Raw genomic sequence first — 72,089 nt, 5'->3', positions numbered from 1 at the left:
CGTCAACTTGGACTATCTTCGGCTGCCAAAATGGTAAAAGTTTATTTCACTGTATGCTATTGGGGTTTTCTTTTTTCGAAAATTGTTTCATAATTTCAGATAATCAAAACCTAGCTAAAACTTGGACAAATGTGTATGGGTGTAATGCAGGTTTACGATTATTCAGGGAAGCAAAAGATAGGGGTTCTTGTGGGAAGGTTGACAAAATTTCTTTTAAGTATATGGTTATTTATATTTAATTTAAAACTGAAAAGACTAATTCTTGAATATTGTCCAATTTCCAGAAATGGGATGATCACCCTGCAATAATGGCTGTTGGTGTGGTAGATGGAACTTCAGAAGCCATTTTCCAGACTCTTATGTCACTTGGTCCTTCAAGATCAGAGTAAGTCCATTAGGTGGATGCAATCATCCACAACAGCATTGCTATATTAACAAGAACACATTATCTTATTTAATGTTTGTTTCTTTTGCATTAGGTGCAACTTTTAATTGGTATTGGTATAAGGACATTTTGCCTTAGGATAATTTCATTCTGTTGCTTATTGACTTGAGTTTTTAACGTGTTATGTTTAGGGGGGAGGAGTTTGTTTTGCATTTTGTAACTTCTTTTAACAGCAAATGTTAGTAGGGGAGTTGAACATATGTCCTACTTATCACTCCAAGTCCAATCCCTTTGTCCCTCCCCTGAAACCAATCCATCCACCTTATAACCCCTTGTGATGGATAGAATTACATTGTCACGGCATATTATATTTATGCAATTTTACTACATTATTATTATTTTTGGATAAATGATGAATTATTCCTGTACAAGAGAATGCTAGAAGTATAAGAGTAAAACAAACTAAAAACCAGAGCACTGAAGAAATGAAAATCATCTGAATAAACCTTGCTAGTCTTCATATGCTCCATCTTTGAAAGCCATTGGCCAATGGTCACCCTGCATTCTATCTGATAGTCATTAGCGAATCATCATTTGCATAAAAAAAGAACAGCATAATAATATATCTCCCAAGTTCCTTTCTCATTTTAGTCTCCCCAAAGTCTGATAAAAGGGCTCTGAATTATATTAAGAAGTCTGTCATCAACCAAAACCTATATCAAGATCCAATGGAACTTTTAACTGGACATTCATAATGATCTTTAACTTTTATGGTCTACAACAATGACCATGAGCCAAGGTAAACATGAGTGCTTTGTTTGAAATGATAGCTTGTAGAAATCTGGGCTGTATAGAGAAAGTTTAGTCATAAACATGTTACATTATAGAAATGGATAGGTAAGCAGTTCAATCACACTGAAATTTTATAAACCATGGTTTTCAAGTGCTTTATGCTTTGTTATATATTGGTTTGCAGATGGGATTTCTGTTTCTACAAGGGGAATGTAGTTGAGCACCTGGATGGTCACACCGACATTATTCACAAGCAGCTCTATAGTGATTGGTTGCCTTGGTAAGACACAACCCTTTAACACTTATCATGTACCACTTCTTGTTATGAGGCAGTACCTGCTGGCCTTTTTCCGGTACTAGTTTTATTAGTTTCATACCATGTTTTTTACAGGGGAATAAAACGAAGAGACCTTTTGTTGCGGCGCTATTGGAGGAGAGAAGATGATGGAACCTATGGTAGTAGTGAACTGTAGAAGAAAATATGTGTGTAAATAGCCACTTATTCTGAATGAAACTAACTTCTCTGATTTTCCTTGTCGTAGTTATTCTTTACCATTCCGTGTTTCACAAGAAGTGTCCTCGCCAGAAAGGCTATGTTCGTGCCTGCCTTAAAAGTAATGTATGCTTAAATAGTACACATTTCTTTTCCATTCTATTAGCTGATCTGTACAACCTAAAAAGTAAATTTGATACTATTTTTTTTTGAAGAAGGAATTTTGATACTATTGTAATCATGATGTTCTTGCTTTCAATAATCTTCATACTGAACTTTAAGAGTAGTTTGTCAATTCTCGAATCATTTTCTTTCACTTAATCACTATTGTCATCATAGTATCCAATTTATCCATACTTTAGGATTTCCAAATTTGTTTTGATAGACATTCTTTTTATAGATGTTCTAGTTCATGAGAAAGTTGATAAATAGAAAATTTAGATGAAAATTCATGACTAAGAGTAGTTGAAGGATTACAAATTACATTATTTTGTAGGTGGAGGTTATGTTATATCACCGGCGAACATGGGAAAGCAATCTGTTGTAAAGCATATGCTTGCTATTGATTGGAAAAGCTGGAGATCTTATCTCAAATCCTCATCGGCATACTCCATGACCATTCAAATGCTTGGGAGAGTTGCCGGTACTCTTCTTTTTGTTGACGGTTTTTATATTATTGGACATTGCTATTATATGCTTACGACCTACAATTATTTTATATCACTGGATATGAACATACTTAATCTGAAGATTGATGTTCTAGTTTATATTTTACTTATTGATTTCTCTTGCACGTGCAGCATTAAGGGAGTTATTTAGAACTAGACTAGGGAATTGCACTTTGTCTGATTATTCATCTGGAGAGTTGACAAGAAACAGAAGGAATAGTCCGAAGGAAGAATATGCCAGCTCTGATACTCAAATACAGGCAGATGAGAACAATCATGATAACTCAATCGGAGAAGTAGAACCAACACAATCAGAGCATGCAAGCCTTGTTAGTTTAAATGATGCTGATGATGAGTTTTATGATGTTATGGAACCATCAAACTGTGATGAGTCAGAAAAGGGATGGATGACTGAATGTAGTCACCAGAAGTCTCAGGTAAAAATTTGAAATAGTTGATTTTATTGCACTTGAAAGAAATGAAGAGTGCAAAGTCAATCAGAATGAAGTGTGTCTTGAAACTTAATACTGAGAGATTGCTTTACATTTAACTGTTTATTTAACGATCAGCCTGTGCCACCAATTGGCTTTCAAAAATCATATGTTGTTCTCAGTTCTTTATGTCTGTTTGTGAAACACTGCTTTACTTTTCCTATTATATTAGTTGATAAACACTGCTTTATTTCTGAATCATTTGCAAGACCTAAACTTGTATAAAAAGGTGTTTTTTACTCCATAATCTAAAATGAAGACTCAAGACAGCGAACTTTTTATCATGGGGTCTCTGATATGACTCTAAAAATGCTTACTCCTCTAGAAGACATGTCTTTGATGCGTAAGATGATGTAAACTTTGTAAGTTACTATTGAATCTCAACTTTTAAAAGAAAAAAAGTAAAAGGAAATCAAAATCATGATTTTTTTTTTTTTGACTAAATTAAAATCATGATTGTAATCTCACATTTCTAATGCTTTTGGAGCACCGGGAGATCCCTATCTTACTCTGGAATGCTATCTAACCAGATTCCGTACGATATCCAAGTTTGCATTGGAGAGATTGTGAAATCCCACCCTGCCAAACCAATAGCAAGTTTCAACCACTTAACTCGCTGACACCCAAATGCACATGTTTCTCTCAACCCAGAATATGTCTTCTGTCCATCTAGTTTAGGGCTAGTAGTTCACTGATTTGGTGTTTGGTGCTTGAATCTGTTATCTGTTTTGCTCTTCTCCTTCGTCCTGTGTTTTGCTCAGTTGCTGGTGTATGATCTTATGATTTGTGTATGGCCTTATTGATGTTAGTGTTTGGTGCTTGAATCTGTTCTCTGGCTTGGTCTTCTCCTTCGTCCCGTGTTTTGCTCAGTTGTTGGTGAATGACCTTGTTGATTTAAGTGATTGGATCTTACTACCCATTTTTCATCCCATGATTTACAATTCCCAAATTTAAGATAGAATCTCTCGATTTTGACAACATTGTTTTAAAGTTTTGACAATTAGAGGATCCTTAATTCATGATCGTTTTGATTCTGGATCATGTTCATTAATTTACCAATTAGTTATTCATATTAGAAAAGTTTCCAATCAAATCCTTATGTTGTGAGGTTGCTAAGTTGTGCACTTCATTCTCTTTCCTTTATTCTATGCTCTGGTTTTGTATGCATCTGCTTAGATGGTTTATGCACAGTTTTATGTATTTTTCTATCAGTTTAGAAATTTAGTATGTCTTCTCAAAACTTATTGAGTGCTTACTGTAAAGCATGTTCACTAGCGCTAATGACATTCCAATAGGTGCATTCAATGGCAGGGATGTATTTAGGCATAATTTGGCTCTATGCATTTTAGCTTTTTATCTTGTCAAAACCTATAGGGTGCTTACTGCAAGCATCTTCATCACTGTCCATGACATCCCAAGATGTGCTAGATTATTTAAACTGCATACCACATAATGCATTTTCTTGACTTGGCCGTGCATTCATACTGTTATTTTTACTATTATTTTGCATTGGAAATACTGTCAAACTTCTATTTTGATTGATTTGGCATTTTCTTGTCCTCCTATGAATTTGTTAATTTCAGGACATCCGCCACCAAAAGTTATCAACTGCTGCTAATTTTGTGAGAAAACTGCACGATCTTGCAGGTCATTTGCATACTCTTTGGTTGCATATGGTGATTATCAATTATTTTCCTTTTTTCATTGCCTAGAGACAATTTGTGCAGTTCATAAAAGGGGTTATATGGATTTGCAAGAGATGGTTAGGGAAGAGAGCATTTCATGCCCGTACGGATCCACTCTTCCAAAAGATCCTACGTGTACATTACCTTGCAGTTTGACGGAAGCAGATCCTTCTACTTTCCTGATTCGTGGAGAGAATTATCTTGAAGACCACCAAAAGGTATAAGAAGAAACAACACATCATCACTTTTTATTTGCAAAAGTAGAAGGAGAAATCTATTTTTGTTTTCGTTGTTCCCACTTGTGCATGCATTGTTTCATCTTCCCCATTCTCTGTTACTTCACTAATTTAATATGGGTTGATCAAGTGCAATTTTGTATTTGCTTTACAAAATGAAATTCTTTGATTAAAGATGCTAACTGAAAGTTAACAGCTTTTTTTGCAATTATCGTTTTAGTTGGTTAAGCCATTAACTTTGTCACTGATCTCAAACATTTGGAATACTGATTACTAGGTTAAAGCAAAAGGGACTTTGATGCAAATGGTTGCTGCAGATTGGTTGAGATCTGACAGAAGGGAAGATGATCTTGGTGGCCGTCCTGGGAGCATTGTGCAGGTTGTTTTGGTTCTTAATTATGATTATATTTAGCCATCAAGTAACTACTTATATTTTTTTTTTTTTATATTATGAAGAAAAATCAATTTAATGACTTTTGTTAACTTGCAGAAATATGCAGCACAGGGTGGGCCTGAGTTCTTCTTCATTGTAAACATCCAGGTTAATCAATAATCCTTGGCTTAGGTTGTTCTTAACATAAAATTTAGCATGGCACTGATTTAGACGCTTCTTTGAACCAGGTTCCAGGTTCTACAACATATAGCTTGGCACTATACTATATGATGAACACCCCGGTGGAAGATGCTCCTTTGCTTGATAGTTTTATCAAAGGTGACAATGCCTTCAGAAATTCAAGATTTAAACTCATACCATACATATCTGAGGTTAGTAAAGTAACCAGTGACTTTCGGTCTGCTCTCTGAGGTGCATCTTAATGGCTCTTCAGATAAAGTAACCGGTGTTTTGTTGAAAACGTCTTTTTTCATTAGAACATGTTTTTCCAGTGGTTGGTTTGATTTCACAGTATCACTTAATTCTGGCAAATGTTTCAATAGAATAAATGATCCCGAATAACTATACGCATATGTGGTCCATGTTAAGAAGGAAACATTTGTGCTCTTCTTTTGTTTAGCCCATGGAATATATGGACTGAGTGTTGACATTCCTGTTTCAGGGTTCATGGATAGTAAAACAGAGTGTGGGAAAGAAGGCGTGCTTAGTTGGACAAGCTCTGGAAATCAACTATTTCCAGGGAAAGAACTATTTGGAAGTAAGTTTGTGACTATCTGTTGAATAGTAACTTATTAGGAAAATCAGGATAATTTGCACACGTTTATCAATTCTACAATTTTAAGTTGGTGTATTTGGAACTATATATGTATTGGCGTGCCTTGTGGTCTGCGGAAAAAAAATGAAGCGAAGGAGAATGAGTTAATGGGTGTTGAAACAATTTGTCTCAAAGTATATGCATGAAATATTTAGCCCTTTTATCTTTCGTGTAATGCTTATATTGGAATTGTGGCATCCGTTCAGATTGGGGTTGATGTTGGATCATCAACTATTGCAAGAGGTGTTGTAAATCTTGTACTTGGGTACCTCAACCATCTTGTTATTGAGATGGCATTTTTAATACAGGTAAAATAATATTGTAATTTCTTTCCTTTCAATAAATTTTGAGCTAAAATTGGAAAATTATATATCACTGAAAATTCACATATGGTTAGATTCAAACCAAGCTGTTTGGGACACAAATAAATAAGTATATACTCCTATATTTATGCACGATCTTATGAAAAAATATTTATGATGACATATGCCATTTGCCCTCTGAAACAAATAATTGTTATTATTATATGCTGATGCAATATATATTCAGGGAAACACACGTGAAGAGCTTCCTGAGGTTCTTCTTGGAACCTGCCGCCTTAACCATCTGGATGCTTCCAAAGCTGTTTGTCTAAAGCCTTGATTTCCAGTGGGACTTGTGACAGTTACCTTTTGGAAGAGGGAAATCCAAGTTGCAAATGTAGATAATTGAAATTGAAATTCTAGATTCTTGTCTCCATATACCTGCTTTCACAAATCATCATTTGTTCAATCATTTTGAATCACACGGTAGTTTGTGGTGCTGTGAGCATTGTTAGGATGAATGGTAGGAGTAGGACGAATGTTTTGTAAAATAAAAAAGTTACATTTGTTTATTAAAATTGATTTTTTTTGGTCTCCGATTTAAATGTGGTATTCATTCCTTTCGCATTTGTAACAAGGAAATCTTGGCAATTATTCATGGGAGAAGAAAGTTTTTCAATTTATTTCATGTAATTTTTGTAACATAATTACATAATTTAATCCAAAATATGAATATTACTTAATTTTTGTCCGTAGAGAAAGTGACAAATACAACATGAAGCTCACGCACAACTGAGAAGTCCGGGTTTAACCCAAGTGAAGATATGTAGTATAACAATATCAACATTGTTTATTGAGTTAGGTCTTATGATAAATATGAATACCACTTTAGATTAAATTATGTTATGGAAATTGATTCTTTTTTCCCAAATTTTTTTATAGATGATATTTTGACATAAAAAAATTTAATGTCCAACATGACATGTTGTAATTTTTATTTGTATTTTTAAAATGCGTTGAAATTATAAAAGACAAAATAAGAGAGATAAATATAATTACATCTACACTGTCACATGCATTTTTTGTGTTTTAAGGTTTAAATAAACAAAAAATCTTTGAAGACAATACACCCATGTCTGTCGGATAGAAATTACGCAATGAATTGACCAAAAAAACGCGACGCATATGCATCAATCTATTTTTGTTTTTTCATTTATTTTTATTGTGTCTTCAGTTAAATATAACAAAAAATGGTAAGTTCAAGTTGATTATTTTACTCGCAGTTGAAGTTCATTGAACGCATATTAAGAATTTAAGTAATTAACACTGTTTAAGATAAATTTCACAAGATTAACTAGTACAATAATGTTGGAACACTAGTGTATAATGAAAAAAACTTGGAGTATACTAGTGAGTTTGTGGAGCCTTTGCAATGTAAACATAAGGATGGAGAAACTAGTGTAAAGTGTGAATTGAAAATTTTATGTCCCACATCGGGTAGATCACACACTCTAGTAGAAATCCTCCTTATAAATTGAGAGCTCGGGAATAGTATTCTTCACTCCAAAACTGAGAATCGAATACTTTTCTCTGATTTTCTCTCCTCTCTTCTCCCTCCCGCGGTTTGTGTTGACGAACCGTTCTTTCTTTCCTCCTTCTTTGGTTTATCGAGTGGTCTACGTACCATATTAGAGTGGTTTTTCGAAACTTTTCGAAAACCATATTGAGGTGTTATTCTCGAGCGATTTCTGGCAGTGCAGCCTTTAATCGTACAGTTAGAATTTGGGCTGTTTTATCCTGGAGACGGCGTGGTTGCTAGTCTACCTTGCACAACTTAGGTAGTGCCGCGAAACGTCTTAAAGAAAACAGTCTGGTCGTGACTCACCCCGATAATAGTTTCAAAATTCTATCGTAATTTTCAAATTACAAAAACAACAAATAAGAATTGAGTTCTATTATTTATGGAAGTCAAAAGTATTACTTTTTTTTTTTTAAAGGAAGTCGAAAGTCATAATTATAGTTTCATAAAAATGTTGCAGAATCAAATAGGACTAGGAGGAGCATTCGGAGTGAAATGCAAGTTTCATCTCAGCATTGTGAAAGATAATTGTACTTGTACCAATTAAAAGTGAGTGTACTTGTATACTACCTACCAATCCAACGACATTAACACATGATAAACCACTTAAAAATAGATACATCATACCAAACAGAGTTGGGGCCAAAGCCATGGGAGTTACTCATATATAATGTACAAGTACAACCAACAAGATTAAATCTCATAATTAAGATATTGTTATTCATTGTTTTCTACTACTATTATATGTTCATGAATTAGTTACTTGTAACAAACTTGACATTAACCACTCAAAGGGGAAGCTTTTGTTGATGGGTATCTGTCTTTAGTGGTACTAATGAATTTTACTAGGGACATTATGGTATAGTGGTTTTAAAAAGTGATGTGAAGTTTTAAATGTTGCATTGGAATTTATTTAAAACATCCACAATTATCCACTAAAATGATTTGTACCGTGATTCCTAAGAGTTTTTAGTAAAAACAAATAGTTAATACAAAAGACAATTTGGAGAGGATGTTATAAAAAGAACAAACAAATTTCTAAAAAGAATTGTGTACTAGATAAAAACAAAGGTAGTAATTTATACCATCACAAGCTCAACATAGTGGATATCATAGATTTTAGAGAAAAATTATTTTGACAACTTAAAAGTTGTCCGAGAACATATTTTTATTCGGTTGTCATTTAATAATATTTTTCTCTTTTTTTAATCATATTAACATTTATTGTTGACGTATTTGTATATTTTGTTTTATAAGTTCTCAGTTTTTTGTTACTCAAATATCATTACCCTAGATTTTACAATTTAGATGGTTTCACTTGATTTTCGTGCAAAGACCTCTCATATGTTCTTATTTATTTCTAACCCTTTTGATCTATTTCAATTGGTGAACCTAAGTTGAGTACAGATTGAATAAGATTGTGTGTGAGTGAGGGTTTGGCAAGCATAGTTTATTAATTAAAAAAAGGTCTACTGAAGCATGTGTTATCTAAGATTGATGGCGATGCCCCTGTTTATTTTATGTCAAAAAGTATTTAAAATGCTTAGTAGAATAAAAAAATTATCGTCATAGTTTGTTGATCTTGCTTTTCTAGCCTTAATAATATATTCTTGGTAATGTAGTTACTCTTAACTCTTTAGAATATGTATGTATGAGTAAGTATCATTTTTATTTTATTTTTTAATTAAACTTTTTTCGATCATTATTATAAGCAAAAAATTACTTATAGTATTATTAAAATTGATGTTTGTATCAAGGAATCGTTAATGTTTAGTCACAATTATTTTTTGAATTTGCCACAATTTTAAACTATTGTAACTTCTTTTTAACCAATCACTTTAAAAACTTAACTGACATATTGGAAAATTTTATTTCAAGCCACCACTGTGACCACAATTTAGTAGATTCTAAAAAGTTATTAAGACAAACTATTTTTGTTGAATGATAATGACTTTTTGAGCTTTCGAAATAATACACACACAAGTCATCTATAACGCATGCAACATTTCCAATACACCTTACTTTTTTTTTTAGGGGAACAAAATACACCTTACTAGTCAAGCATAAACCACCAAATTATTGAGCATGTTTCAAAATGCACCAATATTACTACTATGTCGTTTGTTCCACTTTTGAAGAATTTCTTTTATTTACTAGATTTTTTTTTTCTTCTAAAACATAGTTTGCTCGTATCATTGTACATTGCTCTTGCTCCACTTCTCACAAACAAATCATGAAAACTTGCAAACTTCGTCCAACATTTTAATATTTTAAATGATTTGAACCGAATCTAAGAACTTAAATGCCAGTCGAAAATAATTTGGTCAAGATGAACCCTGTCATTCCCCAATTTTTTACGTAAGATCCTATATTCATACATCCTCTGATCCAAAATATTATCTGACTTTTTAGATAAAAATTCGGCAGAGAGATACTTTAAAATACCTCATTTTTGATTCGTTTCAGGACCCGCCTTTTTATTTTATTATTAGTCTTTTTTATTTATTTTATTTTTATTAGTTTTTATTTTATTTTATTTCCATCTTTTATTTTATTTTTATTTTATTTTATTTTCTTGCATTTTATTTCTTTTTAGCATTTTTTTTTCATTTTGTTTCTAGTTAGCATTTTAATTTTTGTCATTTATTAAATTCGCAATTAGAATGTACTTAGGTCTAATCTAAATATAAATGAGAAATAGTGTGTGTGTCTTTTATTTCTTTACCACTTTATACATATAAAAAAATCCAAACAAAATTAAGTTAGGGATTATGTGGTGATCCAACGTCACTACAAATCCACGTGCTTTTATTTTCTTGTCACGTTAGTTTTTTTTTATGTAAATTATATTCAAAAACATGCAAATTACCAAAATTCACAAAAAAAAAAAAATCATTTTCATAACAAACCTTGATTTCTTAAATCAAGTGATTCCATTTTTATTTTATTGTCTTAATCAAACTTTAAATCACTTTAATTATACCTTGAGTCTATTCTCATTCAAATAAAAAATACAAATCAATTCTCATTTGCCACTTGACTTTTATTTTAAAACTTTTTTTTCAAAACTAATAAAAAATACAAAACCAATCAAACGTCAATTTTTACCCCAAACTACGAGGTTTTGATCTCTCACGGGTACGTAGGCAAAGGACGCTCGTCCTTCCAAATCATAAAACATGTAGATAAATTAGATCTTTATTTTCCACTTTAATTCCTTCTTTTAAACAAGAAAAGCAAGCAAGTTATAGCACAAAAGTTGAACAAAATCAAGAGGTTCTCGTAGAGTACTACGAATATTTAGGGTGTTAATACCTTCCATAAATATAACAAACCCCCGAACCCTTAATCTTTTAAAATGTGGTATTTGAACATTTTTCCACTTTCTTTTGGAAAAATTAAAAGTTCAGTCGTGAATAAAAATAGTGAGTCTATGCTAATCAAATAGCTTGATCTCCGAAAAATGACGCGACAGAAATGACGACTTCACTGGGGACATCCCTAAGAGGGTTGAGCCTAATTTTTGTGCTATTGCTTGCTTAAAAAAAAGATGGAAATACGTGTATATATGTTCTTCTTTCTTCTTTCTAACGTGTGTGGTGAGATAAGTCCATTACCACGACTTGAGAGAAACATTAGGATAGGACGGTGGTATAATCATAGTGTCTTGCTAAGAGTGAATTTTGGCTGTGGCACATGTGATAACCCCACTCAACTGAGAGATCTTGGAAATATACTATGTTGGCATGAGTATTCGTGTTTGGCATGTTATTTTCAAGTGACCGCTAAAAGTTGAGAATCTTTAGTTACCTTTAACCCCTCTTGGCCTTTTAGGACGTAGTGCGGTGGCTAATCATGAGTAATCTTGGTTTAATTGATACGCGATACTACACTCAGACGAGACCTTCTTACGAACGTTATTGGAACGGAAGTATTTCCGTAACCTGATAGTGTTCGGAAGTGGTTGATAACTCTGGGAACTTGGTAGAACCCGTGATATAGGTACATTTGGAAACCATAGTCCTTACCAAATGGTGTTGTTACCCCTAACTCCAACATTGTGGACCTAACCTCACCATGTATTCTCTGTATTTTAGCATAATCATGCATTCATTCATAAAACCTTTTCCATAAATATCGAAGGACTTAGATAAGTTCTTGTAAACATCAGAGGTATGAACCTTGTAAAAAGGAGCACCAAGAAATAAATTTTCAAAAGTCTTAACTAGACCTTAACTTTGTTAGGGACATTCTCCTTGGCTTTGCTTTTGCTCTTAAAAAGCGAACTGTTTGTAATATTTCAAATTATCAAATAAAACAATATTCCCAGGAGGCATCAGTTGCTACCTTGTGACGAGCTTCATCTTGTCAAGGGCTTGATTTGTTCACAATGGTATCATCTCCAAGGAAGATTGTTGAGTGTTGGTACTACGATGTTGGTCAACTTTCCATCTTACCTGTCTTGTTTCATTTCATCGAGTCACCTATCATATGTAGTTTATACAGTTGTACAAGTTACATTCATGCATTCATTCATTCATACATTAATACATTCATGCACACACAACATATATGCAACATCAATTCACACATGGTTGCATCAGTCACCCATAGTCTTGCTTGGCTGCATTCTTCCGTTTCAGTTCTTACTCATCCTGTTTCAAGTGGTCAGTCCTAAACAATGGACAACTTGAGTTTACCTTTTGTCATGTTTCAAGTGGTCAGTCCTAAACAATGGGCAGCTTATGTTTACCCTTTTATCATGTTTCAAGTGGTCAGTCCTAACCAACGGACAACTTGCACCTACCCTTCATTCTCTCACAAGTGTCATCCATAGTGTGTCTGGTCCAGATATGTCACTCATTATAAGCTCGGTGGATTCCGGCGAACTCGTACAAAAGCCAAGTGGATTCTCACAAACCTTATCAAAAGTCCAGTGGATTCTCACAAACCTTATCAAAAGCCAAGTGGATTCTCGCAAATCTCTTATCAAAAGCCGAGTGGATTCTCGAAAACCTCTTATCAAAAGCCGAGTGAATTCTCGCAAACCTTATCAAAGCCGAGTGGATTCTCGCAAACCTTTTACCAAGCCGAGTGGATTCGTGCACACTTTTACAAAGCCCGGTGGATTTCGGCACACCTTTTACAAAGCCCGGTGGATTCTAGCACACCTTTATTAAAAAGTGTCATCCCCAGTGTCTCTGGTCAAGAGGTGCAACTAAAAAGTTTTGTCTTCATTAAGCTGTCGTTATGAACCAATACGATAGTAGACAATCATTTTCCCTAGTGAAACTACATTCCTCTAGCGGAGTCGGATCCCTTTTCTTCAACGAATTCGGGTATCTCGTTGTTGTTTCTCATCCCAGTCAAGTCATCTATGCTATCCTTCATTCATAATTGCATCACAAGCATTTCATGACCATTCATAACATCTTAGGTCCAAAATTGGTGTACTTTGTATTTTAGTCTCTTCGGTCCAATCTAATCAAAAATTTCATCTTCAAATCTCTGGACGAAGAAACTTAAATAAGGGCATCTGTCATACCCCAATTTTTTACCTAAGACCCTACATTTATACACCCTCTGATCTGGAATATTATCCGACTTTTCAGAGAAAAATTCGGTAGAGAGATACTTTAAAATACCTCATTTTTGGTTCGTTTTAGAGCCCACCTTTTTATTTTATTATTAGTCTTTTTTATTTATTTTATTTTTATTTTTATTAGTTTTTATTTTATTTTATTTTCATCTTTTATTTTATTTTATTTTGTTTTTTTAGGTTATTTTCTTTTTATTTATTACTTAGAATAGGTCAAAAAATAAAATGTCCATGGTCTAAAAATTTCAAGTCAAGTGTCAACTTTAACGTTCATTTTTCAAAATTCACCATAATTGTCCATCATTTCCATTAAACTGATTTATCATTTTCATCAACCATTTTGAACTATAAATAGAGGTTTTGGCAAACACTTCAAAACACACAAAAAAATTTCTTGAGTTGTCAAAGAACTTTTCTCTCTTCTCCCTCATTTAGCTTGTGTTGACGAGCTATTATTCTCTTCTCCCTCTTTTTTATGTCCCTTCGGAAAAAGTCCCTTCGAAATTTTATCATTCGATAATTTTGTCTCTTCGATTGTCCCTTTCTTTTATTTTCTTGCATTTTGTTTCTTTTTAGCATTTTTTTCATTTCATTTTGTTTATAGTTAGCATTTTAATTTTTGTCATTTATTTATTCACACTTAGAATGTACTTAGGTATAATGTAAATATAAATGAGAAAAAGTGTATGTGTGTGTCTTTTATTTCTTTACCGCTTTATACATATCAAAAAATGCAAAAAATTAGATTACGGATTATGTGGTGATCCGATGTCACTACAAATCCACATGCTTTTATTTTCCTGTCACGTTAGTTTTTTTTTTTTATGTTAATTATATTCAAAAAAAAAAACATGCAAATTACCAAAATTTACAAAAAAATATATTCATTTTCATAACAAACCTTGATTTCTTAAATCAAGTGATTCCATTTTTATTTTATTTTGTTAATCAAACTTTAATTCACTTTAATTATACCTTGAGTTTATTCTCTTTCAAATAAAAAATACAAATCAATTCTCATTTGCCACTTGGCTTTTATTTTAAAACTTTTTTTCAAAACTAATAAAAAAATACAAAACTAATCAAACGTCAATTTTTACCCCGAATTACGAGGTTTTGATCCCTCATGAGTACGTAGGCAAAGGACACTCGTCCTTCCAAATCATAAAAAATGTAGATAAATTAGGTCTTTATTTTTCATTTTAATTCCTTCTTTTAACAAGAAAAGCAAGCAAGTTATAGCACAAAAGTTGAATAAAATCAAGAGGTTTTCGTAGTGTACTACGAATATTTAAGGTGTTAATACCTTCCTAAATATAATCAACCCCCGAATCCTTAATCTTTTAATTAAAATGTGATATTTGTACCTTTTTCCACTTTCTTTTGAAAAAATTAAAAGTTCAGTCGTGAATGAAAATAATGAGTCTATGCTAATCAAATAGCTTGATCTCCGAAAAATGACCCGACAAATTCCAATCCTCACATAATATAAAGTGTTAATGGTGCTTTACCCCCCTATAATATAGGTCATTTTTTGTTTTCCCCCATGTAAAATATTTTTTTTGATTTACCCCCTGTAAAATATATATCTTTTGGAATACCCCCTAATAGGTCATAAAAAAACGACTTTATTTTTTTTTCTATAATTTTTTCGTTTTTTTATGACCTATTAGGGGGTATTCCAAAAGATATATATTTTACAGGGGGTAAATCAAAAAAAATATTTTACAGAGAAAAAACAAAAAATGACCTATATTACAGGGGGTAAAGCACCATTAACTCTAATATAAATACATCTAGTTTACTCATGCAAGAACAATACAAACACGTCCAAGTGAACCGTCTTCCGGTCAATGATAAATTACCAATTCAACTTCATCAATAAACCAATGTTCCGGTTCAACTAGTTAGACATTGGTTCAACTAGTTAGACCAAAAAAATAGAGCTAGTACCAATCCAAATAGGTATATTTTTATTTTCTACTAGTTAAAATGTGCCTCTTTTTTTACCAAGCAACATATTTTTATATGTTAAACCTTCGATTTCTAAGAGAAAGAAGTCTTAGTAATCCGAAGTATGACCAAAAGATAAGTAAAATCTGATCAATAATTATTTTCACCTTAAACTCGGGTTATCACAAACGGTTTCTTCTAAGGAAAACTCATTAACCACTTGAGGCAAATAACTTGGTTGAACAACTAACTTATTTTTCTTTCTATTGAAGTAAATAACTACACACACTCGCTTTGTTTCTAAACATATGTTACAATTTTAAAATGTGTATTATTCGCATAACTTACTTGGACCATATTTCATAACTAATATATAAATACATATGTTAGTATATAGGAAGCTGTTCAATTTATTTCAATAAATATTCTCATATTTTACTTTATACCTAGCTAAGATGGAACCATATGTATCATCTCGAATGCGTGAGTTCAGCGAGGCTACTAATCCTTTTTGAATCTAATTCCTCAATACTTAGACCAATCAACTGATATTTCAATAAGGCTTTTTATTTCAATAAGAGTAACTAAAGGAACTTATATTAAGGCAGTGTACATAAATTTCCTTAAAAAATGAAAAAAATAGATCGAGTAAAAAAAAGATAATAATTGTGATTGGTCCCGTGTGTACCGTCGGTGATCGCTGAATGGATTTTGTTTGTTTGTGCAAAACAGTGTATCAAATCTTGTGTGTGATACAATCATTCACATAAATATTCATATTTTTGAGATCCACCTATTTTTGCTTTAAATAATTCATTTTAGATCCACATCTCATGCCCATCACCGTTACCACATTCATTTGACCAACCTTCTTAAATGTTTCTTCTTTTCCTTTCTTTCAGTTTTCAACTTTTTTTGTTGTTTTTTTTTGCTTTAATTGAAGGATTTTTTCTAGGCACGCTATATATACTCTATAATTCATGATTTATAATATTAGTAAAAATTTCACGACTAGTAATAATAGAAAGAAAAAAAAAGGAAAACAAAGATTGGCGATGGTCATCTAAAAAGAAAAAAAGTAAAAATTGGCGATGGTCACCTAAAAAGAAAAAAGGTAAAAAAATAATTGGCAATGGAAATTGAAACCATATTAAATTTTTCTATTTTCACAACTTTCCGAATATCATTTACTAAAAGAATTTTGTTCGGCCTGTGAACTTAACACAATTGATAATGCATAATTTATATACGGGTCATAATTTAAACTACAAGAAATGAATTTCTAGTCACTAGGGTTGTTCCCGCTACAAGAAATGCACACAAAGAAAACAGATGTTAATTACAACAACACAATAAATATTCATTTGAAATATTTTTAAAAGTTAAATAAATAATTTTATTTCATAGATTTTCTCCATATGAAATATTTTAATTTGATATAATGGAAAATACTTTTTCTTTTTTTAACTTGATGTCTTTTTTTAACTCTATCCAACTTAAATGTTGAATAATCTAGGTACTAATCCCATATTTCATTTGCAGATAACTAACTTAAAGGTTGAAAGCAGAACTTTATATGGATTAATCGACGTAAAATGACACCGACAACGTTTGAACTTGAGACCCGTAAGCAAATACTAAATATAGATTTTTTTTTTGAATAAATACTAAATATAAATATTTAACCAGATAAAATCCTTTTTAGTAAAAAAAAGCTAAATAAAATCCTAAAATTTGAAATCTTTAAATTGTAAATTAGTTATAGTCAAATTTCTTTTAAAATCAGTTATTACAGTTTACGATACTAGTTGAATATAAATTCAATGCTATGTTCTGTAACAGTTCAGTCGGTAGTTATCAGAGATATTATCTGTAAGCGTCAGAGTTCGAATGTCAGATAATATGATTCTCCATCACAGAGAGAAATATAATCAAATGTAAACAAAAAATATGTAGTACTACAGTGAAAGTTTCATACGTACATCCGATCAACTTTCACGGATAATACGATATTCTTTCAAGAAAAGACAATATGATACGTTATTATTTTACAAAAAAGACAATCGACGATGATAGTTTTAGCGCATTTTAAGACGAGACTTGATGTATATCTTATATAATTTTGGTAATTTTCGAGATCCAAGTCGTCTAATTATATTTCTTTATAATCAAATCAAATCAAATATTATAAAAGGAAACCAATTATATTAAGCTAATGAGAAAAATAGGGTACAATTCCTTAAGAAAAAAGATATGAAATTATTTAGTTTGAAAAAATAATAATAATTTATTTAAGTCACGAGAGGAGAATGAGGGTTTCCACATAGTAGCAACGCCTGCTGAAAAAATAAAACCTAATTTACCAAACTCAGACACAGACAGACACAACACAAACGTTTTCTCTTCCTTCCTTCGATCTTTCTTCATTTTTGTCTCAATTTCTCTCTCTTCTCTTTCTCTTTCTCACTGCAATGTGCTTTATTTCATCACTCTTCTTCAACAACTATGCCTGAGGTTTGTATTTTTACCTTTAATTCCCTTTTTACCCCTCTTTTTTTCACTATGGATAATTCTATTTTTTCGAATTTGCATGCATTTTTTCTTTGATTTTGCTTTCTGGGTGTATTTTATTTTTTGTTATAATGGTGGAAATTGGTTAATTTTGGTTGATTTTGTGTGAAAATACAATGTGTGTAATTTCACTGTGTCATGGTAAATATTGTTGTATTACTTAATTATACAACCCTAGGGGTTAGCCTGGTGGTGTACGGCTTGGGACATAGGAGTGTGCTCTTCCTAGGCCGTAGGTGCTAACAATTTCTGTGTTGGGTCGGTCCAGGCTTTGCTCTGGCTTCAATTGGGCCGGTCGGGACTTTGCTTTGGCTTCAATTGGGCCGGTGTAGACAGGGCTTTGCTCTGGCTTCAATGCCCCGCTAGTGGACAGTGGGATTGGTCCCCGGATTAGTCAGTCATTGGACCAGATACCGAGTTTAAAAAAAAAAGCATTACATGACTATACAAATTGGGTCATATCATCATATGAGACAAACAATATTTTAGCATAAAGTTGGAATTTTTGGGTGATTTTTTGAACCAATTATTCATTGTTGGTTTTGTTTCAATTTGAATTATGTTGTATCGTGTTGGACTGGTCCAGATAGGGCTTTGCTCCGGCTTCAATTGGGGCCCACTAGTGGACGGTGGGATTGGTCTAAGGATTAGTCGGTCATTGGGCCGGATATTGAGTTTTCAAGATAAAAATAGTACACGATCATATGAATTGGGTCATATGAGATTAACATTTTTAATAGCATAAAGTTTGAATTTTTGGGCAATTTTGAACCAATGATTTGTAATTTGTTTTGTTTCAATTTGAAGTATGGTGTATCATGTGGTAAATGGTGATAATGTGTGTGTTTGATGTTTTGAAACAGGATATTCCGAATATGAAGGGTTCTTGGTTTTTTGACAAGAATTTTAATGGTTTGTCTGATGAGACTTTTGATGATCTCAAGTTTTTCGATTTTCCATTGGAAGATGTGGACGCAAATACTGCTGAAGAAGATTGGAGTGCTCTTGGAGAGCCGTGTTTTGATGTTTTTTCAGTGTCCCCTGCAGTATTCTGTGGTAAAATAAAAACTGAAAATCCCCAACTCGGGGAAGGCTTCTCTGCTCCTGTGAGTACTCTATCGTTACTTATGATAATTTGGATTCCATACTTTGATGTTTGTTATTTGCTTAACTTATTTTCTGATGTATTACTTCTCTGCTAGTCGTTGTATATGTGAAAAGTTGCGATTAGCCCATTATACTTCAACGCAGTGCTCTTATATTTGATAAATTGATTGCATACATTGTTTTATTATTTGAAGCCGAAACACCGTGAATCCATTGGCTCGCTGATCATGACCGTTTTATTTGAGATGATCTATGCTTAAGGAATGAAAAGTTTTGCTGAACTTTGAACTTAGGCCTTTAGGAGGAAATGTTAATGTTGTTACTTAGACAACTAGAATATTTTAAAGTTGGGTTTTCCATAGCTCCTACTTCTCGGTACTTGGGCAACTGAGTTTTTACAATTTAAACCTTTGCAGGACCAGTGAGTTGCTAAAGTAAACTAGAATAGTGTCGGCTAGGAAATTTGTCAGATTGACAGAAAAATATCAAAACCAAACTACTTTGTGATAAACGATGTGATATGTAGATTGAATTTGGTCTGACCTAGGAGAATTTGAGTGAAAAAGTGGATGTCATGTTTGCTAGAGATTCAGTTTTCATGCCTTTACTTAATAGGAAGGGTTATTGAGCAAGTGTAGTTGCATACTCAGTGGCGGATTCAAGACCCTGGGTAAGCGGGGACGCTTTATTAATTAAATCTATTAATAATAATAATTCTTCTCATACCTATAAGATAAAATCCAAGGGTGCTTAGAAGAGTTGGTATGAGTTGCTTCAGCTTAACCAGGATTCTCACATTTGATTCTGAGCCTTGGAATGTAACAACATTAAAACCCCTTAGGGAGAGTCTGCCGCTCATTTGGTTCCCATGCGATTGGAGGGATTAACCTCAAAGTTGAGTGCAGAGGATATCCGATTTATACCAAAAGATACATATATGAAGATTAATACAAATTTTAAAAACATAAAATTTAAATATGTCTAATACACCTTAAAAAAATAAATATCTAATACAATAAATTAGATACCTTACGATCATTTATTGGAGAAAAGTCGCCTACCTTTTTCTCGATCTCTTTGATCCAATCTCTCTCGTCATTATCTCCCCATTTTCCATCATCAGCCTATAGGCGCCGTGCCTTGTGTCGAAAAACGGTAGGGAATGTTTCATTTATATTGTGTCCTCTGTGTGATTATATGTTTCGAAACAAATCGGTGGTAATAACAAATCAAATCCCAAACAGTCAAATCAAATCCAAAATGGTATTTCATGACGCAAGAACCAGCGCAAAACAACTAATAAAAATATGGTGAGCGGTGTGAAATTAATTGTTTTTCTATTTAATTTAATAAAATATTTAATATATTGTTGAAATCAAGTTGCAAAGCAAAAGAAAAGATACCTGTTTTGATCAAATTAAAAATTGTGATGCGAGATATACGATGGGCTAGTGTCTAGATTGCACACGATAAGAGATGCAATGTGATTATCAATTGAGAACAGCGGTAATGGGATTTGGGAAGACACAAAAAGGGAATACAAGATGGTTAAAAAGTAGATCCTTATTAATAGTATTAAAATAAAAACTAGGGCAAAAGGTTAAAAAGTGTGGTGGGCTCATAGTGTGTACATTTTCATTGATGCACCCCCTCAGGCAAACATAGATCCGCCTCTGATGCTTTGATTAATGTATGCTGCTGAGCTTATTATGTGAGTAGAAACACCAACTCTGGAAGTGTGTCGCCAATATGATTTACTCATTATCGGTAGTAATAGGAAATTACAACATAACATATAGTTATAGAAATTGTGAGAAAGTTTCCCTTGTTTCTGTTAAGAGTCCCACATCGGATAGGTGATGGCCTGACAGTGTGTTTATAAGTGGGGGCAATCCTCACCTCACAAGCCGGTTTTGTGGGGTTGTGTTAGGCCCAACCACGATTTCTAAGATGGTATCAGAGCCTTTCCAAGATCCATTAGGCCACCTGCTATCAGGTTTCCTCTATCGGGCCACCCACCATTTATATCCACGAACCAAGCCCAAAAGTGCTGGTCGTGAGGAGGTGTGTTAAGAGTCCCACATCGGATAGGTGATGGCCTGACAGTGTGTTTATAAGTGGGGGCAATCCTCACCTCACAAGCCGGTTTTGTGGGGTTGTGTTAGGCCCAACCACGATTTCTAAGAGTTTCATCTGCTATTAACCTAAATTATCCTCTCTATACTTTGTAGCCTTTACGCACCTAAAGTTGGAACTTTTCAGAGATTGCACAACAAAGGGAGGAGGAAAGTAGGAAGTTTTGAGTAATCTCTTTCCTCCCCGTACAGAAAAAACAGAAACAGTAAAAAAAGAAGATATAGGTTAGGAAATGAGTCATCTGGTTAAGTTTAAGTTGTGTAATGGTTACACATTACCAATCATCATTGTTCAGTTCTCAGATTATTCAGTTAATTTATGTGTTCAATTTTGTTAAAGGGGGTCTAATAAAATGAACAACAATACCATAGCCTTATAACACGAACTTTAATGTAATTAATTTGCAGCTATGTCAATATTTTTAAGTATATATTAGTTTTCACCTTGTGAATTTTTAAGTCTCGAGTCCTAACAACACTTTCGTACTCATCACTTGTATTTGTTGGTGTGTTGCGCTCAGAAAATAAGAAAGTTTCTGGCAACTATATATGACCAATGCTTGGAGTTTGCAAATGTTTGGTTATTTTGGATGATGTATAGATGGTATGCATGTGTAGAATTTAAAAGATGTAAATTTGTTTCCTTAAGCAGTGGATGATTAGATGAATGTGTCTTGTGTGATAGTATTTGGTAAATGGTGGGATCCAGTATTAAATAACTGGACCCTTGCACAAAGCAATTTCTGTTTCTGCTCAAATTTAAATTGATGAAGCTTCTCGAGTTTGGTAAAGTGGCTGAAACTAGACTTGGGCTGATTATAGATTTTTAAGCAGATGTAGTTCAATATAATGAAACAGAAAATGATGACGTTTCAAGTATCTTAGTCACACTTTCTTAAGAGACAATAGTTCAGGACTATATTTAGTGTTGCAAACCAAAATTGTAATAAGATCCAAGTTCTGTTTGTGACTTAGTGTATTTGGTCCTCTTTATTTTGATGATTTGACCTGACAGCATCTGATAATTGATAACTATACTTAATGACTGTGTTTTACCAAAGTAGCATATCACCCAATTTCCTCTTTCAATTATTAATTCAAATAAGCATACACCATAGCCTTATTATTGACAACTATCCATTGATGCTGCATCCGATTTTTATATTTCCTTTTTTGTTGTTTTGATGATAACTTGGCTTTGCAGTTTAATGGCATTTCCCCAATAATAAAAGAAGCGGCAAGAACAGCTGGACCAACATATGGAAAAACTATTCCCAATCAGAATGTCCCTTTCTATGAAAAGAAAGTTGTGCTTCAATACAGCCCGGTTTCTGTTTTTGAAGGCAGCAGTGCTTCCTCAGTTGAGAATTCCGGCTTTGATCTGCCTGTCATCCCAGTAAAGCGTGCCCGAAGTAAACGCCGGCGTCCTTCAAGCTTAAATCCTGTATTCTCGATTTCTTTCATTGCTAGCTTACAGGCTTTGCATAAGAAGATATCTGCCTCTGAGTCAGATTTAAACAGAGTAAAGAAACAGAAAAGAATGCTCTCAGGTGATATTGAAACGAAGAAATCCTCATCACAAGAGTCAGTTGTCCAGAGAAAGTGCACACATTGCGAGGTCACAGAGACTCCACAATGGAGAGAGGGACCCAACGGTCCCAAAACGCTCTGCAATGCTTGTGGTGTTCGGTACAGGTCCGGCCGCCTCTATCCTGAATACCGGCCGGCAAACAGCCCCACTTTTGTAGCATCTGTGCACTCAAACAGTCACAAGAAGGTTCTGGAGATGCGAGGTGTAGTCATCAAAGATGGCGTTAGGGTCCTTTCTAAGTTGGCTCCATCAAATGTTCCTGGAAATTCCGTAGGACAGTGTTATCCTGGATCTTTTTGAAGATGAGATAGTGTACTTGTGCCAGACAGGATCCTCCTTTGTTTATTGTTTTAATTTTAGTCTCTTGATATATTACTTAGCATCATTTGTTTAATTACTGTAAATTGATTGGTGAAATAATAAGTTAGTTGCAGCAGATCAGTAATTAGTGCTTGAGAATGGTATGTTAAAGTAGGTGTTTAACTGGATGACATGGCATTGGCAGTGAGGTTATATATATATGGCTGAAGTAGAGGCAAGAATCCTTTGCATTACTTGCTGCATGTGCTATGAGGACATGAAGTCAAAGGATTAATTAAAGGCAAGGACAATGATATCACATGTATGGTAACATGGCACACAATTATAGTGGAAGAGCACATGCATGACTATTCCATGGTCTGGAAAAACGACTTTCCAGTTTTCAGACAGCTTCAAAATGGGTTTTGTTATTTACCCTTTATAGACAGACTATTAGACTTTGTTTTTTTAGTATAATTTAGTTTGAAGAGTTAGCTCCTACTTAAGCCGTTATTTTTGTTTCATAAGGATATTTCCTGTTATTTTTTATTTTATTTTAATGCGTACTTTGTATTTTATATTAAATACATTCTAAATATTTTTGTTTTTGTTTTATTGAATGTGCATGTTACTGTATTGTTTATCACTTGAATGGATAGAAACTGTACTTGTTTTATTGAATTTCTGTAAGATCTCAACTTCTAGTGTATAGCTGAAGGGCCAAGTACCCAAAGAAAACCAGAAGGTATCCCACATACATCATTCATTCCTCTCATCCTTGTTCTCAAGGATGAAAGTACGAAAGTTGACTCTTAAATCCTCTAGTTGTTCCTAGGTTGCATCAACTTTTGTTGTGTTACCCCATCGGATTAGGTCATATGGTTTCAGTGTAATTACCATGAAAAATTGAACTTGCTTATAGTACTGCAGGTTGTACTATTGGTCCAAACTTCTGACATAGTTAAAGACAATGGTAGGTACTCCTCATAGGGCATGCCTTTGAAATGTTTCAGTTGAGATACATGAAAAATCAGGTGAATTTTGCTGATCTTGGCAATTGAAGCATGTGAGAGACTACTCCAAGCTTTTGATTCTTTCTTAAAGCTGCAGCTTAACTAGCACCATCATCCCATTTGAGAGGTTTTTACCATACAGTGCTTTGCATGGTGGCATTCCAATGCTTGTGTAAAAAGCTGTATTACAGCAACACTCAACTCATGTTAAGGCCTTGTTACGTTGGTAAAAGTGAAACACCCTAGAAACATCCCTAGGTATTTATTGAGTACCTCTGATTACCCATATGTTGGGGGATGATATGTTGAGCTCATGGCCAGTGTAGTGCCTTGCAGTTGAAACAATTTTTTTCCCTCAAAAATTGCTTTTAAACACCTTATCCCTATATGATACAATCGACGTATCCACTAAGTTTCACAATCTGATTCATGTATACTTCTGCTAATGAGTTGCTGTTATAATCACTTTTTAAGTGAATAAAGTGTGCCTATTTTGTAAGACAGTCATGTGATAGAAGTTCATACCCACATCTTCCCAAACATGGGATGGAATTGGTAGTGGTTGAAGTAGTCCAATATGTAGGTCGTGAGTTGTATTTGCTTGTTGGAAGATTGCACAGTTCTGTATTGATTTTTAGATTCTAGATATAGTCTTTTTTTCATAGTTGGCCAATAGAACTGTAATACTATTCCAGTCACGGGTCTTGGTATTACCGACTGTCCTCCAATAGATGTTTGGCTTAGCTTTTCCATATACCAAATCGCTTCCTAATACACATTTTTCCATGATTTAGAGAAGCTACAAATTGTAGCTTTCACTTTAATGTGTGTTTGATGTCCGTTCCACCGTGAAAACATAGCATAATATCATCTGACTTAGACTTGACTCTCGAGTCCTCGAGTATAGCTGTTCTTCCTTTCGGGTACATCCATCTCCCTTTTGCTGTGTAATTTGACTCCAAGTTGGGTCGGGTGGTGCTTTGCTCTATAATCCTATGTATCTTTTTGTTCCCTTATGTAAGTTCCAACAATTCTTTGCACAAAGTCAGTTTTTGGTTTGGACCATGCCATCATCAATACTATGGATAATGAGTCACCATGTATGTTCATATTCAATTACATGGTCATATCTCAGGAATTTATGCAGCCACTCTTTTAGTTCAGGTGTCTGTAAGGTTTAGTCTAGGAGGCTTCTCAAGCATTTTTTATATGTTCTGCTTACAAATGTACTGCCAAGTAGTTAATGTCTAAATTTGCAATGACTTCAGTAATGGCTAACATTTCTCTAAAGTATGTCGACTCTTTTTGAGTTCTTCGTGCTAGTTTTTTTGAAAAATAAGCTATGGAGTGGCCATTCTGATGCATCACCATCCCTATTTCCAATTCCATATGCAAATATGAATGGTTGTTTGAAGTTTGGTAAAGCTAACATAGTGTGTTGAGGTCATTTCTTGCTACAATCTGTTGAAATCATCTTTATACATAATGTTGGATCTCCCTAAGGACATATTCAATATACTTTAGGTGATCATGCAATGTTTGTAGATGAGGATGTCATCAAAGAAAACTAGCACATATTTTCTTAAGGTATATAAAATAATCTGGTTCATTAGGCTTTGAAAAGTTACAGGGGCATTAGTCAAACTAACGATTAACAATGGCCATGATGTTCCTAACGTTATTCCTTTATTCTTCCTCACCATATTGCAACATCATCAAATGTTTGTTAGTAAACTTGTATGTGAATGAGAATTTCTCATCACATCAGTAGCATAAACCTTTGTTCCTTCTTTGCTGCATTTCAGTTGGGTTGGAGTTTGGAGTAATGGAGCAGTACTATTTTTTTGGCTTATTAGAATAAAGTTAGCTCTATTTGGATATTAGAAATTTTCATTTTGGTATTTTGGTGTTTGATGTGTATTTTTCTTCCTAGGCTTTAGTAGGCATACTTCTTTCACAAAAAAGATATAGGTGTGTGGATCATGACGTATCTTCTAGGTTTAGGCCACTCACAAAGTAATCTACTAGTGCATTATCAAGTCCATAAAATTTATTAGTTGTCGACAAAATGAGTATTCTGAACTGTTTTTGTGATGATGTACGAAAATGATATACAATGATATATTGCATTATTGAAAGTTGATATTACTTTGGTACATGTTAATTGTTTTTTTCTTCATCTTTATTATTAAAATTAGTTACCACTTTCATATCAACATCAAACTTCTTCATTCAACATATTATCTCCATCTTGTTCATTCCATAATTGAATCATATTTGTCATTAAAGATAAATCACCCCTGATTCATCAACGGGCAATATCATCCATTTTTGGTTGTTTTAGCAGTTGTATAGCCCAAAACGTGCGTTTACCAAATGCTACTAATTGTAGCTTCTTTAAATTCATGTTAATTTTCCAATGGAAGGCGAGAAAGTCATTATAAACACCATTCCAAACATGTTATAAGGTTTTTACACATAAATTAAGAAATATAGTGTAAACAAATGACAATTTTACTAAGGTTTTTGGTTGTTTTAGCAGTTGTATAGCCCAAAACGTGCGTTTACCAAATGCTACTAATTGTAGCTTCTTTAAATTCATGTTAATTTTCCAATGGAAGGCGAGAAAGTCATTATAAACACCATTCCAAACATGTTATAAGGTTTTTACACATAAATTAAGAAATATAGTGTAAACAAATGACAATTTTACTAAGCTAGCCTTATTTACTATCGTTGTAATGCTTTTGAAGCAGTGCACTAATTAATTAGAGAGTACAATTAGAAGTAAAATAATAATTTTACATTGAAAAGTGCAAGTGATATTTATTTTGAAAGATTTTTTTTTTTTTTATTAAAACGACACTCATTTTTAAACGAATGGAGTAGATACTAACACCTTTCAAAAAAGTATATAGATACTAACACAATTATTTTAAGAAAATAAAAAGTTGAATAATTTTATAAAAAATTATGATGACTCGACATTTAGTTACTTAATATTAAAAAATAAATAAAATAAAAATTTGGGTAACCCATTATCTAATCTGATGGTATAACAAATGTTTACTTTACCTTTGTTCAAACCGAACTACCCTATATAGCTTAGGTTTTAGGTTTGTCCAATTCCAACCCAAACTAACTCGCACCCTTAATTTAAATACAATTAGTCATATTCATAATTTTCATATAGATTTAATGAATATGTACCAATCATATGCAGGGGCGGATGACATTGGTACCATGCATGTGGAGCTAAAGCTCCACATGTTTTTATTTTTTATAATTGATAAAAACACAAAAGAACTCAGTAAATAACTCTCTTCTTTTCCCTTTCTCCTGAGTCTTGCGCGTCTCTTGTCCTCTTCTCATCCTCACTCTCAACTTTCAATCTCATCCCCTTAGTTTTGGTGTGTTGCTGCTTTGTGTGGTCTGTCACTTTAGCAATTAGCATTTTTGGCTTGCATAGTGTTTATTTTTATGGAATTGCTGAGTATTGAGTTGGCAGGTGTTTGCTCTTTTGCTTTTTGCACCTTTGTAAGAGCACACTAGTATATTTTAGACTATTTGATCTGTGAGTTTTTGTTTTTCTTACACAATCTCGACGAGAATGATATTTGTTGATTAAAAAAAATATTTAGTTCGCATTATTATTTATTTGAAATCTTAGCTCCACATGGACCTAAAGTCTGGATCCGTCCCTGATCATATGTTAAATACTTTTTCCTCTGTCGATCAATCGTAACTTTTGGATATATATATATATATAGACACTTGAAGAAACAAAAATAAAGGGAAATAGCAATGAGCTTTGTAAGGTGTAACTTATTTTCATGGAACATCTTGTGCCAAAATTTCCTATTTATAATAATTTTGGCTTCTTAAAACAAAAAACAAAAGTCAATGGAAAACAATACTCCAGCGATTGGTAAAAGAAAAAGAATGAGAGGCAAAACAAAATTAAAACCCTAACTTATTAAATATTTTTTTGGATGACAATTGACAACCAAACACAAGGACAGGACAGGGAAGATGACATAGGACACTGTTTGTAATACTAATACTAAAAGTTATTAAATGATAACTTTGTCCAAAATCACTGTCTTTTGTATTTACTTAGGTTTCTTCTCTCTCTTGCGTACCTTTAATTCTAGTGAGGAAAATCATTTTTTTTAGACTCCAGTTGAAACAAACATAGTCAAAATTCTTTAAAATGATTAATGTAGAAAAGTGATTATTTTTATTTCAAAAAAATGTAACAAACAATGTCATAAATAGCATATCCTTTACCAGAAAATGTAAAATACAACTTCATAATTCAATTGTCATCATGCATTTTAATTCTATTGAAAGCATACAGATATAGCACAACGCTTTATATATTACATCATTCATTTTATTTTATTTTATCCAAAAATGTTTAGATGATATCATCGATATCCGATTTGAGAAAATGCATCAACTTAAAACTTTTGAGAGAGAACTAACTTTAAATAGTGTTATGTTACTTGATTCGTTGAATTGAATGTGTTGCTTGTGTAGATGCGTTTGCACATACCCCATTTTGAATTTAAAGGAAAACTCCATGAATTAAAGTGGTCCTACGTTGTCTTAATAAAGGAACTCCCGTGGTATATGTAGTCTTATAGTTTTACATGTACATCCACCCTACTACTACCTATATTTGCTTACACCGAACCACTCTATATGGTTTAAAAGATTTAATATACCCTAATAACTAAGGGTTAAGGCTTGCATGTATATACATAAGTTGTTCGGAATGAAATAATCATAAAGTACATGTATTAATCCCAATGCAATAAGGGTATCCATCTTTCGTACCATAACATTCTTTGATATGGTCAGCAAATGTAATTACTCCTACCTTTTCTACTATGCATGTATACCATATCCTACTACTTTATGGGATAATCAAGGTGCGATAGGATCTGAATCATTTATTTTTTCTATTTTTGCTTCTGTCGGTACAGTCGATTTTTTAGTTCGTGTCAGACTTTATATGGTGTTTGTTGGTGGTAATTCTATCTTAGAGTAATGATATTTAAACAATCATTTGATGAGAATTTTTGTGATAATCTATTTTTTCTCTCTTTTAATTGGTCAAAAATAATAGAGAGAGAAAAAAAGGAAGAGAGAAAATAAAAATATAATATAAATATGAGAGATAAGGTTGTACAAAAATTATCATAAAATAGATGTACAAATAACATTTCTCTTCTATTTATTCAAACCTATAAACAATACAGCAGTGTTTGGGTTGTAATGTACATGGACCGATTATTGACAACTTAGTTAGAAATCTAAAGGGTTCAATAACATAATTCGATTAACTCGTTATCTAACAAAAAACACCATATATATACTTACATTTATTTCTTATTTTTCATCTTCAACAATTTACACGTAAGGCAATTGATTTGTTTGACATCTAAATTATGATGCAACATATTTTTTTAAAGGGAAACTTCTATACATCCACAAATTAAAGTGTATTGGTATTCCTACTTTAAAAAAATTTAAATTAATTATTATTTTTATGGAATAAAGAGTTATTTGTTGATATTTATATTTTAGAAAATGTCATTTCATAAGAAAAATCATCATTTTATTGTTTATAAAAATCATACTAATTTTATTTTTTTTTACATTTTATTTTGAAAAATAATCAAAATTCTCTATTACGAGGTCATAAAAATTCAGAAAAATTAAATTTTATTTCGTCGACGTTTTTGGTAAATAAGATTTAATTATTATAATTATAGGTGATAGAAAATAATTTTTCTCTTCAAAAAATAACACATTTAACTATTAATTTATTGATTTGGTTTACCAATACACTCTATTTCTCTTGTGGGGTGTATGTACAAGGTGTTAGCGAAGGTCCTGGCTAATCGCTTACGAATAGTTATTGGTAGTGTCATTTCAGATTCTCAATCGGCGTTTGTCAAAGGAAAGCAAATTTTAGATGGTATTTTGATAGCCAACGAGGCGGTTGATGAGGCGAAGCGTAAGAATAAGGAGCTGCTCATGTTCAAAGTTGATTTTAAAAAAGCATATGACTCGGTCGATTTAAAATACCTTGATTCAGTGATGGTGAACATGAATTTTCCAATCTTGTGGCGGAAGTGGATATTTGAGTGTGTAGGGACTGCAACGCCGTCGGTTCTTGTCAATGGGTGTCCGACGAAAGAGTTTCCTATGGAGCGGGGTCTTCGTCAGGGGGACCCTCTTTCGCCATTCTTATTTTTATTAGCAGCCGAAGGATTTAATGTGTTGACGAACGCGGTGGTAGGAGCAAATTTGTATCACGGTTTTGGCATAGGAAATGGTAATGATGTCCGGTTAACTCACCTACAGTTCGCGGACGACACCCTTATTATTGGTGAAAAAATCTGGTTGAACGTGCGTTCTATGAGGGCGGTTCTTATTTTGTTTGAGGAGGTGTCTGGTTTAAAAGTAAATTTTCACAAAAGCATGCTGACAGATGTCAATATTCCTGATTCTTGGTTGGTGGAGGCGGCGTCGGTGCTGAATTGTCGTAGAGGAACTATCCCTTTTGTTTATTTGGGTCTTCCTATTGGTGGTGATTCAAGGAAGTAGAGTTTTTGGAAACCGGTTGTGGATCGTATTGTGGCTCGCCTTTCATCGTGGAGTAATAAATTTCTTTCTTTTGGTGGTCGTCTGGTTCTTCTGAAATCTGTCTTGTCCTCTCTACCAATTTACTTTCTTTCCTTTTTCAAAGCCCTTGCAGGTATAATTTCTTCTATCGAATCTATTTTTAAAAGATTTTTTTTTTTTTTTTGGGGGGGGGGGGGGGGGGGGGAGGGGGTGTGAGGTTAATAGGAAAACATCTTGGATTAAATGGGACTCCATCTGTTTACCAAAGGAAGAGGGGGGATTGGGGGTTAGGAGGATGGGAGCCTTTAATATTTCTCTTTTGGGCAAGTGGTGTTGGAGATTGTTGACGGAGAAGGGGGGATTATGGTATCGAGTGTTGAAAGCCCGCTATGGTGAGGTTGGGGGGCGGATTAGGGAGGATGGTAGAGACTCTTCGGCGTGGTGGAGGATGGTGTGTCGTTTACGGGAGGGGATTGGTGAGGGTGTGGGGAATTGGTTTGAAGAAAATATTAGGTGGGTGGTAGGAGATGGGAGAAACACCTTGTTTTGGTATGATAGATGGATAGGAGATTTACCGTTGCGCTTGAAGTTTCCTCGCCATTTTGATTTGGCGGTGGAAAAGGAGTGTTCGGTGGGTGAGATGGAGGGTCGCGGTTTGGGTAGTGATGGAGGGGCATGGGTATGGAGACGTCGTCTGTTTGCGTGGGAGGAGGAATCTGTGAGGGAGTGTCCTTTGCTATTACATAACATTGTTTTGCAGGATTCTGTTCATGATACTTGGCAGTGGTTGTTAGACCCCGTTCATGGGTACACGGTTAGGGGAGTGTACCGCTTTCTTACAACTACGGGCAACATGGTGGACAAGTCTCTCGTTGATGATGTTTGGCAAAAGCATGTCCCCTTAAAGGTCTCCCTGTTGGTGTGGCGTCTTCTCTGTAACCGCATTCCCACTAAAGAGAACCTCGCTTTGCGTGGTGTTCTCTCCTCAACGGACGCGTCGTGTGCGCTTGGTTGCGATTGCAACGAAACGATGAATCATCTATTTCTTCAATGCACTCTATCAACTGATATTTGGGCTATTATTTGTAATTGGTTAGGCATTTCGTTTGTGCTTGATGGTGAGCTTCGACATCACTTTCTTCAGTTCACTAAGATGGCAGGTATGCCAATTTATTCTCATTTATTCTTCACGATTATTTGGTTTGTCACTATTTGGGTGATTTGGAAGGAAATGAACAATCAGATATTTAATATTACGGTTTTCAATAATTTTACTCTTATAGAGAAGGTGAAGCTTCATTCCTTCCTTTGGCTTAAATCTAAACAGGTGGATTTTGTTTATTCTTACCACGATTGGTGGAAACACCCTGTTTTTTGTATGGGTGTTCTTATGTAATTTTTTGTCTTTTGGATGGTGCTCTAAGTTTGGCACCTTAACTCTGTAAATATTTTTCGATGTTTCTCCTTTTGCACACCTTGTGCGGGAGGCATCACCGTTGGTTTCGTAATTTATCTCATTTTGATTTGTTCAAAAAAAAAAAAAAAAAAATCTTTGAGTGTACCATAAAATTTGCCTTTTTAAAGTTTTGTTTTTTAGCAGAAAAAGTTATTTATATCACTCGGTTACATATCATCTATTATTCAATTTGAGGCGTCACAAAAAATAAAATCAAGTTTAAGTAGCGGGAAGATTTTCTAAAATTTTAAAAGATTGAGGACTATATTTTCATATTTACAAACGAGGGGACCAAATCACAAATCAACAAAAATATGGAGATTTAAGCCTACTGTTTTATAGAAAAATATTAATAAACTAATGATAAATTTCAATAAGTTAATGGTTAAGGTAGGTTACTGGCTAGTTTGAACACCTGACCTCTTAGGGCATCCATACAATAGAGAATTTCAATTTTAGATATTTAAGTGAATATTACATGAACATATCACCCGTTAACAGTTTTTTATTGATGGCATTGATTCAATAATAACATTTATCTTTCTAACCCATTTTTCAATATATATTTTTTCTAACCCTCTACCTCATTTTGTTTTTACTAATAAGTTTCACTGCCAATTTTCCAATAGATCACTTATCTACATGATTCACTCTTTAACATTGGGGTTTTAGTTCAAAATTTGGCACCAGGGTTTTTTTTCCTCTTAGAAACTATCTTAATTTATTTTAAAAAATCCATTGTAATGAGGATACTTAACCTCAATATGCATCCCAAGGAATTCTCATGTCCGCCTTTTGGACCCACTATAAAACTATTTATCGAGTTAGTGGCAAGACATATGTTTTTCTTACCAACGTTGAATTATCTTTTAAATGAACGACTCTAGATATCAAATTCGGGTTTTTTCTAAGAGGGAGTTGTGTTGTCAACTCTCTTAATATCATGTTATTGTCCCATCAATAATTCTCTACTACTTACCTATAGTTTTATATCATTATATTTTTATAACCTTTAATATAAGGATACATGTTTATATTGGATAAGATCTATCATCAACCGAACTACTTATATGAGACTCGATTAGAGATTTATATTATTTTATAAGTATGTATATTTTTAATTATATATTCAGAAGAATTGAAGAAAAACAATCCACTCTTATTTCTCATGAAATCATTCTTAGTGGGACACGGATCATCATGAATATAGAGGGGGGCACTCTCCCTCACCCCCTCAACTCCATTTGGATTGCAATTAATAGTGTACGTATAGAAATGTAGAGTGGCATACCCATCCATCCCCATTGGCATTTCTTCCTCACTCACTCCAATCCAATCCACCAACAACCGACCGAGTTATTTATACAAACCTCACATCAATATTCAAAGAGAAAAAGACAAGCATAATTAATTATATGACCCAAAAAAAAAGACAAACATAATTATTATTATTTTTATTTTCATTATTGAAAAATATATAGTACAATGATAAAGCCAAAATTCCATTTACTTAAACCTAATGATGACTTTTCACTATATTTTAAAGAAAAACACTGACTTTTATCCCAAAGGCACAATATAAAAATCTAAAAATAAATGTTGTATTAAAATAAGTTTATACGGTTAAGGACATGGAGAGCCGTGTGTGTGGGGGGGGGGGGGGGGTTGATGGAGGGGCGTGGGAGTGGAGACGTGGGCTGTTTGCCTGGGAGAAGGAGTGTGTGAGGGAATGTTCCTTGTTACTACATAACATTATTTTGCAGGATACTGTTCCAGATACTTGGCGGTGGTTGCTAGATCCCATTCATGGTTACACGGTGAAGGGAGCATCTTCCTTTTTGACTAGCACTGGCGATATGGTGGACAGGTCCAATGTTGATGACGTTTTGCACAAGCATATACCTTCGAAGGTGTCTCTGTTGGTGTGGCGTCTCTTTCGTAACCGCATTCCAACTAAGATAATTTGGCACATCGGGGTGTCCTACATTTCACAGACATGTCATGTGCATTTGGTTGCGGCTCAACTGAGTCGGTGGTACATCTTTTTATACATTGTTCCTTCTCTGGCACTCTATGGGCTCTTGTTTCGAATTGTCTAAGTATTTCTTTTGTTCATCCAAGTGAGCTTCGACATCACTTTATTCAGTTCACTAAGATGCGGGAATGCCTATTTATTTTCACTCTTATTTCCGGATTACTTGGTTTGCCACAGTTTGGGTCATTTGAAAGGATAGGAATTAGAGAATATTTTAAAATATGGTTTCCAATCATATTAACCTCTTAGAAAAAGTAAAGCTTAATTCTTTCTTATGGTTAAGGTCCAAACAGATGGATTTTGTCTATTTTTACCATGATTGGTGGAAACAACCTATCCCTTGTATGTGTCTTCTCTTGTAATTTTTGGTTTGGGAGGTGCTTTTTGTTTTGACACCGTAAATTTGTAAATATTTTCCGGTGTTTTTCCTTTTGCACATCTTGTGCGGAGTGAAACATTGTTGGTTTAGTAATATACTATCTCATTTTGATTTGTTAAAAAAAAAAAAAAAAGATTATGAATGAACAACTTAAAAGATTAAATTTTTACATTTAATTTCTTATCTTGTGTCTTAAAGGCGGAAGTTAGCGAGAAACAGTGCCACTAAATTTATTATGAGCTAATATTGTCAAGATGTACATTAATATGTTTGTTTTTCCACTTTTTTATCGTGTTTAAACTATATGTTTTTTTTTTAACGTATGAGTTATAGATTTTTTAAAATATACTATAATCAAATACATATTTAGCGTCCTCGTGAGCTTAGCTCAGTTGGTATGTACAATGCATAAAATATGCAAAAGGTACGGTTTCAAAAAATGTATTAAAGAAATTTAGTTAATCCATTTAAATTGGCATCGAAAAGCATATTCCAAGATCTTAAGTCAACACTACTGGATCAACTCAAGTGGGTTGTACATTAAAAATTGGGTTAAATATATTTTTGATCCCTATAAAATTTGGATCTTTTAAGTTTACTCCTTACTTAATTTTAATAGTTCTTTTCGTCCCAAAAAAAATTATGCACTCAATATTAGTTCATACTCAATTTAAATTTGTTTAATTTATGTTTAAAACCCTTGAGTTTTGGACAATTTTTTGCTTATATGTTAAGAACATTACTAAAAGTTCATCGGCAAAAAATTGTCACAAAATTTGATTTATACGTCCATATTTTGTTACTTTTATCTTTAACTTTTGTCGTTTTAAAAAATTCATATTTAATTCGTTTCATGTTAAAAAATTCTAAATTTTAGTAAATGAACCTTCAATAGTGTTCTAAACTTGTCTTAAAAAAATCGTTCAAAAATTTAAGAGTTTGAGGATAGTTAAACAAACTTTATTTTAGCATGGATTAAAATTAGAAGTAATTTTTTTTCAAGTACTAAAAAACCTATTAAAATTAAGTAAGGACTAAACCTAAAAGTTTCCAATTTTATAGGGACCAAAAGCATATTTAACCCTTAAAAATTCTCTTCTTTTTAAGTATTAATAACACAAACAATATGGAATTATTAAAGATGAATTTGTTTAAGGGTGTAACTAAAATAATAAAAATTCAGCTAAAAAAATCAAGCTTGTATTCCATTTATATATCGTTATTTTATGTAACTTTGTAATTGCAATAAATATACCAACACATTAATTTTTTTTCTTCTATATATCATTATTTTCTTATGAAATATTTTAAAGAGTGATCTTAGAGGTTGATTAAGAGAATAACTCCGTCTCTCCCGTTTAATAGTCTCTCTCGTGACGTGACAAGGAGACCACAACCACAAAAACGACAGAGATTCCTGAGACTGAGAGAGAAGATGGATGGAATGGAAGTCAAGAGAAGAGAGATTATGTGTCGTGTCCCTAATCCAATCCAATCCAATCCCATGCAAATGCAATGCATGTTTGTTTGTTCTGTCATCATTCATCACTATGACGGTGGGGTCCTACACCTTTCATATTCAAGCCAACTAGGAACGCCTATAATTTCAACCAACAAATGCATGCCACATCTTCTACACGTGCGTGGGGAACGATGTCTCTACCACATGTCTTGTGTCATATGAAGCCCGGATACGAATACGGTGCAGGTACGATATGAGTATGTAAATACGTGAATTTTTTAAAATTTAGGATACGATACGACTAAGATACGTTAACAAAAAATTTATACTAAAACTTATATGTACGTAAAATACTTGAAGAAAATAAACATTGATTAAAAGAACTCAACACACATTTTATCTAATATGATTAATTGAATCACCTATCTCGTTACATTCCTTCACAAAAAGTATAATTTTAAATTATTCATCGACAAACAATCATAGTGATCTGTATCTAAAATTGAATCATACACATCTTTACTGAATGTTTACAACATTGTCTCACTTTTTTGCTCTTTTTCTTTTTCTAGGATAAGTATCTGTGAAGTATTTTAAAAGTATCATTGTGTATCTGCGAAGTATCGTATAAGTACCAGTTAAAATATTTTTTTAATTTAAATAATTAATTACGATACTTCGTGAATGCATATCCACGAGTATCCATTGAATATCGGTATCCAATACGTATCCCATACAGATACGTCTCCGTTTTGAAGTATCTGAACTTCATAGCTTGTGTCACATTATAGATTTAGCTTAACTACTAGTACTAGTAAATATTTGAAATAATAAGAAGAATTAGGAAAACGCTAATACATGCATGTTAAATAATTTATATGTAGTAATTTTGTTTCATAAATTGTTCATTCAAATTTTTAAAATATAAAATTTATATTTTAAAACATAAATTATATTTTTTTAAAATTTTTAACATATGTCTTTAAGACACAAGTTAACAAAAGTTAAAAAATTATATTGTAAATGGACATAAAAAAGTTATAGTTTCCCACGTAAAATTCACATAACCAACAATCGATGTATGTGGTCATTAATATAGATCACGTACATCATTTATTCAATGAACCTAAAAAGTAGTTTTTTGCTTATAATAGTGAGCATAGGGAGAGTATGAGTTTCTTTTTTTGGATTGAGCAGGAATAAACCATCTTACATGTCTTATAAATTATCCGACGACAATATCCGTGAGCTTAACTCAGTTGGTAGGGATATTGCATATTATATGTAGGGGTCGGGGTTCGAACCCCCGACACTCTACTTCTCCATATTTAATTGTGTGAGCTCTAACCACTAGATTACTTGACAAAAAAATAAAAAATTATCCGACAAAGATTAATTACAATTAAAGGACTGTGAAAATTTTGTACATGAAAGTCTAAAAAAACGAGCCTGGTTTAGTCATCAAGAAGAAGATAACATTTTTTTTTGTCTTTTACAAAAATAAACTTAAACATAATAGTTCTTTTGTCAAGTTTTTACACAATTTGCTCTTTTTGGACGTTGTTGAATCATGATATGTTTAACGTGACGTGTTATTTGTCATGTTGTTAACCACATGAAACTAAAACTAATTAATGTAAGAGACATTTTGGTCATGCAACAAAATTTTCTAGGGAGTAGTTGATCTCCAATATTTTTTCAAATCTTAAAAAAAAATGGATTTTTTAAAGGAAATAACTTAGGTACAACTCCGTGTATGTTTTTCGTATGGTTCTTAACTAAATTCACCATGATTTTCTCAAATCATAATTTTCTCATAGTTTGTTATATTCAAAACATGTGTATTTTTAAAAACTCTACGAAAAACACCTCACAAATTATAACTAAATTTTGTCCTTTTCTAAAATTCACGTTTTTTATGATCTTGGTCATCCATTATAAAAATAAAAGGATATGTTTTTAATGTTAAGGAAGTAGAGAGAGTGTAATTAAAATGTGTAGAGTGAAGAGGATCCTCTCCCTTGACAATCGGACATGGATAGATATTTATATACATGTACATGCACACATGTATATGTTACGAGCTAGCTAGTTTATGATTTCATCAATTATCATTGTTAGAATCAGATAAGTGGACAATGACACCCTTTTTTGTTTTGGCATTTAAATTTCTCCATTTTTTTCGTCTTTGTTTTAGGGTTGTCACAAAACAATGGCGAAAGTTATGTTCATATGTCAATTTTGGACCCCATTTCCCTTACGTTGTCTTATGCATGGGCCCTATTTGGTCTTGGAAGGAACCGTCACATAATTCTTTGACAACTTTCGTTAACCAAAAAGGATTCTTTTGCCCTTTTGGATGCATGTATGTTTTGATGGAGCACCTTACCTTATTATAGCCCTTAAACTAATTAACCCCTCCCTTTAATAAATAAATAAATAATTAGTAGTATAACATAAGAAAGGTGTTAATATGAGACTTGTAGTGGTAAAAGTTTAGAATAACTAATATTCTATGAAGCATGGATACGGACACGGATACCGAACACGACACAGATACGGACACTATGACACTATTAATAATTTGAAAAAATTACATAATTTAGTGTAATTATATCTGTTGGTGTCAGACACGACACGTGTCTTAGTCCGACATATGTTCGACACCGAGACATGGTTAGTCTAAGAAGTGTCCGTGCTTCATAACTATGAATAAATGAAGTTCTTTAAAACAACATATAAATCAACGGACGGCAAAATAGGTCAAGAAGTCATTGGCCTTTGAGTACAAGATAAGAATGAGACCTAGGGCTAAGGGTTTCTCTTTATATTGTACATGAATTATTTATTATCCAAACATTTTTTTCAACATTGACATCGTTTCCCTCCATGTGTCTATCATATCATCTTCATGTCTTAATTGTCTTGACATTGTGTGTCGGTATCAATGTTGATTCTTAGCCAACCAATGCAAACCAAACCACATCTTTTTGGCTTCATTTTTGACTATTTTTGCCTTCTCTTTTGTTTATGTTTTTCTTGACGTTGTCTTCATTGTCTTTTCTTTCTCAATATGAATATAAAGACATGCACATTAACCTTATTTAAACGACATTAATATTGTTTATAACAATAGACCCTGATTTATTTCAATAGATTAGATTGATGTTAGCAGCTTCGCCTGTTGTTGGTAATTTGAGCCACTAGTACATATGATTGATTTGATTCCTAAGCTTTTGGTGCAACAGCTTAGAAAGTTATTCCTTTTAACTCTTACCAAAATTCTATCACCTATATATATACCTATATGATTATATTTAATAATTTATGTGCACACTGCCATTTTGTTACTATTTACCGATTAGCTATATATCGTATACGTTGGTGGTTTTCCATTTTTGGTGTACCTATTGATTTTGTCGGTTTGTGCCTGCTCATAACTATTTATATTTATTTTAATTTTCAAGTATTATTTCTTTTTCACTCCTAGTGAGGATTTCTTGTCCTTAATTGAATGTACTATTGTTTTTCAATATATTTTTTTATATTGTTGTTCTATTTTGCTTTCAAATGAAGCTCGTTTCTTCGATTTGGTATGTTATCAAAATCAAATAGTGGTTGCAGTGTTCATATTGCTAGCATTTTTCATTTTGGACTAACAAACATACTTGAAAGGGATCACGTTTTGTTTGTATAGGTGTTCCGCCTATATACGACGTCTTTTGTTTGTACTTCAACGATCTATGTTCGTCTTGTGCAGGGATTACGTTTTTAATCAATTTTTGTTGATTAAAAAAAAAAATACTTGAAAGGAAAATGATAAGTTATTTGATATCTATGTAAAGGAATATTTATGAGTTGAGTTATTTTGTTAAAAAAAATACCATTTATTAATGGTGTAAAAAGGGAAATTAAAATAATTAAGAAAACAATAAAAAATGTATGGTAGAAAGAAAAAAAAAATGCTTCATTGTGTTGTAAAATTATTTATAATTTGTGACAAATTCTTTTTATAAAGACATTTATAATTTGAGAGGGGTAGGATAACAAACTCTTAACAATGTGGTGGAAAAATAGGAAATCAAAAATAATGTAAGAAAAATATATTATAAAAACTTATTAGCTTATAGAAAATAAAAAGAAATTAAAAGAATACCACACAAGTATAAAACTAATACAATACTAAGCGTAGAAAGGAGGGACGTATGTATATAGATGGAAGAGTTTGTAGAGTTATGTACATGGAAACAAATAAAAGTTCTTTTTTTTTTAAGGAAGGAAGCAAATAAAAGTTCTTAATTAGTAGGTTTCTCTCAAAATAAATACATAGATAATTCACACCGTTCTCATAGAGATAACATTTAGTATCATTTTGGGTCAATAAAAGTCAAGAGAAAAAACTAAATGAGAATTATAAAGTCATTCGTGCATATTTGACGACAAATATTATCGTGAATTTCATCATTTTCCTTAAAAGAATTAATGCAGTCGGCAAGAAGAGTTACAAGATAAATTAACCATCCATGTCTCCCTCTCACTCGTCATAACCAAACAAGTTTTTTGAAAGCCAAAATCTTTGGCATGAGGAGGGTAACATTTCATTAAGCACAACAATACCTCACAATGAATTGGATCAGTGTCCTTTTCACAAAACGACATAATCTTTTTTTCAACATTTAATCTCATAAAAACGGATACAAAAAACGACTTTACCAACACCTTATTTTATTGTAAAATTCATAATTTTTTTATCAATTGATCCCATATATCTATAGATCAAATCCAAGGCATTTGAGTATACAAGTCCTGACCCAACTTGTAAAAATGTCAAAATTATTATATTGAACGTCATGATTGAGGTTTAAACACAGACTCCTCAATTTATGTGTGTGAATTTTTACTGACGATTTTAAAACACAGGTACGAGATGAATAACAGAAATATAGGTATGAGTTTAGGTTTTTCCCGATTTTAGAACACCGGTATGAGATGGATAACAGGGATATAGGTACCCATCTCGAACTAATACTCAAACCTCTCTCAAATGTAAAAAATCAATTTATTACATCTTTTATATAAATAGAAACTCAAAGTCTAAATCATTTCAGTCACGCAGTTAGAGTCTCAATCTCTCATATGACACTCACTTTTTAGAGTTCTCTTTTATCCTTCCATGTCTCGCATTCTCGGTCTCTCTTTTCTCCATCACCATAGACATCGACCGCCATCATCTTTTTTGTTGAATAATGCATTACTACATTGCGCCTAGGGTTGAAAATTAATTCTTTTTTTTTTATTAAGAAAATTATCCACAACGGGGATGGGGCGAGGATACCCTAACCTGTCAGAGACGTGAATGAGATTTGATTTCTCATCATCGTTGAGCATGGATAGAATAACAAGTTGGTATATGAGATTTGGGTATGGGGACGAGGAAGGTAAAACTCGTCTGAGTCGTCTCCACTCCGCTCAATTGTCATGTCTAGTAGCAGCGGTTGTACACATTATAATGATCGATGCAAATGAGAAGATAAAGGAAGTATCCCCATACACCATTTATTTAATAAAGAAAAATATTAGCAACACAAATTTTAACACATAATTTTCAACACCCTATTTTTTATAGGTTAAAATTTACATGGGACCCACCAAATTAACATGGGACTCACATAATTTGATGGGACTCATGTGAATTTTGACAGATCAAAGCGAATGTATTAGAAAGTGTGTGTTAAAATGTGTGTTGTTATCACTTCTCTTTAATTAATAATGAATATCCTACATTTTCTTGTCCCAATTTTTCTTTTCTTTTTTATGAGACCTATTATCCCAAAAGTAATAATGAATAATGGAAGCCCTACATTTTTCTTCTATTTGTTTAATAACTCCTCCCTTATTATTCATTTGCAATTTTAAGTGTATTTTTACATATGTAGGGACGCAATTTAAGTGTAGCTAGATCAGACATATACTTTTTTTTTGGCCGTAGATCAGACTAATATACTCTCATATCTTTTTTATATGAAACTAGTGAATTGTTTGTTAGCTTTAATAAAATATAGACAAATTTTTAAGGGTGTTAATTATTAAAGTTCCTTGTATCGACACCATTATTTAGGTTAACTAATTTTTTTATTCTCTAGATGTAAAAAGATATTTAGGTTAAATAATTTTTAGGTAACTAATTTTTTTTATTAAAGAGAAATGATATTTCTACAACTATTTTTTAATAATTTTTGTGACAATTTTTTCTCTCATACTTATATTATATTTTCACTTTCTCTTTTTTTTTTGGCACAATACTTTCCTCTCTATTACTTTAGTTTTCGTACTAATACATAATTTTCTTTGTAAAAATATGATTGTCTATTTGATTGTCAAATAAATTGATGTGTAAATAATACTACTCTTATGACAATGGTGTAAATTGGGACAAATTTTGACTCTACACCCAATCTTGCTTGCTCCACCCCGGTCCCCACAATGTATAATTTTTAGGGTTAAGTAATTTTCACTTTCTTTAAAAAATTATCAAATTTTATTTTACGTTAATTTCCATGATAAAACTGCCAAGTTCTTGGACCTATAAAATTTTCATTTATTAGGGCAAGAAGAACTTGGTATCAAGGTGTATCAACTCGGGAGGAGAAACATGAAGACTTAGGCTTTGTTTGGAAGTTTGGAGGGGAAGGGAGGGGAGAGTTTTGGGGGTTGAAAATATATAGAAAAATGGACAAAAAAATTCACATTTTTTGAAAGAACAGTTTTTTAGAGAATGATAAACTAATACTTATGATTAATATAATTTTAATTTTAAGAATATTATAACAACATAGATTGGATTTGAAAAATTCATATAAACCTTCCATAACCCCCCAAAACCCTCTCCCAATACAATTTTTGAGTTCCCCCAAATGAGGGGGATTTTTTATTATGAGTAAAAAATTAACCTCCAAAACCCTCTCCTCCAATTCTTCCACTTGCTCCTTCCTTTTTTCCAAAAACACTCTCCTCCCCTCCCATCCAAACTATCAAACAAAGCCTTAAGGAAAATATTATTTGTAGAAATGAAGATGTCACATGTGTCAACTGAACTAAACTGTAAGTTAGTGTTCTTTTTTTCTTTTTTTTTGGCTGGGGATCAAACCCAAAACTTTTATATATATTATGTGTTGTTCTTAACAACTGAGCTAAGTTCATGAAAACCTGTAAGCTAGCGTCTGATAGAACCAACTGAGTTTGGAAAAACTATTCACGATTGTAAAATGATGATTTCTAATTTTCTAAATTTTAAGATAAGTTTAGTTATGAGACAAACTAATTTTGTTGCTCATTATTTAGCAATGACGTCAAAATTTTATGTTAGTTGCCGTATCTTTGATTATATTTTATCTTTTATTTCTCATGTTTTGATGAATGAAATAATATAAGTTTATTATCGTAAAACAAACTTTTTTGTTGTAAAATAGGGTCAAAGGCCCAATAATTACCATAATTTACTTACAATAAAAAAACATTTTAGAGAAATTATATGAACTCTTCCTTTAAAACATAAATTTATACAGGTACCACACTTTATACATGAATCTCACATAAAGAATGTGTGTCTCCATAAAAGCTTTTCATATGTGTATGATAAAATATCATTTATTTATATTTGCCACCATAGAAAAATGTTATCTTATTCAAATATTCATTAGTATAGTTGTACAAAAAAGAGAGGAGAAAGTGAAAATATAATATGAGTATTATAATGTTATGATCAAATACTCATATTGTTTGCAATATATTATATATAATAAATAAAACTAAACTCTAACTAAATCAATTAAGGGAAATGTTAACCATTGTCTTTGGGGCATTGGATAAAGGAACAAAAATGAAATTTTATGTTAAAAAATGATAAAAAGTGGTTAAATTAATTTGTATAAAGTTTATAAATTGTTGTTTCCAATATAAAGTTACTAATTTTGGTTATCATTGCCCATTGCCATGAGGGCCAGTGGTGTGGCGGAGGCTTTAAAAGGCTGAGGTGGGCCGTGGCCGTCCACGGCCCACCCCAAAAAAAAAAAATCTATAGCGAAATTACAAAAATATTCTCAAATTATATTATTTTTTCCAAGTGGCCCATCCAACATTCTCAGCCTTTTCCCTTCCTCTGTTACTTGGGGTGGGAATGAGTTGTGCTTTGTTTAGATAGGCTAGGCCTTGTTGAAAAAACTAAGGCCTAAGTCTTGGCCTTTTACCTCTCAAAGACTTTATTTTAAGCATGACCTGACCTTTTTAAAAGTCTGGTCTGACATATTAGTCTGTCTAAAAGCCTAATTTATGTTACAAATTTCAAACAGAGTATGTTCATCAATTTTTTTCCTTTCCATTTGTGCAACATACTTAATATAGAGATAAACATTAATTATATACAGATTAAGCTAATGAAACACAACTGTAAAAATTATAGATGGATAGAAACTCAAGAATAATTATGTCTAATAACAGCAAGAATTTCAAACTTAATCTAATAACCATACTTGACCTTAGGCATATCAGTAGCAAGCCTTAAAAGTTCACACAAATATATATAAATATATCAGTAGCAAGCCATACAAAATAAAAAAACTGAAATAATAATAATTGTGGTATGAGAATTTGAACGATCAGTGATTCTTTTATATATATATATGGAAAAATGTAATATACTCGTATACGGGCTGGCCTGATAGGCTTCATAGGCTTTTTTATAAGCCTAAGTCTGACCTAATTAAATTAGTAGGCTTTTTAAAAAGCTCAAGTTTGACCCATTTATTAAACGAGTTAGGCCGAGCCGAGCCATAGACCCCTGATGAGCGACCTGGCCTATTCCCACCCCTATCTATTACGTTAGGCACAACTTCTCCCTCTTTGAAAACGCGACCTAACTACAAACCCTTAACCTTAAAACAAGTTAGTTGGATCGCGTAATGATTTATTTTAATTTTCTAAGGTATGTAGGTTTTTTTTTTTTTTTTATGAAACTTTGTTTAGTGTTTATTACAACTAAAAAATTATGTTTATATATTAAAGTTTATTTTACTGGCCCATCTCGAGATTTTTTCTAACTCCACCGGTGATGAGGGTAATGGTTAGCAAGCCCATCAATTAATAGTACTATACTAGTCTACAGTCTACTCTAGAGTGAGTGTCCACCTAAGGCCAACCATTTCCAGGAAGGTTTGCTTTCACATTTACCTCACCTCATCATCCGACCAAAAAATCGTGGGCCCTCACTTCACTCCCCACCATTCCCCACCTCCCTCACCACGCGTGTCACTTACGCGCCACTTTTACACATCCTAATTGTAATTTTAATTAAATGTTTGTTCAAAAATATCAAAAGCCAAATATACCTAGTTGCATTTACACTATCTAAAACCACTAGAAAACAATAACTCAACGCACACCAAATTTCCTTTAATATACTATTATTTTGTTTATAAATAAGTTTACTTACATTATCTATCATGATCATTAAATAAAGTAAATGTTAAAATGCGTTACTTTGTCAGCTTATGACTTATTATGGCAGGCACAGACATGTAGTCAGTGGTAGGGATGTTGAGTTTAACACTGAGAGACTGATCAAACCAAGCAGTGGTTTAATCAATGAATCAAATTCAATTTTACTGCTGACAAATTTTTTACTAACATAACATCATCAAATCCCACCTTTTTATTTTCCTTTAACTTGCGACATTTTCTGACAAAGTACCATCACATTATGGTAATTTTCTCTACCTATCTCTTTTTTTTTTGGAAATTACCCACTATCTTTTTCATAACATGTCATGTCATCATAATTACTGTATTTTTGTTTTTGTTTGGATAGTCAATCAATTGCTATAAACATATGATTTAAAAAAAACTATTTTAAATTTGGGTCATCGAGGTACTAGTTAAGAAAACAAAAGAAAGAAAGTTTTAAATTGAAAAATACACTTTGATGACTTTTAAAGGATTAACAAGACAATTGTCAACGCAGTACATACTATATTTGCTCTTTAACCGGTGCCATGTGGGCATTAGTTAACGTCATCTTTTAAATTTTTGTATGTCAAATGGATATCTTCTACGCGCAACTATAGTTATTATATCTTCTACATGTAACTATACTTATTAATTTATTCAAATCGATTGAACTACAATTGACAACAAAAGAGATTTCACCTTGTCATATTTTTAAAGTTGAATTTTCTTGTGATTTATTGTTAAATTGAAAGATATTTGAATCATCTCATCCAAAGATTTTTGATAAAGACTATTTCATTTCCTCCAAAATTCTAATTCAATTGACAATACTAAAAATCATTAAATTGAACACATTAATCTGAATTTGATTTCAAAACGAAACTTCGTTAATGTAAGAGTTTCGATGATATTTACCACTTCGTTTACCTGCAAAAGAAAAAAAAAAAAAACTATCTCATGAATTTAGTAAATTAATTAATGAAAAAAATGTTTGGTTTGGCTGGCTTAGGAATAGGATTGGTTTGATTAATTTAAGGCATAATAGGCATTGGAGAGTGTCTAGTTAGTATCCGTGTGACTTGTGAAAGAGAAAAACTTGTCCCTTTCTTCTTTTTCTCTCTAAGATCTGAGAGAAAACCAAAGGATAAGAGACAAAGAAAACAAGAAGAAGAAAAAAATCAGCTTAACAAGTTAAGTTCTTTTGCATGATGAAACTCGTGAGCCTTATTGATGAAGTAAACAAGGTATGATTCAGAATCTCTTGTACCATAGCAATAGTACTGAATTGTTTGGATTCATAAAATTGAAAACTCACAATCTCATTTTTCAGGTTCTGCAAAATCAAAAGACATAGAAAACCAGTTGAAAAAAGGAAAATTCAGAACAGCAAAAAAAAAAAAAAAACTTCAATCAAATTGTTCTCTATAAACAGTTGAAGTTTCTGTCTTTCTTTTGTGGGGTTGGAAGAAATCACGTTTGTGGAGCTAAAGAAGCAACCAATACACTTTTCTACCGCACTTTTTTCACTCAACTTAAAGGTAAAAAGGTTAAAAACAGAGTACTCTGTTTTGCTCTGTTTTATGTCAATGGTTTTTTGTTTTTATTTGAAATCAAAAGTGATTTTATAAAGAAGTGCTTATTAGTTTCTAATTATTCTTTCAATCCGTTTTAGATCTTGTTTGATTTCATCACAACATTCATTCACGGAAAGTTTGTGTCACTGTTTGATAACTATTTTTCTCTTTATCTCTCTGCCACAGAACAGAGTAATCAAAATTTGAAACCAATGAAAGTAGCTGAGAAAAGCTTAGATCCACAACTATGGCACGCATGTGCAGGAGGAATGGTTCAAATGCCATCAGTGAACACAAAAGTGTTTTACTTTCCACAAGGGCATGCAGAACATGCTCAATCCAACGTTGATTTTGGAGATTCTTTCAGAATTCCACCACTCATCCTCTGTAGAGTGGCTTCTGTGAAATTCTTAGCTGACTCTGAAACAGATGAAGTCTTTTCAAAGATAACTTTGATTCCCTTAAGAAATTCAGAGCTTGAAAATGATGATTCTGATGGCGATGGTTCTGAGAATTCAGAAAAGCCTGCATCTTTTGCAAAGACTTTGACACAGTCTGATGCAAACAATGGTGGAGGGTTCTCTGTTCCTAGATACTGTGCTGAAACGATTTTTCCTCGGCTTGATTACTCGGCTGAGCCACCAGTTCAGACGGTGATTGCAAAGGATGTTCACGGCGAGGTTTGGAAGTTTAGGCATATCTATAGAGGAACACCAAGGAGGCATTTGTTAACAACTGGTTGGAGTAGTTTTGTGAACCAGAAAAAGCTTGTTGCAGGTGATTCTATTGTGTTTCTGAGAGCTGAAAGTGGAGAACTTTTTGTTGGTATTCGTCGCGCGAAGAGAGGGATTGTTAATGGATTGGAAACACCTTCCGGATGGAGTTCTGGTAATGGAAATTGTGGTCTTGGACCTTATGGTGGTGCTTTTACTGCTTTTTTGAGAGAGGAGAATAAGTTGGGGGGTGTTGGTGGTAATTTGGGAGGTGGAAGAGTGAAAGTGAGTGGTGAATCAGTGAAGGAAGCTATGAGACTTGCTGCTAGTAATCAAACATTTGAGGTAGTTTATTATCCTAGAGCAAGTACTCCTGAGTTTTGTATTAAGACTTCAGCTGTTAAAGCTGCTATGAGAATTCAATGGTGTTCTGGGATGAGGTTTAAGATGCCATTCGAAACCGAAGATTCTTCTAGGATTAGTTGGTTCATGGGAACTATTTCTTCTGTTCAAGTTGTTGATCCTATTCGTTGGCCTAATTCCCCTTGGAGACTTCTTCAGGTACTACTACTACTCTCTTGTCCTATGTTTGGAATTTGTTTTTTATTTTGTTTAGGAAGAACTTGTTTGTGGTAATCCTATTCCTTAACAAATTCTTGATAAGTTTCATTTGAATTTTGATGATATTTTTAAGTTGTTTTGTTAAGGTTAATTTCTTTGAATTGAAAGACTCTTTTTTAGAGTCTGGTTATGTTAATATGTGTAGAATATGTATAATGTATAACCAATGGTTTTGCTCAAATGCTTAACCAGTTTCCAGTAAATGTTGAATTGATCGAGAGTACCTAAGTTCAAACACTAACTGAAATAATATTTGATATTTACCTTACCGATCAAGCTCTTGAATATGTAAAATACTCTTGTTTATGGTTGTACTTATCGCTTGTTTCAAACAAGTGAATGGTTAAAACAAACAAAAAAAATTATGTAAATAAAATTCTTGTAGTTCTTAATCCATGATATATTTATGGCTGTACTTATTGCTTTTTTCTATGTAAAAATACCCTTGTTCTAGAGTTTGAAATGCCTAATGTTTGTTGTTTACTCGGGTTTGTATATAAGCAAACATGCATAAGTATTTGGTCTAAATATAGATCAAATATATTTATCTTATCGTTTATATTTAAGACTAGAGGGCATTTCATTTGATGATTTTAGTTGAGCTCAATTTGATCATAAAGGAATGCTTGTCATGCAAATACGACCTTGATTGAACTTATGGCAATAACATAACTGCAGGTCACTTGGGATGAACCAGATTTACTTCACAATGTGAAGCGAGTAAGTCCATGGTTGGTTGAATTGGTATCAAACATGTCGATGATTCATCTCGCACCTTTCTCACCACCAAGGAAGAAACTCCGTTTTCCACAACATCCGGATTTCCCTCTCGATGTTGTCCAGTTTCAAATACCAACGTTTTCAGGCAACCCTTTTAACCCTTTGTGTTGTTTATCTTCTTCGGATAATTATAACGCTCCTGCCGCAGGCATTCAGGGAGCCAGGCATGCTCAAATTGGAATATCTTTATCGGATCTTCACCTTAACAACAACAAATTTCAGTTAGGTGTGTTTCCAAATAATCGCGAGACGATTTCTAATGTTAGCAACATAACTACCAACCATGATAATAAGAGCAAAGAAAGTATATCATGTCTGTTGACTATAGGAAATTCTCACAAGAGAAGTTTGGAGATCAAATCTGATAATAATGATAATAGACACCAATTTTTGCTTTTTGGTCAACCAATTCTCACTGAGCAACAAATCTCTAGAAAAGATTCTAGTGATGATGTGTTGTTGTCCAAGAAAAAGGACAAAGAGAAGTGGTTTTTCAGTGATACTACTCAATCTTCTATTTCTGAACAGTTTTCACCAGCAAAATCTTCTACTACTAGTGCTAGTGCTGACTTCTGTTGGCAACTTGGATTAGATACTGGTCATTGTAAGGTTTTCTTGGAGTCAGAGGATGTTGGAAGAACCTTAGACTTGTCCTGTGTTGGTTCATATGAAGAACTGTATAGAAAACTGGCTAAGATGTTTGGAATAGAAAGATCTGAGATGTTGAGTCGTGTACTCTATCGCGATGCAACAGGTGCTGTTAAACAAACTGGTGAAGAACCCTTCAGGTATTTTTCTTGTTTCATTGTTTTATCCATACGAATATGAATATTTTATGAGTTTAATTTATATGCATCGTCGACGTAAACTTTTTACATTGTCGGTTAATTACATTGTAGTGACTTCATGAAGACAGCAAAAAGATTGACAATTCTGATGGATTCAGGCAGCAAAGATACTAGAAGGTGTGATTAAAAAAAAAATTGTTATATTTAATTACAGTGTGTTTAGATGAATACGAGGGTGCTAAAAATTTTGTGGAATTATTTGCAGGGTTTGTATCACAGGAACTAGGAATGCTGAACGTGGATTAGATGCATCAAATAAGACAGGGCCTATGAGCATCTTTGTTTAAGATGTGTTGCATTGCATTTCAGTTATTATAATTGTTATGTGATTTCAGAAGTTGAAGGATATATAATCTTGTTAAAGAGACCTTCAAATTGAATCAAATATTTGATTATGAATTTTTGTTTAAGTTGTAGAAAAAAACTATTATTCCTGGATCATGCAAGATTACTATTCTAATGTTAACCAACATTTGGTTTCCATTTGCAACTTTTTTAAATTTGAAACCATCAACTGAGTTTTGTGTATGGCATGTGTATCAGTTAATTATATTGTGGTTCATTGAATTGCTAGCACATTAATTACAATGTTTTTTAAAACCATATAACTAAGGGTCTTATTAATAAGTGTTTTAAGGACACTTGTTAAAGGATACAAAAATGAAAATAATCGGTAAATTTTAAGTAAAAAAAGTTAATTTTTAAAATGCAACTATTTCCAAGTTAAAATTTCTTCTTTCAATTTTTTAACAAGTGCCTTAGATGTTTTAATAGTCTCTAGATTGACTTTCAATCTACAAGTTGGTTCATGAACTATCTCATATTTTAAAATAATTATAAAATGAAATATTCTTTTAAAAATTGTATATTCTACCTTTTTAAAGTTGAAAAGCATTCTTTTTAATACAAAAGTTGACATTTCTTGTTAACTAGTATCCTGAGGAAACTAGTTAAAAAGACCCATTAATCTTTAAGATGCTTTAATTGTTCACTCTATTCCCATGTGGAAATTAGTAGTATGTAGCCACAACTTTAATTTTCTAAATCATATCATTTCAAAAATATTTTCATGAAGATGTTTTTTTTATTCATTATTAAAAATAACAAGTCATGATGAAGTTAAGATTGTAGGGCAAATACCCCAAAATGTCTTGATATTTACAATGAAATTGATGTGTAGTGCACCGACGAAAAAAATTGAGATTCAAACTTATGACTTATGTGACAACTAATATAAACATAAGGTTCTGTGTCAAAAAAAATATATAAACATAAGGTTTGGCTATTTGTGCAAATTGAATGGAATTTGGCTAAAAGAAGGGAGGGTTCTTTGAATGATATTGGTGTGAAGAAAAGGCTAACAATGTGATTATTTACTAACAATGTTACAATAAATCCTTAATGGGATCGGATCCATCCATACTCTAATTGTAAGGTTAGGAAATATGGTTTTAGAAATTGGCTTCTAGTTTTAGATTTTGACTTTATTAGCACTTGGTTTAGTTTGCATTTGTAGCTTGTTTGGGTTTCAATTTTTATGTGATGTGATTAATTTGAGGTATGCTACTTCTCATGCTTTCCTATTCACTATAATGACATATGCATTTGATGAATAATGAAGGGTAAAAGGAAGATTTTGTCTCTTGTGAAGATATAGTAACTATGGTTACGTAATTATTTTTTGGTATTTGGAATTATGTGTTCCATCAAAATAAACCAGACATTGAACTCTTTGACTATTGACTCCTAAATTTTCAAATTTAACCAACACCAAGAAAATGAAAGCATCCTTTTTGTTTTTAAAGTTGTTCTCAAATTGTATACTTAGAATAGTCAGCATTTGTAGGACCTCTTCTTCACTCGTGACAACAGTATTATCTCACCTTCTCAAAAGCAAATAAAAGAACTATTACCTCCATCTGAATTATAAGGCCTTTTTGAAGAAGAAAAAAAATATCCCTTTTTATAAGATTCCTTTATTATTTTAGATTAATTTTTTCTTTATATACATTCATTTATTTATTATACATCTTTTTTTTCAATCAATAATAAATAACATATGAAAAACATAAACTAATTCTTTCTTAAGGATAAAATTGTAAAAACAATAGTGATTACAATCAACTTTCTTAATTTCCATTTTTAGCAAAAGGAACCTATAATTAGGGACGGAGATAATACAAAATTAAATCATTGCATTTTTCATATTTTTATGTATAGAATATGTTTGGTTTATTCAACAAGACATTATAATTTATAGGGTCTTATTAACGAGTGTTCCCGGGTCCTTCTTTAAGCATGCTAGATCAGGAAGTTATTCTTTAAAAAAGTCAAACAGTTCAATTTTTAATGTATTAAATACACAAATTTTCATAAAAAATTACTATTTTAAGCTCTTAAATAGTGCTCCGAAGGCACTTGTTAACATTTTTCTAATTTATAAATTATAAATATAATGGTAGTCCCGTCCCATTCATCGTCAATTTCTTAATCATCTAGAAATTGTATGATAATGTCATTAAACCTAGTATTTGCCTAGTTGTTGTTGTGGTGGCAAATTGATGAATAATGGAGTTTATTTTAATTAATCTCGATGGTTAAGTTTGTAGCAGATCTCAACTGTTACGGTAGAAAATACAAATCAACACTTTATTTTTAGCATTGAATATAAGTAAACATATTTCAGTTTAAATTTAAGTTATTTTTCGTTGAATTAATCATACATATTAATTACTTAAAAATAATAATTTCCAAACATACTTATATTTACATATCGAAAACCATAATTACTACTATTACTTACATTAATATTATAGGTGCATTTAAAATGAATGCTTGTGCTACTTTTATTTTTGAATTATTTCGAGAATTGTAATTTCTTTGAAAACAACAATAGTGGATATCCAATTCATTAAAAAATGAATGGAGTGACATGAGCATGATGATGATGAATTGAAAACCTGTTTGCACGTGAGACATTGATGAGTGAGTTAGTAGACACACACACGACAGGTTGTTGATACCAATCCCAAGAAAATTACCCTTAACATTACGATTAGGTCATTGTTTAGTCCTATAAATACATACAAATCCACACGTGGGAGTGGGACCGGATTTTGAGAGCTGAATATGAAATCAAATTAACACAACAAATTTCATAAACACTTTCACGTCATGATGTGTTGCTTTTTGATGCCTGAGCCTGTTGCACAATTTTGCATTTTAGTTCGTTCTAATAAGAAAAAAAATAGCTGACTTATTACGATATTTTATGGATTCTCATTTTGAAATATAAAATTTATAAATATTGAACCCTAAGGGTTGGATCAAGTTGTAAAAAGTCATGCATTAGGTTATCATTCACTCACTCTAAATTTCTGCGACCTAAAGACATGCATTAGATTATGATACACCCACTCTAAATTTCTGCAACTTAAGTATAAATATTTTAGATGGAAAACAAAGACTATTTATGTATTAATTTTTTTAAAGAGTCTTGCTAACCGGTGCTCTCAGAGTAATGGTTAAGGAATCTACATATAGAAATTTTGTATTGAAAATATAAGATGTTATTTTTGATCAAATAATGATTGCACAACTTTTTCATAAAAACTTACTTATTTTGGATACTTAACTAATACATTTGGGGCACTGGTTAACGTTCTTATTTTATTTTTTTTAAATAGTTAAGCAAACATAAAATATTACTAATACTATAAAAAAAAAAAATTGGATTGAAGAAAGTACTCTAAAAAAAGTCAAGGTGATTGTTTATTGTGAACCAAAACTGAGAACACATTAATCGGCTTAATATTCATAAGTAATACTCCCTCTATTCTAAATTGTATGTCATTTTAGAAAAAAAATTGTCCCAAATTATATGTCGTTTTATAATACCAATGAAATATTAATATTACTTTTTCTATTATATACTTAAATATTAAATATTTATTACATTTCTTAATATGTTTGAAATGACCAAAACATCATACAATATACAATCTGGAACGGAGGGAGTAGTATAGTGTGTGACTTTGCTTGTTTCAACATATTTGTAACATATATGGGGATCACAAACTTTTTTCTTTGATAGGCATTGGGATCACTCTCTTGATTAATACTCCATTCGTCCCTATATGTAAACCCTCTTTGTTTTTTTCACATTTTTTAAGAAAAGTTGTTTGTGCAATTAATGTGTTCATTTTGTGTGTTAATATTACTAAATTGTCTTTTATTTGTATGTGTATTAAATTTGACTTTTCATATTTCAAGGCAAGTTTGTAGTATTAATTAGGGGTATGTTTAGGAAGGAAAAAAAATAATAAATGTATCTAGTAATTTGAAAAGGAGTTTACATTTAGGAACAAAAATAAAATAAAATGAGTGTTTAGATATAGGGACGGAGAGAGTAAAACTCTAATTTCAAGCTCGACCATTATCAAAGTACATTGCGGAGGGAGTAGCTACTAACATTATTATTAGTAGTAGTAGTACAAGTCAAGTCAATTGGTCAGTCAAGGGGGCAAGCATTGGAGGAAGTGTGTGTCCAAAATAAGAAGAAAATTATGGAAGCATGCCCAATTCAAAAAGTACGTACTACTACAAAGACAAAGAATACTCGTTCCGAGGAGTTGAATTTCCTTGTTTTCAGTTACAATGCCATAGTTTATGGAGCTTGTTTTCTTTGCATTGGAATAAGGTAAGGAGGCATCTTCCCATTTTACCATCCAACGTTTCCTTCATCTTGTATTTCAATTTATTTATAAACAAATATTAATAATAAATTGTTATAAGAATTTATTTTAGGAAGTTTTGAACTCATTTCTTTAACTAGTTCAATCATTTGCACAAATCAACTTTAATGATCGTCATAATAATAGTACGTGATCAATCTCCCTGACATTCCCCCTCCATTATAGTAGTAAATAAACTAAGCCAGACTCTCCAAAACGTACACAATTTTTCGATCTCACTACCTATATCTACTCCTACTATAAAATTTTTACTGAATTGATCGTCGGAATAATCATATAAGGTACGTACAACACACACTTTCGAGACAAACGAAGTGATATATATATTGATCCATTACTTTTGGCTAGAAATACCCAAAGCTCACTTTCAATTGTGTAATTATTAGTTTACATGTGTTAGGTTTATATTTTCAAAATATTTTTTTTTATAATCGATTTCTTAAATCCCTCATAACACTTGTTAAACATAACTTATATAGAAAAAAAAAGTAAATGCTTGAGAGTGCCCTAGGTAAGAGAACAATAAATTGAAATATTGTGTTGGAAAAATGAAGAATTCAACTTTTTAAAAATTATAGTTTCTAATGCAAAATTATTACTTTTGGTTTCTTTAACAAGTGCATTAACGACATGTGTTAACAAAACCTTAATTATATTACAATATTAAACAACTAAGAGTATATATTTAAATTAAAATTAGTAGGATATAGGAAGAGATCTAGCTGACAAGGTTTTCCGATGGATATCAATATCCTTTTCAACGATAGGCAAGAAATTGATGATGATCTATTTTTAGCATGGTTTTCTCAATTTTTGTTTAAAACACTTTCTCCAATAGTTGATCAAGCTGGAGGTTATTGTAAGGTGTATGTAAGACGAGTCGAGGTGTAATAATTGAAGGTAAGAATATGGGGCTAATTAAACACCACCACAACGACAACAAAATGTTGACATGATAGTAGTTTTATGTGTCCTTTAGATTGTTTATCCTCTGAAATAAGTCGATCGAACTGTATCATCCGTAGATTTTATGTAATCGAAAGTTACTGTGAAGTTTTAAAACAAAACTGGGCAGTCCTACTTTAGTTTTCCTTTTTCTAATAATTGTATGGCCAACCACTTTTGCAGTAGTAAAGGACTTACAAGTAAAGTCCAATCTATTGCATGGTTATTTCAACGATGATGCAATGGAACCTTGGGGGAGTTTTTAAAGACATCTTAGAAAAATCAAGGAACACAATCAGTACACACAAATATAACTTACAAAAGTAAAGAAAATAAATCTAAATTAGTATCTAATGATATCGAGAGACACCACTATGCGTGTTGGCTACCTGGACGTTAGCCGCATATTTAGTGAAAAGTTTGAATGTCCAACTTCAGCAAATCACTGTTAAATGGGCATTGGGACTCGAGAATCTGTGAAACCAAACAGGCCATATGTGCAATGTGTGATCCTGGTAGGAAAGGAGTGTGGTGAGACAGGTGACTCATTGCTTGCAGATTAGGACATGTTTGCAATGAAAGAAGTTTTGTTCATCCCTAGTTAGAACGGTGAATCTCTCGAGTACTATGTTTGCAGGAACATAAGATTGATGAACCTGAAAAATCAAACCAAACTAAACTATAAACTATCTTATCTTTTTTTGGTTTAGTTAAAAAAATTGAACAGAAAGAAACAAGTTGGATTGGTTCAGTTTTCGATCTAATTTTAAAATTTAGGCTAAATACCTTCCCGAATCCTTTAAGTTTCATGTTTGTTTCTGGTAGATCCTTTTAATTTCTAAGGTTTTAGATAGGTCCTTTAAGTTTTGAGTTTGTTTTAGATAGGTGCTTTAAGTTTCTAAGGTTTCAGATAGGTCTTTAAGTTTCGAGTTTGTTTCGGATAGGTGCTTTAAGTTTCTAAGGTTTTAGATAGATCCTTTAAGTATCGAGTTTGTTTCGAATAGGTTTTAAGTTTCTAAAGTTTCAGATAGTTCCTTTAAGTTTCGAGTTTGTTTCAAATAAGTCATTTCTATCAACCTCCGTTAATCCAAAGTTGATATGTCCGTTAAGCCAAAGTTGATCTGATCGTGGAAAAAATTGATGTCAAGTGTCAGAGAGAACCACCTCACCCATTTAACGGACATATCAACTTTTGTTTAACGGACATAATATTAGTTTGGTTCGATTCCACTTATTGAAATCAATATGCAAGATTAAAAAGAAAGCAAAAGAGTGAAAATATACGCCCAAAATTAAGTCATTCTCTACAAATAAGAGGGGAAATGATTAATCTACAAATTAAACATGAAAGTAATAATAATAAGAAGAAAAAGAAAATTAGTTGTAGTAGAGTTCGAGGCCCATGCCATCATGAATCTCGTAATCATTGTAGATTGTGTACCATTTCTGAATACGAGTGCAGCAACAAGCTTCTTCAAATCACTGATAGTATTATCTTCGTTGCATTTCACACGTACCTTCTTCCCTAATCGATCGTTCAAAACCACCTCTATCATCTTCTTCGATCGATTTTTTCAATGTTTTTCTTCCGCGTTCTGTTACACTTCCGTTGGTGGTTCGCTTTTTATACTATGTGTTCCTAAATTCGAAGGTTCTAGTTCTCTTTTAATATTGCCTGAACGATTCTTGGATATATGTAAACAATATCTTCCCTTTCCATTTGTGATTTTTTTCGATATACACGTACTATTTATTTAAAAATATACCATGACCAAAACAGAAAAAAAAAATTATATATATACAAAATTTGCACCTTCCAAAAGATTATTTACATAAGGATATTAAGAAATTAAACAACTTTTCAGATAAACTAATTTCGTCCAAATCTAAACACATTTTTCAGATAAATTTATTGATCCAGCAACTTTTAATACCCATGATTTTTTGTAAAGTAGCTTTATTTATAAAAAGGGATGGATGGAGAAAGTGTATGCAATTGAGATTAATTTCAAACTGGAGCTACAAGTTCTTCATCTCTGAACTGGATTCATTATTGAGCAACATGGTAACTAAATTTTCAGAACATACTGTTAGGTGTATTAATATGTCTCATATAGACTTGATTACTGAATGTTTGTTAAAAATACAACTTATCGTTCAAAAGCTTCCAGATAACGGATGTGCTTATCGCATGCTGGCGGGAACCAATGTGACAAACAGAAGATTTAATGGCAAACTATATAAAAATACACTGTTACATCAAAAGAAAATTTTAAATAATGTTGGTGAATTGTTTCGGACGCATTGTATCTTTTACCAATGTTATGAATTTCAGTTTAACCATACAAAACGTACCAAGTCACAGAGAAGGTAGAAATAAACCCTCCGCTCCACCGAACATTTAGGACCAGCCAAATACACGAGTGCTTATTAGCATCGACGTGGAAATGAGCCAAAAACAAAGAGCAGAGCGAATTCCATAAATGTGGGAGACCCCCATAAAATTAAATCACTCACTTACAGGATAAAAGCAAAACTTAGAATAATAAACAAGTCAATATCTAGTAAGCGTGAAAAGAAATAGGACATAATTGAAACAAAATTATACTGTACATTAGTTTGCTGCATACGCGCCCCTGCAAACCAAGAATCAGGTCCATTGGTGTTGTTGATGTCCAACTTTTCTTACAGCAATAAAGCATGATTTACCATCATTATGCTCATCACTCCAGAGCAGCAACCTCTTGGTCAACCCTCCAGTAATTCGCATCGTTGAATTCCTTCATCCCTGGGTTGCTGTCTTCGGCATTTTCCTTTTCTGCCGCTTTAGGGGACACGTTTCTTTTCAACGGTCCTGCTTCCCCAACTATCCCCTCTTTCAGAGCCTGTTCCATAGCTTTCTCAGTACCTTCTAACTCTACGCCTACAAATTCAACATCTTCCTCAAATAGTGATGGTACAGCTGCTGATCTTTGAGTTGAGTCACCAACCCCGTCAATCAAATCTTTACTAGTTGGCGAACCATTAGATAAAACAGATTCTGCTTTTGGAGAACTGGAATTAGGGCTACCTATTTGAGGCTTAGTAGAAAGGTTGCCACAAGACTCATCATGATCCACAAAGGGATTCATGCTTGCACCAGTAACTTGCATATCTGAAGGTTCTCCCCATCCCACCCAATCAGGCAAAGGCCTATCACCAAAACTCTCTTCCTTGTCTGATGCCTCAAATCTGAAGAAACCCATATCATTAGCAGCACTTGCATTTTCACTTTCAAAGTTCAAAGCGCCTCCATTCCCGGAATTGCTACCTGGTAATCCACTGAAGAAGTTTGTGCTAGAGCTAGATGTGTCATTCATAGTATTTTTGCTTTCATCCAATTCTTCATCCTCTCCAACCACTACCTCATCGTCACTGTTGTTACCACCATTAGCAGCACCGTTCAAGTTTATCTCATCCATCATCTCAGATGATGTTGTGCCTCCATTTGCATCACCCATTCTGTCGTCTTGGAATGCAAACCAGTTGGAGTTCGTAAACAGACTACTGAAAGAAAAAAATGTTATTTTCTTATATTGAGAATCAAATGTAAGTTCTCCACATCAAACAGATTCACATAAAATTTGTGTAACATCCATACAACAGAATTAAGTGGGCAAATGAAGCTATTGAATATTTTCTAATTCTCAATATACATGAAAGAATAAACAAAAACATGTACATATGTAGATACTAGATAGCATGTAAAACAGATACATTATTATTATTATTTTGGTTTAAGCAATATTTATGTGACTCTCATTATATTTCTAAATTGAGTACATCTATCAAATTCTAATGTACATCTAAGCATCAATTGAAAACTATATTGAAGTGATTCAAAACATGAAACCCGTGGTGTCTTTATGCTGTCCATTTTGATTGCATAGCCAACCCATGATATAATTTTTGAATATGATGGATAAGAATAGCATGAGAACAAAAAGTTACCAACGTGGCAACTTGAAGTAGAAAACTAAAATAATAATTATGTACTCCCTCCGTTTCAAAATATAAGCAAATTTTACTTTTTAGGTTCATTCAATTAATGATGTATGTGGTCCATATTATAAACCACATACATCATCAGTTGAATGAACCTAAAAAGTAAAATTTGCTTATATTTTGAAACGGAGGGAGTATCTGTTTTAAGCACCGAAGATGTTTCGGTGCTTAAAGAAATGAAAATGTTCTACTTCTATAACCAAATGTGAACATTTTTTTAACCAATTAATTTTCCGACATCTATACTAGAAAACTGGAAATATGATCAGGTGATAATCAAGAAATCACCCATTAAAGGATCTATAAGCAATTTGCAAGTTAACAAAGGATCTATTAGAGTATGTTGTCTATTTGATATCCAGTACAAAACTCACTCTTACATGGTTGAATTTGAAGGCTATTTCTCCCTCTAATCAGTGAGTAATATACATGACCTACTACTATCCAGTCATCTTGAAGTTTTCCAAAAAATAATAATTATACAAGGGATTTCATGTGGAAGATGCAGCATTTAGGAAACCAGGAATTTCACCAACTAGTGTTGAGAAAAGTGTTAGAGTGAGTGTTGCTAGCCCTCCACTGATATTATTTCACTTATTTATCAAAGGCAAACACCAGTTTACAACTCTACTTGAAAATAATAATATTACTCTGATTGATTAATCTGCATGACAATCATAATTCAACAAATTTACCAATTATGCGACAAAAGAAACAGACTCACCTCCCCTGATCATCACCGAGTCTTAGGGACGATATGACTACTTGAGCAGAGTCGTCATCAAAGTAGACATCCTGCATTTCATACAACAGATAAATTTGCTATCAAATTAGTGACCAAAAAGCCAAGTATTCACAGGTGTTTTCGAATTCTCAAAAAAACCAGAGTCAACCAAATGAATTTAAAACAGCTTCCGAGAATAAACCAAAACTAGTACCTCGTCATCTCGATCATGGTTGCCACGTTCCTGCAACAAAGACAATCAAAACATTGGTCCAGCATTTAAGTTGCAGTGCTCAACTAAAAAGGAAAATCAGAGAAGCTAACTTAAAAAGTACAGGATTTAAAAATGCACATACGAAATTAGTATTATGCAACAATTGCAGAGGGAAAGGAGGCGAACTACTACAAACCTCTTCATTATCCTCATTCCCATAAATTTTATATCTGAAGGCCTGACTCAAATTATTGGCTAAAGCTGCAACATCATAGTCTCTGTCATGAATGTCGTCATCATCACTATCCCTCATCCTATCTTGTAAAGCAGTCGGGCGTCTGCACAGGAAAAGGAAAAATGAAAAGAAAAATTAAAATAAGACAGAATTCACAACAAAGAGATCACAAAACTAAAACGTAAAAGGATCAACCAAGGATTGTGACTTCACTTGAGTTACTAAAATGAAAAAGTGGATAGTCCATATTATAGGTATTACATCTTTATGATAAAATATGATATGACGGTAACATATCATATATACGCCTCATTATCATAACTAATGGCTTCTAACATCAATATACTTAAAATCATATATAACATTACAATTAAAACTACTTCTCTAAATTTCTAATTTTATTTATTGAATATCAAGTCCCAAACCGTTATTGGTCAAGATAACCGGGTTGCAAGACCAACCATGTAAGGGTGTGGCCTAGCCGCTGACAATTACAGTACTACAACCAATTCAACACTTCCAACAAAGACTTTATGCATGAGAAAAGAAAAGAAAACTCCAACCTCCTTGTAAAATGTTGCTAAGGATTTAGATCAAAATAAATGAGAACTGAGCTTACCCACACGCCCAACGGTTAACATTCTCAACCACATTACGGTCCTGAAGCACGGTAGCTTGCCATTCACTCCACTCACTATTTTCCTGCATGTTAAGAACACCACATTGAAATATATAACAAAAAATCTATCCTGACAAATTAAACATGGAAGTTCAGCCTCAGAGTCCTAGTCTCTGTGCACTGCAAGGTTAATTCAACAACCAGAGGCTTTATCGTTTAAATGCATGAAAATTCATTTGTTTTTAATTACATGTTTGCTGGTTCACAATTCAATATATGAAATAAAATTAAGAGATAAAAAAAAACAGCATGGGAAGAATGTTAACGCGAGACACACCAAAAGCTTGATAAGGTGTATTACGTGAACAATGATGTTGATGTCAGTGTCAATTAAAGAACAACTGAGGTGTACTGCATATCAGGAAATCAATCCTTGACAAAACGAGCTTTAGAGGAAGGATATTAATAACAAGAGACGCCACCACAAGCTTATTCCAAACAAGTCTATAAGCAAATTTAACAATTTCTAAGCAGAATGGTCAAGGATAGCAATTCAAGGCATTATAACATATTTTAATATATTAACGCCAATAGTACAAAATAACTGTGAATCGTGAAGCTTTCATGAACAGCTAACCTGAAGACATGTCAGTACGTGGCTTCGGCTGTGTGCCAAGTGAATAATTTTGTTAACAATTCGTGTAATATGGCCAATGTTTCCTGCCCGTGGTGCCTGTTTTCCAGCAGCAGGTACAGTTGGCTGAAAAATAACACAAGTTTAGTGAATTGGTTCCGGTATACTCAATGTCAGTGTAGAAATGAAAAACTGTGAAGTGTGAACTACATATTGGTTATCTCCCTACATTTTAGGAGTATTTCCTTTTCCCTTCTTAATTCATTAAAATATTAGGAAAATCAAGATAATTTAATCTCAATTACAGAAATGACTATGGCAACATCAAATTTATCAGTTTGCAGCATCCATGTACCAGATTTCTGTCGGAAGAGAGAACAGATTGTTTATCTGCTTGGATAACCCTTCCAATTAAATCACAATCTCGCAGAAGATGATCAACAACGGACACAGTTTTACTCTCCAAACATGATAATACAATACTTTCTACATGATGGTGTAGTGAATTATTATATGGATACCTGCATTAGTAGATCACACAAAATAGTTGAAAGAAAGTATGTTATCAGTAAAAATAAGTAATATCCAGACTCACAAAAAATATCAATGTTTTTTTTTAACATCCACAAGTCTGTCAAATAAAAGAAATTTAATATTTGCTTACTCGAAAAAAAGATCAATAACTCGTTGAATGGTTCCTGAGTTGACCATTTCCTTTTCTGCAGCTTCATTTCCGGTTTTTAAGAGGACTGCCATGAACTCAACAATCTAAAAAGAAAACAAAAATGTACAGCTTAGAAATATAGGCAAACAATTCACAGTAACAACTAAGAAATATAGAAACTAATATACTTAAGATGAGAAAATAATCCTGAGAATAAACAAGATACTCAGACATCATATTAAGACGTTATAAAAAGATTTTCTTATCATCTAACGATATTCAATGAATTTATAAAAACATTTTCTTATCATAGCAACTCCCCAACACTTGATGGGGGAAATCATTGAAACTAACCTTTAATCTATGCTTCCCAAGCGGAGGTCTCAATTCTCCATATGTTGTAGGCAATACTTTCTCATCGGATGACACATTCAAAAGCATTAGCAACTCACCTGCAGAAAGGAAAGCCCTGATGATGTGATGTGGACAATAAATTGACAGATTTTGTACCATAACATTTGAAATAACCGGTTTTACACCTAAATCGAAAGCTTGGGTAATGAACGATTGAACATACAAACTTTTGACAACAGATATTAAAAGACAACATTAAATCCCACTTACTGAGTTTAGGGAGCATTGCACCAATTGTCTCTGGATTTACAGGAATATGTGGCTCGTACATGTGTTGGGTTCGGAATGAATGAAAAAGGGGCGAAGATACAGAAGATCTTTTCGGATCCAACAAAGAAATACACACTGAAAGAGAGTTCACAAGGCTAGACTTTGATTGCGAATCTTCCAATGCATAGCCCAAAATTTTTAAGACGGAACTGCATGTTCATAAAAAATATATATATAATAATTATCTCACAGAGACATCAAAAGAAAAACCATGAAGCTTTCCGATGCAAACCTTGGGCTTGAGAGTTTAATTGCTAGAGTAGATGAGGCATTTCGTGTTATTGTGCATAATGTTTCAGCTGCATTGGCATTAACTTCAGCAGGACACTGGTTTAAATAGGGGAGAAAAAAGCTGTGAGATAATATGCTTAAAAATACAAGGCATTGAATAGCCTATATAATTCAAACACATACAAAAAGTGAGTCACTAAATTGGACTTTTCATTAATAACTTCTTTATGGAACAGAAAAATGAACTTCCGGGGGCAAACTCATGACACCATTAGTAATCATTAATCTGAACAATTTAAAGCTTGTAGAGTAGGGAAAACCCAAAATCAAAGAGTGTGGCCTCCACTGAGCTCATTAAACATGTCTTGATGGTATACATCTAAGGGCATATGCATCATGCAGCTAAAACATGTCTGGATGGCTTACAGCTATGTGCAAACGCATCATATCGTATGGCTAAGATGTAAAGCTGGCTCAAAGAGCAAAAACTTGGATAGATGGTTCACTTACAGATGGACTTAATTTATCAACAATCATCTCAAGCAGGTTGCTCTCAGCCAACCATTGCATCACATCCATAAAATTGGGATACACGTGGTCATCAGCGCCTACTAATCGTACCAAAACCTGTCGAATGATCGAATCTCAGAATCCATTCTTACATATCAGCAAGATCACAGTATTGTTATAAATTATGATCAAGAACAGAAATATATAAGTTTACCTCCATAATGGATGTGATTCCAATCAAATCAACCAATTGGCGAAAAACATTCTGATGGGCCTGCAAAAAGTATACTGAATTGTGAATGAAAAGTTCACAAAGAGACTATGTAACATACATGGTAATGGTTGAGTTTTTCTGTCTCCGTAATATTAAAAATATCAAATAGAATAAGCAATATACAAATGTACTATATGAGTGCGTATTTTAACTTACCTGAACATAATTCATAAGTGACACCGTCTTTCGAATCATTAGGCAAACAACAACCTGCAAAAAGGCATAAGAAAGCAGCATCAAGAAATTGGTTACATATTATCAGATAAGCAAGGTTGACAAAATTTCATGCAAACTAAAGTTCTGCTTTTATGTAACATGTACCTTGCTAAAGTAGCCAGCCAACAAGGCACTATGGGAACGATTAGGCTCCAAAAAGGAGAATAACAAGTTCATCAGCTGAAATTGCAATAATAAAAAGAGGAAATCAATACAAGCAAAGCATATGTATACAGCTTCAATCACAAAATAGAGTAACAGACAGAGTGAAGTATAAACCTCTTCTTCATCTACCAAAGTCTTCAAGATGACATCAATTTCACATGTAAAAATCTCACAGGCAATGAACGGAAACCTAAATTACAGTCAAATAATAATCAGATAGTACCAAGAAAGTTGAAATGATTAATTAAAGTTCTATTGCAGAAAAAACTATGTAAAAGCTGCATACTTGAAGGTCCGTTTACTTTCAGCATCCTGTGGTGGTTCTTCGATAATGTAGCGCAACAATTGCTCAACCTGGGCTGGATCTCTCAAACTAAAAGGGAAAAAATTGCAAATTATCAATTATTTTTTGTTGAATCGTCTTGATGATTGCCTATCCATCTAGTGCTTTGTGTACTTATTCAATTCCAACTATCACAAACATATAAATTGAACAAATGCAAATGGGAGTCTTGACGTGATGGTTGGATTTGCTATGTGACTAAGTTATCACAGTTTTGAATCACGTAACAGTCATAAAAATGCCAACAATAAACCACAATAGATCTGGTCCTTTGACGAGCATTGTTGTGGAAGTTATTTGACGACACTAGGTTTGCCCTTTTATAAAAATAGGACAGTTGCAAAAATTAAAGTAGTAAATGAGCATTTCAGTCCCCAAATTGTAAGAACCGGGCAATTTAGTCCCTAAATTTTTTGAAATAGCGTAATCTCTTAACTAAAGAACATCAATCAATTTAGTCCTTCCACCAAAATATATCTTTTGCAAACATCCATATAAACCAAGGAAAGACTTTATTGATTTGAATAGTCTCTTGGTACATCAAGAGACAAACATAGAACCCTCAAAACAATGATGCTAAATTGACTGACGTTCAATTTTAAGAACAAAATTGCTAGTTTGCAAATGTTGAGGAACTAAATTAACCGATTCATACAATTTCAAGGGCTAAAATGTTGATTTACTCAAAATAAAATGCACAAAACTGTTAATCTTGTCAGGAAAACGAACAAAATTACATAGGTTCAAATCAAATGGAAACATACAAGTTGATAAGACGACTGTTTAAGGCCTTGCATTCTTGGATTACTTCCTCTTCATCTAGAAGCTCTTCTAAAGTGAAATTATCCTTGTCTAATATAGCCTCCACCTGCACAACACAAGCAATGTCAAAAGTGCACTTGAACAGTAACAAAAAAGGAAACAGTGAAATAAGAAAATAAGCTGCGCAAGTTTTGAGCTACGTAAGAGTTAACACTTCAATTCTCAATTAAGTTACGGTCATAAAAATTTTGGACATCAGTTTCAAGGCGTTCAATCATAAAACTTCATTTAATGCAAAGAGTAAAAAACTTCTCTAGCACGGACCCTTTTGATTTAAGGTGTGAGCTGTGTCTGATATGTATCGGTGTCAGTATCAAACACCAACACAACACTGACACATGTCTTAGTGATGTATCACTATCCGGTGTGTCCGTGCCGTATATGTGCTTCACAGTAAATTACAAATACTGAAGTCGAAACTTAGGCAAATACTTACACAAAACTAGATTTACCCCAAATCATGATTGATGAATTTTCAAATGGAAATCACCCAAACACTACTTAAAGCTCAAGGGCTTTTCATTGCTCAATATACACATTATAATTCTAACATCCCATACAATATGACAAAATTAAAGTACCCTTTACTTAAGAAAAAAAATGAATCAATTAATTAGCTAAAATGGATCAAAATTTTCCAATTAAGATCCTCGTATCATCTACAAGTTGCTATAATACAGTTAAAATGGATCGAAACAATAGAAATTAGGATAATTAAGATGGGGCAATTAGCATAATATTAAAATAAGAATGAATTAATCGGTAATTAGAGAAATAAATGAGATTGAAAAAATGAAATTGGGAAAGTAAGTAAAATAATTGAAGTGGCGGAAGCAAATTGAACTCACGGGGGAGGAAGCAGAGAGAGAAGCGAGTTTCCAAAACATGAAGGAAGAGATCTGGAATTAGGGATTGGGAAATCTAGGTCAAGTTCTGTAAACCCTAATTTGGTGGAAGAAGAGATCGAAAAGAAGCGAGGCCGTGAAGATCGAATGAATTATGAAAGAGTAGAGAAGAGAGAGAAAATTGAAACGCTAAAGTACAAATGAGGTGCTCCGGAATTGCCACACTGCCTATCCCACGCTTAACAATAATGCTATTATATTATATTTTGAGATGTATATGGGTTGGGTCGACCCAAAAAAACCCAATCAAATTCATTGGGTTAGGTAATTGAGTGAGTATGATTTTAAAAAAATGATGGGTTTTCATAAGAAAAAGAGGATAACATCAAAGGTTTTGATCATAAATCAAGTTTAATTTTCAAAATTGACACAAGATATTCTCTATATCAAAAATCAAAACATATCAAAGTTACAAATTACGATGTTGCAGTTTTTGGTTATTTTGATTTTGATGTTAATATAATTTTGTATCATGCAACTTTAATTTTTGCAAGTATTTTATGATCAAATTTATTATTTAATATTGTCATTTATTGAAGTGTATATAAATCAATATCTAATTGATGAATCTTCAACCAGAGATGAAGAAGATATCATAAATTATTGAATAAATTACACTAAATGAAAAGAAGATTGATAGTTTCCTCTTACCCGCAACCATTTGAACACAACAACAAACGTGAAGGCATCACTCCACGACGCATCAATCATCATTTGTTGGAATCCTTTTATTAATAACTCTCAAAGCAAATAGCCACACTTTTAGAGGCACAACATTGTGTTGGAACAAAATATGTTTAGCAATAATAATCCTTAAGAGTTTTGATGATAATAAAGTATTAAAAATTGTCAATTGGATACGCTAATATTTGTTCAAGTGTACATGACTATAGACAAAAATTTGACATCTTAAATTGATCTTGGAAGAACAAATAAAGAGCAAGTACATCAACAAAAAGGGAAGCTTAAAGCGTCTGAAGAAAACTGCTCTTGAAGTCTGAAGTGCTCCTGAAGACAAAGTGCTCCTGAAGTGATGACGTCATCATAAGCAAGTTCATCAGAAGCTGTGAATCACCAGAAGCTGCAGTTCATCAGGAGATGTAACCCAAAGCTTTCAAAGCTGCTTTCTAGGATTCAAACTCGCCTAAAATTGCAGAAGACTGGAAAAGTATAGCAACGGCTATTTTGAAAGGCATTGGATGCTTATTCTTCAAAGAGCGTTGACATAGTACGTTTGTACGAAGTGTACAACCACTAACTCCATTACTCTGTTTTTGTCTCTGCTACAAGACACGGATAACAGCTCTGCCTGCAACAATGTTTATTCACATTTGGAACGCATTTAAAATTGATCCTTCATAGGACAATAACCATATCAGGCAAAGGATCATTTGTGATTGATCAAAAGCTTCAAACGACTCTATTTTGAATGTGTTGGCATTTCAACGTCTCTTTCACACCTCTATATAAAGGAGTGAAGACTCAGAGTTTCACAAGAACAATACTACGCATCAGCTAAGCCAAAACTCTGTTGAAATTGTTCTCTACTTCAAAGTTCACTTCAAAGAACAATCTAGAGTCTTTAGAGTCTGTATCTAATTTGTATTGTGAACACCACTGATTGTATATCAAGTGTTCAACCTCAAATATTTTTCTTTGTAATTCTGTTTGAATTAAGAAGTCTCTCGCAGTTGTGCTTGAGCAATAGAAGTCTCTTGATTGTGTTCAGGAGCATAGGAAGTCTCTTGCAGTTGTGCTTGAGCAATTTGAAGTCTCTTACTAAGTTTAGTAGTGAGCATTTGTAATCAGATATTACATAGTGAACTCTCCTTGGAAGTGCAAGGGGACAGGACTGACTTCCGGTTTGTGGGAGGAACCTGTATAAATTGCTTGTGTCTTTCTTCTCTCTCTCTGTTTTATCCGCTGCAGTTAGTTCTGATCATCTCTTCAGAAGTAGAACTCTATCTGCTTCTGTTCTTTGTAATTATGTTTGAATTAAGAAGTCTCTCGCAGTTGTGCTTGAGCAATAGAAGTCTCTTGATTGTGTTCATGAGCATAGGAAGTCTCTTGCAGTTGTGCTTGAGCAATTTGAAGTCTCTTACTAAGTTTAGTAGTGAGCATTTGTAATCAGATATTACATAGTGAACTCTCCTTGGAAGTGCAAGGGGGGCATGACTGACTTCCGGTTTGTGGAAGGAATCTGTATAAATTGCTTGTGTCTTTCTTCTCTCTCTATCAGTTTTATCCGCTGCAGTTAGTTCTAATCATCTCTTCAGAAGTAGAACTCTATCTGCTTATGAACTGCATTTTTAGTTAGGAGAAATAGAAGAAAAAACAAACACAATTCAACCCCTTTCTTGTGTTTTTTCTCACCTTCACATTGTTCTATATTAAGTCCTAATGCAAGTCGTCACCTAATTGCTCATTATGACCAAGAATGTGTTAATCACACTTGACAAGGTAGCCGTCATAAGGATCAAATTTTCACAACCATTTATCAAATTATACTTTTGGTTGGATAAGTTTTGCACGAATTCAAAAATGTTTAGAGAGAGTGGAAAACTCTAGGCTCGACGAAGGGTGATGTTACATTTTTCTAATATAAGAAGCATAATTAACTTGATATGATGTATGTAATATTACTTTGATAATGCAATTAATTAGAAAGAAGAATAAATTAATTGATTTTTTGAAAGAGAGTAAATTAACTGATGTTACATTTTGTAAAAAAAGAAATTAATTGATGTTACATGAAAAAAAAATATAAAGAGATTCATTATGAGACATTTCTTTTCAGCTAGCGTTGGATCTATCATAAGATACTAGACTTTTAGGGTGCTTAGAACTAATGTTTGAATTTGAAACGTGTTTGTGTGTGTGTGGTGGGGGGGGTAGATTTTTTTTGGTTACAAAGATAAATTAAAAGGAAAAAAAACAACAGAGAAAAATAAACTAAGCTCTAGGGTAAAGTACTCCTAAGGCGCTTGGAGAAGTATCATAAGTTGTAAATTCTTCATTCGAAGTGGCATCGAGCTTAGCTAAAAAATCAGCACATTGGTTTCCTTCTCTTAGACAATGATGAACGGTGAAATTCCTTGAGGACAAGAGATCTCTGATATCTTGAAGTAACACAGCATAGGCATGGTAAGTGGAGGCGTGCACGTAAGGAGCTGAATGGAGATCATGGAGTCCGAGTAACAAACCATTTCGTTAATACCTAAATCAATGGCTAGCAGAATACCACGGTGTATTGCTGTAAGCTCGGCAAACAATATGTCAGAACTTGTTGTAATATAGCCAGAGAAACCTTTAAGAAATAAACCTGCATAATTTCTTATGATTCCACCAAAACCCGCTCTAATAGGAGTTCCCAATCAGCTACCGTCAACATTGAGCACAAAACTGTTAAAATTGTTTTCATTCCAGCGTACCATGCGATCAGGCGTGGGGATTACTTCAGAATGCAGCGCATTTTCAATTGCTTCCACCGCATTTTGAATTTGGAACTGGATGCGAACAAGAGACCATGGATCAGCGCTGAGACACATCTGATTTCTTTGCCTCCATGTCCACCAAAGAGCAGCCAGAAAAATGGTAGAACGAGCACCGGTTGCATTGGTTTTAATCCAGATTTGCGTAGCACTTTCAACAAAAAATTCCGGCTCCGCGAACCCAATTTTAAGCCAAATGATTTTAGAGTGATTGCAATCACGAAGGCAGTGGAGCAGCGTCTCTTCTTCATTCCCACATCTTGAGCATATTGCAGAATTTACCATATTGCGATGGTGCAATAAAGAGAGCGTGGGGACAACATTATGACAAGCGAGCCATACTAGAAGCTTGAACTTTTCAGGAATTTTTAATCTCCATATCCAAGACCAAGAAATCATGTTTGGAGTATTGTTTGTAGTAACCGAGTTTCGAAGAAGCCACGAGTAACCACTCTTAGCGTTATAAACGCCATTTACATTTTCTTTCCAAATGAAAGTATCTTCAACTCTTTCATTAAAGTTGATGTGGTAGTTATTAATGAAGGTAGCAATAGCTTGAGGAAGGTTTGTGTAGAGAGCCTGAGTGGGTTGTCCATTAAAAGTGAAGACCTCTCGAACCGTGAGCTGGAGATCATGAACATCAATGATGGGGACAAGAGAGCCAATGAGTCCATGTGAGCTCCAGTGATTGAACCAAAAAGATGAAGATCCTGAACCCGCACGCCAAACATAACCACTACGCGGAGGATGTCTTTAGCCTTGATAATGGAGGACCAGGTGGGGGAGCTGTTGCTATTGGCGGTGGCATGGAGTGTGTTTGACCCTGATGTGTACCTGTTGGAGAGAATGTTAACCCACAATTTGTTTGTTGATTGAACCATATCCCACACGAGCTTCCCTAGTAAACTTGTGTTAGCATCTCTGGCTGTTCGGATATTAAGGCCACCAATACTCTTCGGACTAGTGACTGTCTTCCAATTCACCAAATGGATTCCTTTATTATTCGTGCCTTTCCAAAGGAAGTTTCTGGTTGTCTGATCAGTGCTATCACAAATATTTTGGGGAAGCCAATTAATCTGCATATAGTAAGTAGGAATGGAGGAAAGAACAGATGAGGCAAGTGTCATTCTACCTGTTCTGTTTAGAAGTCTACTTTTCCAAGCGGCCAGTCTAGTTTGCATTTTTTCAATGATGAAATGGAAATCACTTTTCTTTGGTCTACCTTGAAGCATTGGGAAACCCAAATATTTTCCAAGAGAAGGTGTGCTTTGAATACCAGAGATGTTTGTGAGATTAGTGATTTTCCCATGAGGAGTACCTGATGAATAGTAAGCTCTTGATTTGGAGATGTTGATTTTCAATCCCGATGCTCGACTGAATCTTTCAAAAAGGTTGTGGATGAAGTGAAACTGAGAGCTCTTCGCTTTGGTGAAAAGAAGAACATCATCTGCAAAGAGTAGGTGAGATACCTTGGCCCCCGTATTTGTGATTTGTATCGG

General features: G+C 33.0%; 4 protein-coding genes and 1 pseudogene across 7 annotated transcripts in view; 3 read left to right on the top strand and 2 right to left on the bottom strand.

The window, feature by feature from the left end:
* Window positions 1-6,948, top strand: part of LOC11422660 (protein ENHANCED DISEASE RESISTANCE 2) — a 9,308-nt gene extending 2,360 nt beyond the window's left edge. The window contains exons 6-21 of one of the 2 annotated variants that reach the window (XM_003597212.4): window positions 1-33; window positions 151-197; window positions 285-385; window positions 1,362-1,457; window positions 1,569-1,633; window positions 1,720-1,791; window positions 2,167-2,313; window positions 2,471-2,775; window positions 4,413-4,476; window positions 4,557-4,732; window positions 5,028-5,129; window positions 5,241-5,291; window positions 5,372-5,515; window positions 5,806-5,901; window positions 6,165-6,266; window positions 6,508-6,948. The exon at window positions 1-33 is cut by the window's left edge and continues 74 nt beyond it. In XM_003597212.4, coding sequence (XP_003597260.2) covers window positions 1-33; window positions 151-197; window positions 285-385; window positions 1,362-1,457; window positions 1,569-1,633; window positions 1,720-1,791; window positions 2,167-2,313; window positions 2,471-2,775; window positions 4,413-4,476; window positions 4,557-4,732; window positions 5,028-5,129; window positions 5,241-5,291; window positions 5,372-5,515; window positions 5,806-5,901; window positions 6,165-6,266; window positions 6,508-6,600 — 1,694 coding nt within the window. In that variant the 3' untranslated portion in view covers window positions 6,601-6,948. The remainder of the gene's footprint in view (window positions 34-150; window positions 198-284; window positions 386-1,361; window positions 1,458-1,568; window positions 1,634-1,719; window positions 1,792-2,166; window positions 2,314-2,470; window positions 2,776-4,412; window positions 4,477-4,556; window positions 4,733-5,027; window positions 5,130-5,240; window positions 5,292-5,371; window positions 5,516-5,805; window positions 5,902-6,164; window positions 6,267-6,507) is intronic. The other variant, XM_013609845.3, reaches the window with a different exon arrangement.
* Window positions 6,949-17,706: 10,758 nt separating this feature from the next.
* On the top strand, window positions 17,707-23,622 carry LOC11427763 (GATA transcription factor 11). Its single transcript, XM_003597210.4, has 3 exons — window positions 17,707-17,905; window positions 18,826-19,068; window positions 22,409-23,622. Exons 1-3 carry the CDS (start codon window positions 17,897-17,899, stop codon window positions 23,093-23,095), a joined length of 939 nt encoding a protein of 312 aa, XP_003597258.1. The 5' UTR covers window positions 17,707-17,896; the 3' UTR covers window positions 23,096-23,622.
* A 23,012-nt stretch (window positions 23,623-46,634) lies between these two features.
* On the top strand, window positions 46,635-50,599 carry LOC11417580 (auxin response factor 10). Of its 2 annotated transcripts, none has more exons than XM_013609844.3 (6): window positions 46,635-46,824; window positions 46,911-47,118; window positions 47,346-48,428; window positions 49,167-50,056; window positions 50,168-50,233; window positions 50,322-50,599. In XM_013609844.3, the coding sequence occupies exons 3-6, from the start codon at window positions 47,367-47,369 to the stop codon at window positions 50,401-50,403; spliced, it is 2,100 nt and encodes a 699-aa protein (XP_013465298.1). In that variant the 5' UTR covers window positions 46,635-46,824; window positions 46,911-47,118; window positions 47,346-47,366; the 3' UTR covers window positions 50,404-50,599. The 2 variants fall into 2 exon arrangements, with proteins under 2 accessions (XP_013465298.1, XP_024632564.1); XM_024776796.2 differs by having other exon boundaries at window positions 47,341-48,428.
* Window positions 50,600-57,108: 6,509 nt separating this feature from the next.
* Window positions 57,109-57,565, bottom strand: LOC112419291 (ubiquitin-like protein 5; annotated as a pseudogene).
* Window positions 57,566-58,069: 504 nt separating this feature from the next.
* On the bottom strand, window positions 58,070-67,281 carry LOC11416078 (serine/threonine-protein phosphatase 6 regulatory subunit 3). 2 transcript variants are annotated; one of them, XM_003597206.4, is made up of 19 exons: window positions 67,043-67,281; window positions 66,137-66,240; window positions 65,316-65,402; window positions 65,144-65,219; window positions 64,970-65,044; window positions 64,805-64,858; window positions 64,589-64,648; window positions 64,375-64,491; window positions 63,866-63,960; window positions 63,574-63,782; window positions 63,304-63,401; window positions 62,950-63,053; window positions 62,641-62,806; window positions 62,289-62,411; window positions 61,652-61,734; window positions 60,994-61,135; window positions 60,798-60,827; window positions 60,584-60,654; window positions 58,070-59,361 (listed from the first exon to the last, which is right to left on the bottom strand). In XM_003597206.4, the coding sequence occupies exons 1-19, from the start codon at window positions 67,079-67,081 to the stop codon at window positions 58,539-58,541; spliced, it is 2,556 nt and encodes an 851-aa protein (XP_003597254.2). In that variant the 5' UTR covers window positions 67,082-67,281; the 3' UTR covers window positions 58,070-58,538. The 2 variants fall into 2 exon arrangements, with proteins under 2 accessions (XP_003597254.2, XP_013465296.1); XM_013609842.3 differs by having other exon boundaries at window positions 58,070-59,358.
* Between the last annotated feature and the right edge of the window lie 4,808 nt (window positions 67,282-72,089).

The sequence above is a fragment of the Medicago truncatula genome, chromosome 2 (assembly GCF_003473485.1).
Source record: "Medicago truncatula cultivar Jemalong A17 chromosome 2, MtrunA17r5.0-ANR, whole genome shotgun sequence".
Lineage (NCBI taxonomy): Eukaryota > Viridiplantae > Streptophyta > Magnoliopsida > Fabales > Fabaceae > Medicago > Medicago truncatula.
Note: the sequence above shows the minus strand (reverse complement) of the source record. Positions and strands in the feature narration are given on the sequence as shown.

Coding starts and splice junctions, on each gene's coding strand:
- LOC11417580 (XM_013609844.3), top strand. CDS start 47,367: ATGAAAGTAGCTGAGAAAAGCTTAGATCCACAACTATGGCACGCATGT. Junction 50,057..50,167: donor ACTGGTGAAGAACCCTTCAG/GTATTTTTCTTG, acceptor ATTACATTGTAG/TGACTTCATGAAGACAGCAA. Junction 50,234..50,321: donor GGCAGCAAAGATACTAGAAG/GTGTGATTAAAA, acceptor AATTATTTGCAG/GGTTTGTATCACAGGAACTA.
- LOC11427763 (XM_003597210.4), top strand. Junction 19,069..22,408: donor GGGAAGGCTTCTCTGCTCCT/GTGAGTACTCTA, acceptor TTGGCTTTGCAG/TTTAATGGCATTTCCCCAAT.
- LOC11416078 (XM_003597206.4), bottom strand. CDS start 67,081: ATGTTTTGGAAACTCGCTTCTCTCTCTGCTTCCTCCCCC. Junction 64,492..64,588: donor GAATCACATCCATTATGGAG/GTAAACTTATAT, acceptor ATCATTCGACAG/GTTTTGGTACGATTAGTAGG. Junction 59,362..60,583: donor CTCGGTGATGATCAGGGGAG/GTGAGTCTGTTT, acceptor TTTTTCTTTCAG/TAGTCTGTTTACGAACTCCA.